The 51,615-nt window shown below is 43.7% G+C and overlaps 2 protein-coding genes across 4 annotated transcripts; both read left to right on the forward strand.

The window, feature by feature from the left end:
• Positions 1-1,699: 1,699 nt before the first annotated feature.
• On the forward strand, positions 1,700-16,161 carry STX16 (syntaxin 16). 3 transcript variants are annotated; one of them, XM_075438723.1, is made up of 9 exons: positions 1,700-1,971; positions 4,395-4,406; positions 6,801-6,908; positions 8,135-8,275; positions 8,829-8,991; positions 9,938-10,029; positions 11,187-11,330; positions 11,867-11,947; positions 14,167-16,161. In XM_075438723.1, the coding sequence occupies exons 1-9, from the start codon at positions 1,837-1,839 to the stop codon at positions 14,269-14,271; spliced, it is 981 nt and encodes a 326-aa protein (XP_075294838.1). In that variant the 5' UTR covers positions 1,700-1,836; the 3' UTR covers positions 14,272-16,161. The 3 variants fall into 3 exon arrangements, with proteins under 3 accessions (XP_075294838.1, XP_075294839.1, XP_075294840.1); XM_075438724.1 differs by lacking the exon at positions 4,395-4,406; XM_075438725.1 differs by lacking the exon at positions 4,395-4,406 and having other exon boundaries at positions 1,701-1,917.
• Positions 16,162-18,117: 1,956 nt separating this feature from the next.
• NPEPL1 (aminopeptidase like 1) lies at positions 18,118-33,412 on the forward strand. Its single transcript, XM_075438792.1, has 12 exons — positions 18,118-18,317; positions 19,262-19,447; positions 20,524-20,694; positions 23,276-23,365; positions 24,060-24,141; positions 24,341-24,483; positions 25,031-25,108; positions 28,737-28,837; positions 29,469-29,592; positions 30,742-30,918; positions 31,581-31,691; positions 32,516-33,412. Exons 1-12 carry the CDS (start codon positions 18,168-18,170, stop codon positions 32,672-32,674), a joined length of 1,572 nt encoding a protein of 523 aa, XP_075294907.1. The 5' UTR covers positions 18,118-18,167; the 3' UTR covers positions 32,675-33,412.
• Positions 33,413-51,615: the final 18,203 nt, after the last annotated feature.

Below are 51,615 nucleotides of genomic sequence, written 5' to 3' on the forward strand. Positions count from 1 at the left end.
TGTTTTGGGTTTTTTTTTCACAGAATCACAGAATCACAGAATGGTAGGGGTTGGAAGGGACCTCTCTGGGTCATCTAGTCCAACTCTCCTGCCAAAGCAGGGTCACCCAGAGCAGGCTGCACAGGACCTTGTCCAGGTGGGTCTTGAATATTTCCAGAGAAGGAGGCTCCACCACCTCCCTGGGCAGCCTGTTCCAGTGCTCCGTCACCCTCAGAGGGAAGAAGTTCTTCCTCATGTTCAGACGGAACTTCCTCTGCTTCAGTTTGTGCCCATTGCCCCTTGTCCTGTCACTGGGCACTACTGAAAATAGTTTGGCCCCATCCTCCTGGCACCCACCCTTCAGATATTTATAAGCATATATTAGGTCCCCTCTCAGCCTTCTCTTCTCCAGGCTGAACAAGCCCAGCTCCCTCAGCCTCTCCTCGTAGGAGAGATGCTCCAGTCCCCTCACCATCCTCGTAGCCCTCCGCTGGACTCTCTCCAATAGCTCCTCATCTTTCTTGAACTGGGGAGCCCAGAACTGGACACAGTACTCCAGATGAGGCCTCACCAGGGCAGTGTAGAGGGGAAGGAGAACCTCCCTCGACCTGCTGGCCACACTCCTCCTAATGCACCCCAGAATGCCATTGGCCTTCTTGGCAGCCAGGGCACACTGCTGGCTCTTTTTGAGGGTTCAAGCTCAGGAGTCTCCTGACGACCAGTGTGCTGGGCCGCGGCCATGGCTGTTTTTGCAGAGGAGATGTCGGCATCCCTCGGGGTGCGCAGGAGGGACCCCCAGCCCCACTGCGTGCCACGCTGGCCCCACGCTGGGGCAGCCAGGCCAGCCCGATGGAGCAGCAGGGAAAAAAGAAATCATTTCAGTTCGCCCTATTAAAAAGCCTCATTCAGAAAGTCAAACCCAATGTTGTCGTATTAATGGTGTGTTCATTTTCAGGGAAGGTTTGTTTTCAGCTGCATGGTCGGAGCCAGCGAAAAGAGCTGTGCAAGGTGATTTGGAAAACGGAAAATTCACCAAAGGGAAATCGGGGGGATTCAGAAGAAAAAAATAAATGGGAAAAGAGGAGCCATCGAACAAAAATGGTCATACTACAATGTTCTGCTTTGAACCAAAGTTGTGTTTTTGAGAATGACTTGAGGATCACAGAATAGCTGATGTTGGCAAAGACCTCCAAGATCATGAAATCCAACTGCCAACCCATCACCACCCTGCCTGCAGAAGGATGCTTCACCGCAGCGAGAAGGCGCAAGTTAACTGAAAAGCTCTGGAAATGTTAGGGCTTCTTCGTACGAAGCCATTGGGCCGAGTTCCCCAGCCAGGGAAAGCCCAGCCCCGCCGAGGGGGCCCAGGGATGGGTGTGGAGACACGAAGGCAGCCATTTCTCCTCGCCCCACACCTGGCTGTCATTATGGGCAACCAACCCACGGCGCTGCCGCCCCCACACGCACCCCGCCGAGGCCGAGAGCGGCAGAGGGCCGGGGCCTGGCAGCCCTAAAGCGGCTTCGCAGCCCTTTGCGTCGGATGCGGGGTTCCGCTTCATCCCGGCCCCCGGAGGGCCGGAACGTTGGTGCGGCGGCCGGCGGGCCCGGGCGGAGCAGGGCGGAAGGCGCTGAGCGATGCACAACGCGGAAGTTAGCCGGGCCCGTCGCTGGGGCTGCGGTCGGATCCGGGGGGGATGGATGGGGCCGGCGGGCTGGGGGGCCTGGCGCTGGGGGTCTCCGCCCAGGCCCTGTAAGCGGCCTTCGGGGGCGGCCGCCGCCTCTGCCCGCGGGCCCCGGGCTGAGCTAGGGCCGAGGGGCCCGGCGGCGAGGCGCCGAGCGGCCCCGGGGCGGTAGGCCATGGCCACCCGGCGTCTAACGGACGCGTTCTTGTTGTTGCGGAACAACGCGGTGCAGAGCCGGCAGCTGCTGGCCGAGCAAGTGAGTAGTTACGGCTCCTCCAGCCCTCTGAGTTCACGTAGCATGGCTGCTGCGGTGAGTCTCCTCCCTTCATCCTTCCGTACCGTGCTGCGCCTAGGGCTGCCAGGCAGCCGAGCTGTGCCCCGTTCCCCAGGGCCCCGCCGCCCTCTCTGCTTCCCCCCCCGGCCCCACCCGCCTCACCTTCTCCATCCCTTTTTCTTACCCCTTCACGTAAAATGAATGGAAGAGATCTGCCTCTGTGTTGAGTTCTGTTACTGTCAGCAGTTGCTGTTCTAATAATTTCATGTTAGCGTTGGTATGGGGTTTCTTGTCCGTTGCACTTTTTGATGCCTACTTTCCCCAACGAAAAAAAATCCAAGTTATTTCGTAGAGCAGAACTCTTCTATTCCCTTCAATGTGGGCACTGTTAAATACACGAGTGTAAATTGTTCCCATTGCTTCAGTTTTTCCATAATTCGCTCTGATGTCCATTGTCCTTTTATATTCCCCCCAAATACAGATAATACTGAAAATCATCTGTGAGAGGGGGGCCTCAGTAGATTCTAGTGTAAATCCTCGTTACAGAAGGTTCAAAGAGTCATTTGTCCAGAGGCCTTTTATGCGTCTCTTTCTAAGTCAGGAGCTGGTCAGTGATGGACTGCTTGGCAGCTCAGCTCTCCTGAGGTTTTTACACTTTCTATTCAAACTTAGCATTTCTTTGTAATAGGCACCAGTAAATATCTGCTGATAGTCTCATAATTCTAAATTGCTTTGCATTAATGCATTTTGGTTAGGAAAAGCAGTACTTTGTGCTGCAAATTTAGTTTAAACTGAAGAGTTGCTGTTGTACAGTCTTTGTTCATTGTTAACTTTATTACACCTGTGTCTAACAAGCTTCGCGTTAAATTGCATTTGCAGAACAGGAAATGTCAATGGTAATGTGTATTATACGTGTTTAATTTTGCACTGCATTTAGGTCTTGTTAACACGAGGTTTTGCCATTATCAATATCACTTCGTTAGATCCTTGGATTTTTTTGAAATATTACCTAGAAAAGTTAGCGATAGTTTAAACTCACATACAGTCTACTGAGCAGTGAAACTACAGTTTTACTCAACAGTGAGTGCAATAACGCTTAGCACTTGCATAAAACATTTATTTAGAGTTTATTTAGTTGAAGCTGTTTTCTTGATGCTCATTCAAAAGTAACAAAAGCGAACAGTGATTGGAAATTGTCGCTCTTGTGCAGTGGATGAAGTTAGTCAGTGGCTCAGTCTCAATCCTGGGGACAGTTCAGAGTTCTGAAGATACTTACTACAAGTGTACTATTTTAGCAAGAAGTGTGAAGATGGTGGTGTGAGCTGTTTGCCTTTCACGTTTCTACGGTGCCTATCGCTGTCAGAGTTGCAGCTAATTACCTTTTCTTCTGGGTGATGTCCCCGGAGCAGAGCTGCTGCATGCCAGCAGGGCAGTGTCGCTAATTCTAGCTCGTAGTGCTTTGGCTTACCGTGGTTTGCTCTCCAGGCTTCTCCTGAAGATACCTTCTACTGAGAGAGCTCTCTGACAAAAATTGCATTCTGCCCTGGGAACTGCATTCTCCTGTGGACAGTCAACCACTCCTTAAACTCAGATAAACAAATCAGCAGGCTTAACAGTATAGTCCTATTTCAAAGGCTTGCTATAGGATAAAGCAGGTCATTAGTTGAAGCCTGTTGCTTGTTAAACCACAAGTATTTTGTCCTTGTTTTAGATCAGATTTGCTTGCTTTATTAGTATTTCAGTGAAATATCCTATTGCTCACACATACCTTCTACAGTACAAAGACTGATGAATAGAGAAGGTGCAGATATGTTGCCTTTTGTATTTTTTCAGATGCATGTAGCATTAATGTTACCTGAAACTAGAGCATAACTGAAGTGTGTACATAAGTGAGCATATACTACATTTGCTTTTGCTTTTTGTCTTTTGCTGTCTGTTTTATCCTGTGATAACTGGGATGCTTGTCAGTAAATGTCTTACAAAAGCTTGTATGTGGATCCTCCAGTCATACTCAAACCTGCTAGCTCACCAGTGGATGCTGAATACTGCAGTCAAATTACCTTTGCTGTCACACCTCAACATATTCTTTTGCAGTTTTTCTACCTGAAATTTTAGTAGCTGGAAATGTCACTGTGCAGTTACTTTGGAAAACAAACCAAGCTCTTAACTTGATATCTTCTGTTCTTTCTGTTTACCAAGCAACTGAGATATTTTTTTTTAAAAGTTTGTGCATCAAGCAAAATGCTGACATAAAAAATACAATATCATGCTGTGTTTGTTGAATAGCCATGTTTTAAAAGCAAGTTTGTTTTGTTCTTGGTAAACCAGCATGCTTAAAAAATAGATCAGTATTTTCTCAACTGACCATACCCTATATCTGTCCTATGTCTCTTTTTTTCCCTTTTATCTTTTGCTGTCTCTAACTGGATGGGGCTGATGGGATCCACAAATCACTTCAGGAGCTGGATGAGGTATTGTTTTTCGCATTTTATTCTGCCATGGCGCATGAAGCATACATCATTGAGCTAAAGTGTTCTTTTCATTATTTTGCTAGTTTATTAAATTTCATTATATAGGATGAGGTGTCTCCATATACAGCAGGAGGACAAGGCTGCATAGAGAAGACAAGCATTTTGTGATATATTGCTACGTTTTTGATAGATACACATATAAACTAGTCTGACTTACTGTATGCATGTGGGATACAGTGACTTTGTACAATGAAGCTATTAACTATTTTTTTTTTATGCTATGCATACATTGTACAAACTTTATTGGCCAGGAAGTAAGGTCGGGGATAAAAAACAGGCTTTCGGGAAAGAATTGCCCAGGAAGGAAGAGGGTTTGTTTTTTAAAAGAGGTGGGGGATGGGTAACACAAAGCTTCCCAGGCTTGAAAATTGGAAATCTGGGAGAAATGAGGAAGTGAAGTTTTAGTATAAAATCTTTCCCTGAGAGCAAACAGTGATTAGGTATGTTTCGAGTGGTGTCACTGATGGTACCACCTCTTTCTATCTCCAGTAAAGGAAGATTATTTTATCTCTGAAATTACAAAGCCTGGTTCAACTGGCAACAATATCTGTATTTGTCTTCCATCGATTCCCCTGCCTTCCTCTCAGAGGAGGAAGATGACTGGAAGCATCTATGGCCCCAGTGCTAAATGTTGCTCTGTGGCCCCACACACTGTTCGGTGTGTATCAGCCTTGAACTGGAGAATCGTAGGCATGCTTGTTGGAAGGAACCTCTGGAGACCATCTAGTTCAAGCTCGTGCTCCAAACAGGACTGTTGGTAATCTGTGTAGGATCATGAACGACGTGGTTAAACAAAGCCTTGAAAGCCTCCAAGAACAAAGATGCCACAGTTTCTCTGGACACCCTCATCCAGCACTGCGCCGTTGTAGAGACAGGTTTCTTTGTACCTGCGCTGTAGCACTGAGTCTGTTTATGTAAGTTTCTAAACCCTACCAAGAAAAATCTTCTCATCTGTTTAAAGGTCAGCAGTACTAATACTGTCCCTAACGAAAGAATTCTTGAGGGTGAACAGCACGTTTTACTGGTAATGATATCAAAGCAGATAGGTAAATCTGTAGCTGTATATTCAAGATCAGACCATGACTTTTGGTTTCTGCCAAACTGAGCTTTAAAAACCCAACCAAGCAAAACCAAAACAAACACCCTGCACATTATGTTCTTATTCCTTCGTAGTTGTCATATTTTAAGCTTTCTTGAGGTTGAAGTTATTCAATGTGCATCCAAAAGTATTATTTGAAAAATAAGATTCTGGTAGATTTATCACAGGCATTATTTATCACAGGCATTATTTATCACAGGCATTTTAATTATGTGGGGGGGTTTAAAACCTTTTAGTATTTAAACTCTATAAATGGGATTCTATTCCCAGAAATAGTCTCCAAAAAGTATATCATACCCCTCTGCAACTACGACTGTGCTGCTGTACGTCAGTGTGCATCAGTCTCCAATAATATAGACCCCTGATTTGTTGCACCCAAGTTATTCACATTACGGCTGTTGATTGTGATAAAGGGTTTCTTTTACTCTGTCACCGTCTCCAGCCCTCCTGTGGATCTGTGGAAAGCTGTGTATAAGCTGGCTGGCACACTGTCTTATTTACTCTCTGTCAGTCTGTGGAATTTTCTGGAGAATTATTCCACCCATTTTCCTGCAAGATGCTTTGCCTCCGACCACATAGCTGAAGCAGCAAGTGTGTCTTTGTGATAGGGAAGTGTGGACTGGTTGCTGCCTTGGCTATTTTTGTTTAGCACCTTTTAATTTCCATTAAATAAACAACATAACAATTTTAGTTGCATGTCAGTTTTCAAGAGTGTTTGTTCTTTAGCTGCCTAGTAGGTGAGTGTCTGGCTAAATACAGCGTTGTTTGAGAACAGTCAAAGGATACTATTTTTATTTCTTGGAGATATAATAAATATTTTTGTTTGGCGATTTCCCCAAATGAGATTTTCAGACTTGCCTGGCCCAATATGAACCATGCTACACCATCGATTAGGGATCCCTTGGCTGTGAATCATTGTCTAATACAAAATGTACCAATGTGAGAATTACTTCAATTCTCATGGCAATACCATATTTTCTCCTTGAAAATCTGCTACAAATTCATTCTAAGAGTAGCTTTTATCTTTCAGATCCTGTAGGAAGTGGGAGGATGTAGGTTGTTAGCGTGTAGGAACAAACCAGGAGATGTGGTGCTTGATACTACCTGCATCACGCACAAACACTTTTTTGAGGTTGAGTTTTGTGGGAAGGCATTCGTGCACTTTTTCCTAATGCTCAAGGATTTGGATCTAATTTGACTAAAACTAATTTGCTGTCTTTTTTTATCTTCTGTAGCTTGCTGATGATCGTATGGCACTGGTATCAGGAATAAGCTTAGATCCTGAGGCAGCAATTGGAGTAACAAAACGCTTACCTCCCAAATGGGTTGATGGAGCAGACGAAGTAAGTTGTGTGGCAAATCCAGCACAGAGTTTGATTTCCTGTATAGGGATTTATTGGTGTTGCCGGTTACATTCTGAATGCTGTGTTATGATAGAAGCAGTATCGGAAGAAAGATTAAAATAAGTGTGCTTTCTAAACTGACACCCTTCTTTAGAGGAAAATACCAGGCAAGCTGTGACTTCCTATCTTGAAGAATATATTGCAAGTGAAATAAAGGGGGATTATCTAGGGCCAGAAATCCCAGAAGACTGGGTTTGCATCATCAGTGAGAGCCCAGTATTAACAGTACACTGGGACCATTAGGACAGACATGCTATGGCTGAGCATTTAGGCTTGAGATTGCAGGAAGGTCTTAAAGCTCTTAGCAAAGCAAAGTTGTTCTCAGTTTGAAACTTAGAAGGAAGGGTACAAAAAAATTAGCACTTCCAGTAGACTTTTGTTTGAGTCTGTTGAGGGGTCTGATTTAATAGACCCTAAAATGGTGGAGATTAGCGGTTTGCTATTTGAAAACAGAAAGTGTTAGTGTATTCTAGCAGGAGAATTTTCCTGCCTGTGCAGTACTGATGTCTTGCAAGTTACGGAAATATTTGGACAAATGTGAGGGAGTGATTCTGGCGGCATCCAGTTAAAAACCTTTTCCAGTATTTGGAGTGTGACGCTGTTCGTAACTTCCAGAAAAGCCTTTTAAAATGTACTCTCAGAACACATGTTGGCTCATGAGTTTGTGTGTACAGAACCCATTGTGCAGAAAGGTGATCAATCTCCTTTTTACTACAATAATAATCATCCTTACAGATTTCTTTTTAATGACTTGTTTGAAAGCATGTCATTTAACCTCTACTGTTAAGTTCAGACTATTCAATGTTTGACAGAGTTGAAGGTGTGACCTGAATTTTCATTTATATTTTTGGAAGTCATCTAAACCTTCTTACTATGATATTAATTTTATAACGATAAAAATATTATTCTAACTTAATGAATCATATTTTAAAACAGCAGTCTTGCCTAAGATTAACGAGAGTAAGTTTAAAAAATAGCAAACTCAAAGTATATAAGAGTGTTCAGTTACTTCTTAGTCAGCTTCTTATGTGGGTTTTTTTAATTATATTTGTTTTGCTTTATGTTATATAGATTTCTTTCAATTATTTTTGTCTAGCATTTGTGAGAACCTTTTCCTCTGAAACATTAGTCACTTCCTTTTCTTTGTTGTTGGGTTTCTGTTTTAGATTCAGTATGATATCGCCAGGGTTAAACAGAAGATGAAGGAGTTAGCCAGTCTTCATGATAAACACCTAAACAGACCAACACTGGATGACAGCAGTGAGGAAGAACGGGCGATAGAAATAACAACCCAAGAGATCACACAGGTACAGGCTGCTTTCAATTCTAAATCTGCAGTTTGACATATCTGTAATGCATCACGATGAGGCATTGGTTTCCTTTGAGTAGTGTTTCTTTTGTAGTCGGTGTTAGAGTGAGCCAGAAGTCCCAGGCTCTGTGCTTGGTAGAGCACTCACTGTCTTGGTGAACTTCTCAACGAGTCACGTAACCTCGCTGTTCTTTTACTTACCTGTTTGCTTTTCTACTTGGAATAGGATTGGGAGACTTAAGCAAATCTCATTTACAAGTATCTTGGAGAAATACAGATATATTTTCTAAGGCTCCCAGTCCAAGAAGTTACAATGAAGCGAATGTCTTTGGTTGGAAGTGGTTGTGTAACTCTGCTACCTTGTTAGCTTTCCGTTGTTTGTTCATCTACGTTCTGTGTTTCCATACCTCTTTAAACATTGCACTGGGCAATAAGAAATTAATTTTAAAAATCTAGAAATCAAAATATTAGTCTTCCATTTGGAAATTTGCTATGTGATATTTAAACTGTGTGTTGCTGTATGTTTTGTACTAATGGAATTGTTTTCTCAGTTATTTCACAGATGTCAGAGAGCAGTCCAGGTCTTGCAGAGCAGGTCACGTAGTTGTACAGAACAAGAAGCACGTGTTCTCAGGAATGTAGTGTCTTCCTTAGCACAGTCCCTTCAGGACCTATCTACCAACTTTAGGCATGCACAGTCTGACTATCTCAAACGTAAGCATAAGAGCTACTGTAATACATGGGCACCTTCTGTGGAAACCACTAACTAAGGTGTGCTTATTTTCTTGGTTGGGAAAACTGAAGCACAGAAAGGTTAAGTGATGCACACAGGACTACCAGAAGTATATTAGAGTGGAGGCTGGAATTTGGGAGTTTCTGGTTCACAGCCCATGTTCAAACTGCTGTATCCTACCTCTCTTTTGTATTGCTAAAGGAGAAATTTCGTGGTTAAATATAGCAATGAAACCAGTGTATTTCATCCATCCACATTTTTAATGCGTCATTGCTTCTCAGACTGTGGTCTGCAAAGCTGCTTGTGTTACACTGATGAAGCAGCCAGTGGTCTTCAGACATTGCTGTTGGTTGGTAGTCTGTGATGGATCAAAAAGTAGTCTGTGATGAATTAAAATTCCGCATCCATAAACAGATCAGAAGTGGAATATCCTCTGTTTAAAACTCTAAAATTGTGTACAATTCTATTTTCAGCTAAGTAAGATTATTTTAATCTTGGAAGAAACCCACAGAAATTTGCTCTTCAAATTTAATACTGATACAACATTTCTTCCTCCCATAGTACAAGTGTCACAGGTGGAATTTAGGAGCACAGTTCAGATGAGGGATGTTCCTAAGATAATTTGTTAGATAATAGCCTAGAGTGATTATGTTTTAAGGCTCTTAACTTACCTAATTTTTTTAACTTCATGGAACATAATGACTTAAAATCACTGATTTAATTGAAATCTTTCCAGTCTTGTTGAATTTGTTATGCTTTGTTAAATAGTAAGCCTATATGAGAGTTAAAATTTAAATACTGCTATTTATGTCATTTATTAGCTAGATTTTCTTTCTTGTGCTTTTCTATCTGGTGCTTCAGACCTTACTCTTACTCTGATTTTAGCGTGCGTAAATATTGTGCTCAAACATAGTTTGTCTTTTACAGGCATGAAGAATAGAGAAGAAAGATCCAAACACTTCTTTGACACCTCAGTCCCACTCATGGATGATGGGGAGGATGATACACTCTATGATAGGGTAAGTTAAGATATTATTACACAAATTCAGTTTGAAGAAACTTTTTAATGTACCTTTAGTTGAAAATGTCAAAATGGTATGCCATGAGCACCAAGCTACATGGAAATAGTGTTTCTGCAGATTTGTGTTGCGTTTTCCTAATTATTGTTGTTGTTGCGACTTTAAGATGACTGTGCCATCAGTGAGGGAGCTTGGTGTGACTGCTGAATTCTCCTTACGTGACTGACAGGGCACTAGAAGGTCTGTAAATACAGTGCTGTCCTTTGTCACACCAGCTTTCTGGGCAGCTGCAAGAGTAACTGTTAGAAAATTGTGTGATTCTGAGTTTGGGTGGAAGGTGGCACTCTTTAAAGTTAACTCTAAAGCGTAACTTTAGATTTTCAGTGTTACAGGTGGTTGCAGATAAAGGTGTAATGATTTGTTTCCGCACAGTTAAGTTGGTACATTGTACAGCACTGCCAGACACGCTTCTTTGTTTTGCTCTATCGTGGAGTTTGGGGATACTGCACTTCTAAGCAATGGTGGGATCTGTTCTATTGCATCCTGTTTCATAGTGCCACAGAATACTCTTAACGATAATGCTTAATGTTTAGCTGAAACTTAGGGAAACCATTAAGGCAGCTTTTCAGCTAATCTTGTGTATAAGAGGTTCTTTGCTGATCTCTCTATAAGAGTGATGAGGAGGAAGGATAGTGTTCATTTGTGCATGGTCTTGGGAGACAAAAACAGTAAGTTCTCTGTAGTTTAAAACAAAATCAGAATTGCTGCTGTGTCTTTACACAGTTTAAGGACCATTGACATTATGGGACTTTCTGTAATGCTGATCAATCAGTAGATATTCCATAACTACAAGACACATCAATTGGTTTTGTACATCAATAAAACCATTCTTTAGGGCAGATCTTATTTTTGAAAGTTGTTCCAGGCAGGATGGAAGATTTACACTTTCTCTGCTAAACTTATAGATAGCCGTCCAAGTTATTTTGGTGGCCCTGAAACTGTTTTTAAAATACAGTAAGAATTTTTCTTAGATAATTGTCTACTATGGAAATTCTAAAAGGACTATTGTGCTATCCGATCTTATAATACTTACAGTTATTTCTAGTGTTTTCATGCTGTTAGTGTTAGTTCAACATCTGAATCTTTTATTTCAACAGGGTTTTACAGATGACCAGCTAGCATTGGTGGAGCAAAACACATTAATGGTGGAAGAGCGGGAACGAGAAATCCGTCAGATTGTACAGTCAATCTCCGATCTCAATGAAATATTTAGGGACCTGGGAGCAATGATAGTAGAACAGGTACATTGACATCACGGTGTTAATAAGAAATAGGAAATTCCGTGTAGCGTTAAGGCTTCCAGACTCTTGTAATGTCCTATATTCACGTGCTTCTAGCTCTTCCTGACTTACCTCTTCAGAATAAGGTTTCCTCTGCTTGAAATCTGCCAGAAGATGAGTTAATGAAAATAAATAAAAATTCAACTGGTTATGGCTGTTAGACTGAAAATAAAAAACATAGAATGCCAAAGATTTGTTGGTTACTTCTCCCAGAGATTCAGTTTAGGTTAAATGTATCAGCTAAAACCACCTGAACTGGAAGTAAGGCGATTATTAAGGGATATGATGTGAGATGGTGACAGAGCTGCCAGTTAGGCATTGAGCAAGGAAGTAATTTAATGAAGTCCCAGGTAGTTCTTCTGTAAAAGTTCATAGTTTACATAGTTCATTAGCTGTTTGCTGTGAGCGTTGTTTATTACTCTGCTGCTCATAATAATAATTGCTATATGAAGTTCATTTAGGTTCAGTTTGGTGCTCATTCTCTCCATCTTATTTAGGGAACAGTTCTAGATAGAATTGACTACAATGTCGAACAGTCATGTATGAAAACTGAAGAGGGTCTAAAACAACTACATAAGGTAAGCTGACAGAATACTCAAGCTGCTTTGCATATCTAATAAGCTTTTATAATTTAATAGCCATTAAGTTAGTCATTTTTCAATTGGACATCATCCCTCTTAGAAATGATTGCTGTACAGTATAAAATGTCTAATTGTACTGTAGTAGGAACTTTCCATGTAACTTCTGTTAATGTGCTTGGTGCCTAGTGTTGATTGCTTCAATAACTTTCTGGGCATCCAAGCTACGTGCTTGGACTTTTACATTGCTGACCTGGTGGGACCTATGTGCAATTCCTTCTCTCTTCAGAGAGCCCAGCACTTGTGAAATAGGACTGGTTATTGGGTACCTCACTATAGATTTCAGTCAGTTGATATATCCTGTTTTGAAAACATTATCTCAGTAGTGTGAATAGCAAGAATAATTTTTAATGTTTTCTCTTACCATTTGACACTTGTTAGAAGTTAGGTCTCACCTTATGCTTTTAATGTGAAGCTTTTACTGTGAACTTCTGTAAAGTTTGAATTGGCAGCAGAACACAGAGTTTTGTGGGTGTTCTGTTTTGTTGGCTTTTTTTGTTTTGTTTTGATTTTAAGCCGAGTTCTGACTTGTCAGCTCAGTTCAGTCCTTCCATTGCTGGAAATAAAGTAAAATGAGAGATTTATGCAAAAGCCTCTTAATTAAAGCGTTCCGTTTTGGAAACATGAACATCCTATTACTACAGACTCAGCTTCTTCATATTATGGTAGACTTCTAATATATGGACAGCAAAAAAGTGCCATTTGAGGAAAAGCAAAATAAATTGTTTATAGGTTTATTCTTGTTATACAGAAAAGTAAGTTGGAGATCACTAAAATAAGGCATTGACCATTGGTGAACAAGGCTTAAAGTAATGCAAGCAATTTGCCCGAACTGAACTGGAAATAAATGAATCGGTTGGAATCAACGCTATTTCTAGTCTAGTAGTAGTTAATGAATTGTCAGCAAATCCCTGTTTGGATTGCTGACGAGAGTATGGATTTTGGGTCTGTATATACCTGTTCTCAGCACAGCTTAGGAATATTTTACCTCTCATGGAAGACATACACACTAACATCAAACACAGATACCTTTGGTAGCTTTGTTCTGATTTAATATCTATAATGTCAATTTTCTGTTTTAATTGGAATAATGATTACAAACTACTGAAAGAGCACTTTCACAGAAATTGCACTAATTCACTGTGGAAGTCTGGTGGTAGGAATCACTACCGATTCCTTCTTCGCAGGAGAATTGCAGTCAGTTGTAATACTGTGTCAGGATTTGATACTTAAAGCCTAATTAAGTAAATAATCAGGGTGGTTGCGTGTTACATAGTTTCAGGTCAAAACTCCTCTTTAGCAGATCTGATAATAAATAATTACTTTCCATGGACTATGAAGGAGAAGAATTAATATCTTTTTCCCTTTAAACTTTGAAGGTTTATTAACTTAAGAAGAATTAAATGCAAGTTTTGTTTTGTTTAGCTTCTGTTAGCAGACTTTCATTTGGCTGTTGGAGAGTTTTCTCCATGTTGCCTCCTTTTAATTCCTCTGGGAAAAAGAGGAAAGGGATGAGAAAATGTGGTTAGAAGAAAGAAGGAATGAAGCAGAAAACTGAACCAAATCAAAAAGAAAGCTTTCAGTTCTAATTGACATTAATGAAAGTGCACAGCTGAATCAGGTACAACAAAAATGCCTATTGAAATTGAAATTTTGCTGTGATTTTAATGTCCTTCAGGTATAATACAAGAATCTTATATCAGCAAAATGAGTTAAAACATCTTACCAACTTTTACTGTTCAGACTTTCACATACCCAGTTGCCTGATCTTGTTTCCACGGTCTCCACAGCGAAGTGTTCTTCCAAATGAAGTATCACTCTCTGCGTTTCTTGTACGTCCTGGGGAGGCACAGGGCCCTCTCAAGGGCTACTGGACAAGAAGTCACAGCAAGGTTGCTTAACCGACACAAGGGTGCATTCTTCTTTACAGAGTTTAATACGGATAAACATGGCTTCAGTGTACGCTTACCTTCACTGGGGTCTGTGGTGCAGACCACAGGGATTTTGTGGGAGTTGCTTGCAATACACATGGTGTGAAATGTCAGGTTACCAAAGAACAACGCTGAGATAGGAGTACTTCACTTATACTAAACGAGAGTTTGTACTTTGTAGCTTTGCACAAATCCTGAGTATTAACTCTTTCTTTTCTGTTTCTGTAGGCAGAGCAATATCAAAAGAAGAATCGGAAGATGCTTGTTATTTTAATTTTGTTTGTTATAGTAATTGTCCTTATTGTTGTTCTTATTGGTGTAAAGTCACACTAGGTTTCACTTCATTTTCTTATTTTTGGAGTTTATGTGAACTTTTTTCCCCAATGTGAATGGATGGACCTGCACTCCAGAAAGCTGCCTTTGAATGTATAAGCCCTTGTGGTGCAAAGTCTGTGCAATGTTTCTGTAGAATTCGTCAAAGTACAAGCTTGGTCATCTGTGAGGTGTTTGTAAGGATTACATGGAAAACGTCCGGAAATTTGATGCTCCCACAGAAATAATTCGGTGCTCTGTGCAGAGGTGTTTGGCAACACAGCACTGAGAAATAATTACAAAGTTGACGTTTACCAGTGAGTACAGTAATTAGTGTGTTACTGTGAACAAAAATGTGTTGTCTTCTGTATTCTTATGTCACAGGCATTACAGGCTTCAAATTTAAACCATGTTACTGAGTCACGGGACTAGATAACAAAAATTGTTCTAGATGTAAAATATGTCGAGGCACAAAAAGGTTTGACTTCATCTCCTTTCTTCCAGACTCAAAAGCTCCAAAGAACTGGATAGACAGCTAAAACAGAAAGCTTTTAGCAACCAGAATGTAATCCAACCCCTGTGATCTTAATTTAGATACTGCACCATTACTAAGAATCAGAGTAGCACTTGATCTTGTAAATAACAAGATTTAATCACTGGCATAATTTAACATGTTTAGTTAATTAAAAAATTTTCTGAGCTTGAGTAATCTTGGGAATGTTTTTCCTCACCAGAATGATCAAATATATTTTTTTCATGTACAATTTTCTTAAAGTGTAGACATTACATATAAGCAGTGGTGAAGTCAAATCTAAAAAATAGCGATTCTCCTTTTGGCTTTCTACTCCGTCTGACCTGCTGTAGTGGGCCTCATGTTTCAAGCTGTAGTTGTTGTATAAACTGTTTATTTTACAGTGCGTCTGTCCACATCTGTTATGTTTTTTGTATAAGAAGTGACTTCACTACAGTATGTATTACACATCCATTTTTTCTGACAGAAGATTTTTTTTTTTAAATGCTTGCCTGGAAGAGGATGCGTTTATGATCTTTTACTGACCGTGAGGGATGTTTGTGCAAGTGACATGTTATTAGGCCTTTAGCAGCGAATTTGTGGGGCTTTTCACTATTTTTTTCAGTGGAAAACTTTGCTGTAGGCCATAAGAGAGAAATTAGGGAAACATCTAAGTAAGAGAACACTCATGATTTAATTCAGGCCTGAAATGGTGTGCAATTGTAGAAGGCCTTGCCTTAATATTTTTAATATGTTTTTTCTGTATGGATTTTTTCCCCAAAGCGACTGTAATTTATTTCCTTCATTCTTCTGACTGATAGCGCTCCCCATAAACTTGCAGAGATGTTCTGCTCAAAGCCCCTGAAGTGCAGTTTCAGAATACTATGATATTAATGTTGCATATGTTGCCTGCCCGGAGTTTATCTTTACTGTGTACTAAGGAGGACTTAAGATGTGGCTTTAAACTGACTTGACGCAGGAATGGACCTGAAAGCAAAGACTACAAAGATGTGAAAGCCTTGGGTGCTTGTGTGGCTTCTTGTGAAAAGCTTTGTACCACCCTGATTACCTCTAGGCAAAGGGGATGTTGAACTTCCAAAACTGCCCATTCAAACCCTTGATTAAATCCTTAAGTAAATTGGTAAAAGAAAGAATAATGCTTGTAGTGGGGTGTGCAGCTCTCCTGTTCTGGTAATACATCTTTTCAATGATCGTGAGTAAAACTACTGTCTCCCTAGTGTGCTGTCTGCATCGGTTGGTGTGAAGCAGCATATTGCTATAATTTAATATACTGTATTTGCAACTTTCTCTTTAACATGAGATGGTGTTATTTATTTCTGTCTTGACTGGTGCTTTTGACATTTTATCATGGCTAATAAATTCAAAGAAGTAATAAAACACTTCTAATTGGTCAATTACTCATTTAAAAAAAAAATCTGAAACATACTTTGGCTGCGATCGTGGCTGCTGCCCGCTCGGTGTAGCGGGAGCAAGAGCTGCCTGAACCTACTGACTGCGCCTCTGTCCAGCCCTGCCATCGCCTCTCTGTGCTGCTGCGGAGAAAGCTGGCGCGCTGTTCTGCGGACCGTGGCTGCTCCACGTTCGCTGGATTCTTCTTCTCCGCTTGTGTTGAACCTCTGATTCCTTACAAAGCGCCATAGGAGACCGCATGACTTGAGCAGAACAGTGTTGCTGGAGCATCTCCTGAGAATCTGCGGCTCCCCACGTGGTGGGAATCACCTACAAGGCTTGTACAGAATTTCTCCGTTAAAATGCATGTAAGTGTGCGGAAATGAGCTGCTACTCCTTGGTAACAGAAGTTAATTATAGTGATAGGTGAAGATGACAGTCCATAAAGCACTGCAATAACAACTTTATTTCTACTGCAAGCCTCTAGAACCTGAGAAGTGGAAGAATTAGTTTATTGCTTGGTAAATTTTGGAATGTGCTAAAAATGTGAATTAATATAATTGATACGGTGGTCACAGAGGCTGCCTAGATGGCATTGATTTAGGATTTGCTTTTATGAACCATTTAAAACACAAAGGAGTCATACTCTTTTGCTTAAATTCTTGGAAACCTCACTTTTGGTACAGCCTTGCAAAATCTTGCAAGTTCTTGCACAGGTGATGGTCAATCTGATTTTGTTGGAAAAAAAAAAGTGTATTTACTACTTGAAACTCAGCCAAAACCCAACAAACACCAGCAGCCTTCCCAGGTAAATTAAAAATCATTAAAACAGGGACTCCATTATGATTTTGCATATTTATTATGATGGATTATGTAAGATATGTCTGAGTAGCTTAAATTACATAAACACATCCAGCTTGCAGAGGATCAGTACCTGGCGTGGCTGTGGAGGACTGGCCCACGCTGCAGCTTCCGCCGTGGCTCACACCAGCAGAAATGTTGGCAGCCACTGTTGGTGGAAAATGCCTCGAAATTTCCGTGCTGTAGGAAGAACGGATTTTCTCAGCCAGTTTATTGCCTTGACTGGGAACCCTCCTCTGCTGTCCTGAACTTTAATGAGGGGAGGATCGAGGGCTAGATGGGTGTTTCCTACTGCTCGGTTCACCTTTGGGATAACATGGATTTGGGGACAGCGCTGCGTCGGTGTTCTTGGGGTGGCAGCAGAATTGGTGCTGGGTACCGAGGAGCTCGCTGCCGGGCTGGATCTCCCGAACGTCTCCGTCCCGGAGTAGTTGCTGGGTGCTGCTGTCTCCCGTCTCCCGCGCTGACGGCAGGTGTGGAGCAACGGCCAGCCCAGAGCCACCTGTGCTCTGTGGGTCAGCAAGGAGACTCGTAACAGCTGGAGGTAATAAATAAATACCGTATTATATTTAAAACAGTTAAATTTACTATTAAAGCTGGTGTTTGGAAAACATTGTTTCCTTTCAGTGCATCCCCATGCTGTACCTCAGAGCGCATTGTGGCTTTTTGCTCTGTTTCTGGAGTGTTTTTGGCAGTACGTTTTACCGAATATTTAACTTCACGAGGAAAAGAGTAATTCAGCTGCTTCCATTTTTATCCTATGCGACCTCACGCTTTCAAAATGAAGCATTTCCATCCCAAAATGAAGCACTTTCACCCCACAACGAAGGGGCAATGCGGCCCCGCTCCCTGCCCGGCGCCCGATCCCAGCGGGGCGCGGGGGCGGTGCGCGTTCCCCGCTTCCAACCGCCGAGGCCTTCGCCGGCCCCGGGCTCCAGCGCGGGCGCGGACGGGACGGGACAGTCCCCCCATCGCGGGGTTGTGTGGGTTCGCAGCACAGGGGGGGCCCGCGGGCCGGGCCGGCTCCCTCCGCCGCATCCGGGTCCCGCGCCCCGCCCGCCCCGGCCCGATGCCCGCCCCGCGGAGCCGGCGGCGGGGCGGAGCCGCCGCGCCGGGCCGGGCCGAGGGCAGGAAGATGGCGAACGTGCAGCTGGAGTTCCAGGCCAGCGCCGGCGAGGCGGACCCGCAGAGCCGCCCGCTGCTCGTCCTGGGCCAGCTCCACAACCTCCACCGCCTGCCCTGGGCCCAACTGCGGGGCAAGCTGCAGCCGCGGGTCACCGAGGAGGTGAGGCCGGGAGCGCGCTGCCCCCGTCCCGCGCAGCCCCTCGCCCTGAGGCGGCGGCCCCGGGGCAGGCGGGGGCTGGCCCGGCCTGCGGCTGCCTGCGCGGCGCCGGGGCCTGCCGCGCCCGGGGGACCGGGAAGGAGCCTGCCAGGCCCGCGGATCCGGGCCTCGAACCCCGGGCCAGAGGGTTTTACCCCGAGAACCCCCACCCGGAGCGGCCCGAAGCGGGGAAGCGGGGAGGGCGGCGGGGTCGGCGGGAGCCTGTTGCTGCGGCGGGGGGAGGCCGCGCCGCCCTGGCCCGCCCGCCGCTTGGCTCCCGCACCCCGTGTGCCCGCCTGGGCGGGCGGGACGCGCTCTGCCCCCGCGCTGCGGGAGCGCGGGGTGGCTGCGGCGAACGCGCGGGCCCGGGGTGTGCGGGGCTGGGGCGGCTCGGGAGCCGGGGTGGCTGCTGGCAGGGCGAGGAGCGTTTTGGGTCGCGGCTGTCGGGTCGCTGGGTGTTTGGCAGGTGTTTTGCTGGGTGCTGGAGCTTCTTATGACAATATTTAGCCTTTTGTTGTTATTGTTTTTAATTAAAACGCTGCGTGAAACAAGAACTCGGGACTGGTAAATCAGTCCGTCTATTTATCAGAAGGAAAACTGTCTCGGCTTGAGAAAGCTCTGCAGCAGCCCTTGCACTGTGTGGTGTGTTCTTAAATTGTGGTTCACGTGGCTGGAGAGAGATGCGCGTGATGGGAAGCGCATCTGTGTTTTCTGGTGAAGGAACAGGTTTGTCGCCTCTCCTGTTGCTTTTCCCTCTAGAGCTTATTGCATTTAAAAGCGTACGCATGGTTTCTTCGTATCCAACACCTAAAATCCTGTAATTAAAGAGTGCCCACACACAGTGGGAAGGAGATGGAAAGAAAAGTCTGATGCAGTTCTTTATCTTGAAATTCTTCTTTCCTCCCCAGATATGGCAATCTGCTCTAAGCACCCTGAACCCGAACCCCACCGACAGCTGCCCGCTCTACCTGAATTACGCCACGGTGGCCGCTTTGCCTTCCAGGGTCAGCCGGCACAACAGCCCGTCTGCAGCGCAGTTCATCACCCGCCTGGTTAGGAACTGCCTTCCCGGAGGCGTCAACAGATGTATTGTTGTAAGTGGCTGTTTGAAAATGCTTCTGGTGAAATGTCTAGTCAAGTGTTTTCTCGACTCTTCAGAATTTTAGCTGTATCCAAGGAGACTAGAGGTGGACAAATTTTACCCATAGAATTATACCGACATTTATAAATGGTTTCGCACTGATGCATAGACAAGACCTGACTATAATAGCTTATGCATGCTCAAGCAGTTGGAGGGATTTAAGGTTGGATATGTATGGGATGTCTTCAACTAGGAACGTCCATGCAAAGGGAACCATTAGTGGCTTTTCTCAAACTAGGTTTTGTGACATTAGCACAGGCTTTAGAAGATTGAGGTAGCTTAAGTGCAGGGTGCTATGTCTATGTTGCATAACAAGCTCGTGGACTGCTTTGGACATCTTCCCTAAGAGCCTGATGAAGTTGTTACTTGTTTCTGTGGCTTATGCAGATTAATTCAGATTTCTAGGTTGTTAGAGAAGACTCATATAGTCACTGTCAGTAAAAAATCTAATTATATTCTTCACTTGGAAAACTTACTTGCAAGCGTAATAAGTCCATTTTTTCCCCTTATAGTTAACTTTGAAGAAGTTTAGCTAAAACTTTCCATTCGTAATTTCTGTAATGAACTTCAGAAAAATATTCTACAAGTTAAAAAGCTTCAGGGTTATGATTAGCCACATTCTGATATCATTGCTCTCTCTGTTTCGTTTGTTTTGAACACATATTGATGGTTCCCATGCTTTTTTTTTGTCTTGATTTGTAATTGTTAATTGCCGTAGTATAATTAAAGTAGTCCAGCTCCCTTATAAGGATGTACTAATTCCCACACAGTCAAGTCCAGCAGCGTAATTAATTTCCGTATGGGAAATGAACTGACCCAGTTCAGTGGGGCAGTGTTGGTACTGCCACCCTGCCCATGCAGAACATGGCGTCTGAGGCTGCCTTGAGTCAGACATCAGTTATTTCCCACCCACCCCCTTTTTCTTTTCCCCTCTTCACCAATAATATCACAGGTAACAGATCCTTTTAAATGTAGTTTTCCACATCCCTGATGTTGTCTGACTCATTTGTATTCTGGCTGCTCTTTCAGATGGTCTGTGAGCGGTCTGAAGTCTTCGCTTCTGCTTGTGCATTGGCCAGGGCCTTCCCGTTGTTCACACATCGGTCCAGTGCATCAAGACGCACAGAGAAGAAAACTGTAACGGTTGAGTTTTTCCTGGTTGGACAAAACAATGGACCAATAGAAGTGGCAACACTGAAAGTAAGAGTTTGGGGGTTTCTGTCATCAGCGGTTTCCATTATTCCCTGAAATTGTGGGTTTTTTTTCAATTTGTTGCATGCACAAATACATCTGTCCCAGGCTACATGTGGAATAGGTGTTGTATCTAAAGCAATAAATTATCCTAGGTCAAAGTTTCTTGAAATTTATCAGTTCACAGCACCTGTGAGTAGAAGTATTGGAACATATTACTGCAGCAAAGGCTTGCAAAATTTCTCTTTTCTCGTGTTTATTATAGATGCAAATAGTGTATTTTTAGCCTTTAGTATTACATTGCCTTCAGCATGTGGGTTTCTCGCTTGCTTTTACCTGGGATAAATCTGTATGTGGCTGTGCAGGTGAATATTGCAGTGAAGTCACTTAAAGTTGCTTATTCTGGGATCACATATGGCTTCTGCTATTTCTGTCTGGTGTACCTCTTTGGCTGAGTTTTTCTAGCAGAACTGTAGCCAGAAACAAGACCATAAGAAATTGTACAGCTTGGAGATGAGCTATACGTAACTGTTGAGTATGTCTAAGTTGTCTTTCAGTAACAGATAATCAAAGACTGTTTCCCTTGTGCATGACTATTACAGAGAGGAAACTCCATGTCAGGTAACTTTTAGTATGCTAGGTCATTCCTCTTCAAGATCCCCACTTGAAAGCTCTTCTGAGGTTGGCAGTGAAGCTGTTGGGCACGATTCCTGTTCAGCGCTCCAGGTTCTGTGCTGCAGTACAGATGGACACTCACTTAGCTCATCCATCAGTGGGGTTGTACAAATCCCTTAAAAATTTTGGCAATGGATTTGAAAAAGAGACACTGTTACTGCATCTGAAATTTACAGAGTTGCAGCTTCTGGGTATTATTTTTTTTTCTTGCAGTATGTTTTCCTCCATATTTTGTCCTTACACTAAGAACTGAATTGGCTACAGCAAATGATGCCAGACCAGTTTTCAGTCAAGTGACAGACAAGCTATGAGTACAACTGTTGATCACTCAATTTTTCCATGCGCCAAATCAGAAAAAACATAACTGGTGTCAAAAACAGTTCCTTCAGATAGGTAGATTTCAAACCACTTGGGTTATTTATAACTAAAAAACAAAGCTGAAATGCTTTCTGCCTCCTGTTCTTCCCCTCAATGTAAATGCCAAAACTATTACTGGCTTCCTCCCAGCTAAGTTTTCACCCCTTAGATTCAACCAGCACCAGACAGCTGATGTAGAGGATGGAAGAGGCAAGTGGAAGGGTTTTTTTAGCTAAACCTCTCCCTCGGCGTGTTGCTGTATTTTGCACCTACTGCATTGTGCAGGATATTTTATGGTGAGGACTAGCAAGGATTGCCACAGTTTTCCAAGGCACTTATTAAAGGTTGCCGTTATCCAGGTTCTCTTGAGTACCCTGGAAGCCAAACCCAGGCACAGCTTATTTCTAAGTCATGTTGTTTCCCTCAGGCTTCACCTTTGGCTTAGAGCACCTCCAGTTACCTGCATGGCCCTAACAGTGACTCGCTCCGAACCTAACCTGGCTCCGGAGGAGGCCCTTATCCCTTTAGGGGAAGTAAAGAAATCAAAAGTAATTGCAGGGAACCGGGCACCATTCCAAAGCACCCCAAGAGTTGTGAGTCTGCTGGGATATGGGATGTATAGAGTCCTGAGGCCAGTCTGGCCAAGCCGAACTTCAGATACCTCAGCAGGAATAACTGTCTAACGCGTCGGATTCCTCTGTAATCCAGCTTGACTTGCCCTGCTGCTGTGTGTGGTCTTCAGTGTAGTGTGGCTACTGGAAAGCTTGAACAACGTTTACTTCCACCTAGTCTTTTGTTTCAAGTTGTTAATTTCCAGGAGTTTAAAGTTAAAGCTTAGTGTCTGGTGCCCCTGTTGTCCTTTCTGTCGGGAGGATCCTTCTTTAAAGAAACAGCCTCGGCGTGCTCACTGTCGACCATGTTGATTCTGTCCACTCTTGCTTAGAGAAGTTTTTACTCAGTCGAGGTGGGGGTCAGTCCATTTTGCCACGGGAATGAGGAAACAGATGCATGCATGTTTTATACAAATATGAAATATTCCACATTCCCCGTGGGATTGGCATATAGAATGTCTTGTGGTAGTAATCTTTATTGCACTCAGCCACTCTGCCTGCCATATATAAACTGCGGTTTCCCATGTTGTGGATTATGAAATCTCTGCAGGTTTCCAGCCTGAGCAGCCTACAAGCTCATTGTGACTTCCTGAATTGGCTTCCTCTTATCTTTCTTTCCTCCACTTCACCTTGCCTTTTTGATCTTCCTTTGATAGTGGAGAAGGCTACTAATTTTGCAATATCAGTTCAGTGTGGGAAGGAACACAGTTGCTTAGAAATGAGAGCACAGCAAAAAATAACTTAAGCTTAACACGTACAAAAAAATAACGGTTGGCTTGATTGACATTTAATGCTGTACAACTGCCTGCGATCGGTTGCAGTTAAGCACCAGTCTGTTCCAGAGGAACCACACGTCTGCTGTAGGCTGCATAGGACTAGATGCAAAGCTTTGCAGAAAAGCAACCAAACCAAGGCCGCTTCTCAGGTGTGCTCGCTTCTTTTCATAGTGTCTGGCAAGTGCTACAGAAGGAGTCAGACTGGCTGCTCGAATTGTGGACACCCCATGCAATGAGATGAACACAGATAACTTCCTGGAGGTAGGTAATACACCTGATGAGTAAGAGTTACTAATTGTAAGTCTAGACTACAGTAACCAAGAGCTAGTGTTGCTGTCTCTTAGCAAAACCTGTGTCAGCAGTGGGAAGCCCATCAAAGAATCTGTCCAGGGATGCTGAGACTATTTCTCTGGCCTTTAATATTTTGTAGAACTTTGATAAGTTGGAAGGAGGTGGAGTGTAAAGCTTGGGGTAAGGCATTGGGAGTCAGAAGACATGAATTCTTGTCTCGGTCATGACACTGGTGTCTTTGCCAGTGCTGGTGTTGTCTTAAACCCAATGGTGGTAAGAGTTTCTGAAATGATGGGACAGAAGTTGTCATGTTTCAAAAGGAGTTTTATCATTAAGAGCTGGAAAGCTGTGGAGAATGAAAATATTCCTGTCCTATTGCATCATGATCCAGTAGAGTGAACAGCTGGCCTTTACCTCTGAAGGTTTCTTTTACTGGTGGAACTTAAAGGTCAGATTTGTGTTTCATGCCATAGTAAGTGAAGGATGTCTCAGTAGAATTAGGCCATTGGAAAACCAGCACTACTCCCAAAATTGTGAATGTGTGTATGTATATGCATGCAAAAATCACACAAATCCCTTACGTGGGTACGCATATGTGTAGAAAGACACAAGTGTGTCCTGCTGATGACTGACTGACAATGTCCTTTTTGTTTTAATGACTAAGGAAATCAAAAAAGTTGGCAAGGATCTTGGGATTACTCCTACCATTATTCGAGATGAGGAACTGAAAGAGAGAGGCTTTGGAGGTATATCTTGTTGAAAACTCAGCTTTTTTTCCGAGTAGTTAATTGGAATGTTTTGCCATTTCCATTGTAATGTTTTATGTGCACATTTTTGAAACAGTTCTATTGCCCATAGTATTCCAAGATGTTTTACAGAAAATATCCACAGATTTCTCCCTGCAGTCGTTCTTCCTCACAAGTGGTTTAATTCTCTGTTTTCCAGGTATCTACGGAGTTGGCAAGGCAGCTCTGCATCCTCCAGCCCTGGCAGTTCTCAGTCACACTCCAGATGGTGCTACGCAGACCATTGCATGGGTGGGCAAAGGTATCGTGTATGACACTGGAGGACTCAGCATTAAGGGAAAGGTACATAAATACTTGGTTTTTCTGCTGCCTTTCCTTACAGTGTTGTTTTCTGATGGAAATTGTTTAGTTAATGTCTGTAGAAAACCAGAGGGTATTTATTTGAGTAAACACTTGAACTACGGTCATCCATACGGACACAAACTACCAGAGGAGAAGACCGAACAGAATTCAAGGAGCCTTTTACAGAGCAGTTAAATAGCTGGCTCATATGTTTTTCCCACTGCTAGGAGAAAGCTAGAAACAAAGATGTTTAATTTCTGATTTTGGAGTTAGGTCCAAAACCCATTTGAGTTGGCCTCAGTGTGAATCCTGTAAACAGCCTTTTTCTTGTTTATTTTCTAACAATTTAGCAGCAGAGGTTTACTATTTTCCAGTCTAAGGCAAGATCCACCAATAAGCAGGTGCACGTGCTCCATGTTCCTGTTATGGATAAGCACTGTCGAGACCAGAGTTACAGAAGCATCAGAAATACTAGTTGTCGCAGGGATTACTGTGAAATTTTCTTTTAAAGAAAAAAAAAAATAATTTTACGGTTCTGTTTGAACAGACTACTATGCCTGGAATGAAACGAGACTGTGGTGGAGCAGCTGCTATTTTGGGTGCCTTCAAAGCCACTGTAAAACAAGTAAGTAAAATGTGTTAATTGATATCGTGTATCCCAGCATTGCCAAGGAGCAGGCTGGCTTTTGGATATATTCCCAGATCTGGGAGCCAGTCTGATCCTGAAGTTCTGACCAGCCGCTGCTATTAGTGATCTCGAGCCACTCTGCTCTTTCTGCTGTTTCAGGAAAATACTTAAAGTCTTTACCGGGGTCTTGAGAATTGTGAGAAATTCCTTTGAGTGCTAATTTTTTTTTTTAAGACTCTTTCTTGAATTTCAGGTTTTGTTCTGTGGACTGAGTGGTTTCTAGTTCCTTGAATCAGATTTATACTTGAGTTATCCAGTGCTAATTTGGTTTAAGTTAAGGGATTTGGCGCAGCTGTTGTCCCCTTAGCAAAGAAGGGGATGAGTGACACTGGGATATGAAGTCTGTCCATATTCCAAATCCTGTGCCAGTTCTAATATTAACCTTCTCAGGAAGTGGCAGCTCTAGTCTCATCAGGAGCTGCTTGTTGGTTTGCTCCTGTGGTCAGAAAGTAGTAGGGGAGCTGAGAAGCAGCCAGGTATTGAAATATGAAGAATTGAAAAAATGCATATTGTGCTTAAACAGTATGAACTGGGGAAAAGAAGTGGCCCCCGGCAGTAAAAGTCTGCCCTCTCCACAGAAACAGTGACTGAGTCTTGCTGACACAGCAGCTATTGCCTCCGAGGAGTATCCAAAGTTCAAAGAACAGTGACTGCTGCAGAATAATGCATAGATCTGACGGAAGTTGTCCAGGGGATCATCAGTGCCAAATTCCCATTTCTCAACAGTTGAACTCTGTGCCTTGGCCCTGGCAGCATGTTTGATGTGGAAAGATTGTAAACTTCACAGTTATCTGCGGAGGCTTAAAATTGAAAACAGATTTGTGAGCTGCATCTCAGGCAAAACGGGTAGCTCTCCGTAACTACGTCCTTCAGAAAGTTAGATCACGTGTTTGCAAGGGACAGGAGCTAGAACTTACACAGTGCTTTGTCTGGAAAAGCCATGGATGGGGTACGTTCTTTTGGTGATTCAGTCCTTGTTTCCAAAGTGGTTGTGTGTGTACTTATCTGCACTGAGGGGAGTTGCACTCACAGTCACAGTAGGTGTGAATGCAAGTGATCTGTCGTTTCATATGCAATTAGTGTAACGATGAATAAACTGGTAGTGATGTGTTTGGACAAACTGAGCCTGAATAAGCTGTCATACCTCACAAGAAATCTGTGCCTTTATATGTAAAAGCAAAAGAGTAATCTCACTGCTTGATTTTACAACCTCATGTAAGAAGACCTGTTAATGAAATCCCTGCAGAAAATGCATTCGGCTAGGCAGTGGAAAGAATTTGTCGTTGTTACCGTTTCAAGACTTTTTTCTTTTAAGTGCTCTTAAGAATCATATAAAGCTGGAAGAGGTTTAAATTAGCTACGCTTTGTCACAGAGACTGAAGTTGGAAACGTGTGTTGGGTAGAAAGCTCTGTGGGAAGAGGGGCAGAGGTTATTCTCCATCTTTCAAAAATATCTGCCTACATGCTGTTGAACAGTTTTACAACGTGATTTAAAAAGGCTTTGGATAGCAAAATTAAGCAAGTGATGTTTCCTAGAAAGGTGCATTTCATCTGTTGTGAGCTTTCCAACACAAGGGAGAAGAGAAAAACATTCACTTAAATTTCTGAAATCCTTCTTGATCCTGCGTGTTGACCCAGTGAATCCTGCTTTTGAAGAGCTGCAGACAGAGTGGGGTGCAGGAGAAGGCAGCTGATACTGGAAGCAGGTTTTCACTTTTTGACAGTAGATTAACCACGTCTCCCACTTGGAGGAGGAAAATTGGTGCAGAGAGACTGTGAGTAGAGCGGGGCTTTGCTGTGCAGACCGTTTTGGAAGAGCAAAGGGTCATAGACGGAAGGTTGTCTCATCAGCAGTGCTGTTTGCCCACTGGCAGGACAAGAAACTGCAAAGTGGCTTTAAGGCTTCTAGATGCTGCTGGTTACTCTGAAAGGTTTTGATTGATGCATTTTCCCTTTGGACTTCAGAACATGAGCTGGTTCAGCGAGTCCAGATTTCTTCAGCTACAGACTTTTATGAAGAGACTAAGAGTAAAACTGACCCTGGTATCCCTAGGAATGTGATGTTTTTAAGGCTAGCTATTCCAGCTGAGGAGGAACTGTGTTTTTATTTGTTAAATGCTGCTGTCTCCCTTTCAGTTCCTAGGATCCCTCCACACAGTACAGCCATTGTATAAGTAACAAAATCATTGTACATTTTAAAATATCATCCATAACCATATAAGAACTTGATTTTAAAGCAAAGTAAACCAGAATGAGATATTCCAGAAGAGACGAAACTAAGGGGAAAAAAAAGAGCTTGAAAATGCCGCGTGCCTCCCAGCAGGAATGATACATTATTTAAAAAAAACCACAACAAACGCCCATCTCGCCCTCCAAAAAAAGCAACCCAAATTCATCTTAGCTATGGATATTTTTGGTTTTACGTGGAAAGAGAGAGGATAGATCCTGGTAGCATGTATCTGACCTGTGGTGAAGGCTGGGTGCTGAAGGGCAGCGAGCTGTGTCGTTGGCACTGGGAAATCCACTGAGACACAGAGTTCTACCACGTTCAGGATTGCCACAATCAAAGTTCCTTTCCAACAAAATTCTCAGATAGAATCTGTTCACCTGGGGTTGGTTCTTTAGGGAAGGTATACAGTTCACAGATAGCTGCAGATTAGCGTTTATTATTTCCATCATTTTCGACTGTTACTGCAGGCTCTTCCCCAGCGTGGCAGAAATGATGGGAAGGAGCTCCGTTTCTCAAATGACTCCAGTTGTATCTTTGTTGTTATTGGGGACTAAATAAAAGCAGTGGGGAATGCAGGGTTTGGAAAATAATCCCAGGTATCCTGCCTGGACATGTAATGTCCTCTCACAGGCTTTGTAATTGTCATGTTGAAAGCATCTGTTGCTTGGATCTTTCCTTTGTGGCTATGAAAGGTGAAGGAGTTACACAGTCTGGACATTGTGTTTGTGATCTGTGTTGTGAGTCTATGTTAGGGCTGTATTAAAATCAGATGAGTGAAGCGTCACCTCTTTGGAGAAGTATTCTGCTGATTTTCCTACAGGGGTACTGTAGTTCAGTGACTCAGGGTTTGTTTTCGGTGAGCCTGACAGTTTCCTGGTGAGCTCAGTGGGCTTGGGACTTGTACTTGTGAAGAGCTTACTGGAGTTGGCTGTGAAGACCTGGACGTGCTCTTCCCAGGGAACTGGGTTTGATTAAACATAAGCCCCTCCAGTTGCATCTGTACACTGTATGTAAAGGATATTTTAATTCTGATACCTTGCCACTGAGAGGAGATGGTACTGGATCGCTGCTTAATTGAGAAGGGCTTGCTTGATCCCTTCCCCATTTGTCTGTCACATGCATCTAGGCTTTTACTCACTCTCCAGTGAGAGCTCTAAAACCGATATTAGATGTTACCTCCTCGCCTGCTTGCTGTAGCTCCTGGCTCCAGCTTCAAGATAGAAGAAGTTTGTCACAGATTTCCCATGTAGTTAGTCGTAATCCCTCGTTGAAGTCAGTCCCAATAAATTAGCCTGATGTGAATCAAAACCCACTTCTCTCCTATTGTTGTTACAGGGTTTTAAAGACAATCTTCATGCTGTTTTTTGTTTGGCCGAGAATGCAGTCGGACCACGTGCTACAAGACCTGATGACATTCATGTTCTTTACTCTGGAAAGTAAGATTCTATCTATCCTTTTCACAGAAACTTTGAGAGGAAACATCATCTTTGGTTCTGTTTATCTGACTACCATGTAGGTTGTGAACCGGTTGCTCATCAGCTTCCCTAAATATTGATAATAGTATTTCACACAGCCATAGTAGTGAGTTTTAGAGTGTGCTTAGTTTCCTGTTGAGTATGTAAATACACATCAAAACATGTATGTCATGAGCTGAAGTTTCCTTAAAGTGCTCAGGTTTAGGCGTTTTTTCCAGTACAGCCAGTTTTCTGTGTCCATCTGTAGCCTATATTGTCTCAGTCACCGAGGCAGGCTGCCATTGCATTAGAGTCTCTTCTTGTTTTAAGCGGAGTACGATACCTCTTTGTATGGCAGTAACTTGTAAAATCCCAGCTCGACAGGCCCAACAAGTAGACCCAACCATGAGGACAGTACTGTTAAACCCTTTTCCATGTGCTCTGTCTGGATGCTTGCAGCTGGGGTATAAGCAGCCATGCAGAGTTGCAGAGCCAAAGAAGAAAGCACATTACATTTAAGTCTACTTTCTTGTCCAGTATTCTAGTCTAGACAGAGGAGTTTTAACTTCCAGCCTGAAGCAATGTTGTATTAAATGCCCTGTCTTCTTCCTAGAACTGTGGAAATCAATAACACTGATGCAGAAGGTAGACTGATACTGGCTGATGGGGTAGCTTACGCATGCAAAGATCTAGGAGCTGATATCATTCTTGACATGGCCACTCTTACTGGAGCTCAGGTACTGATAGAGAACTGCTGGCAGGTGGGGGCTGCGTCTGTCATTGTATGCTGCTTTGCTTCTGTCCTGCTGGTCTTTGGGGAACTGTTGTGCTTGATGGTGGCTTCCTCAACTTCTGGAAGTTGCTATCAGCAACGCCAGTAAACTGTAATCCTCTGTGCACATGACGTGCTGTGAATGTGTTACATTTATAACTGTGTTACTCAAGCAGGGGTTTTTTTGTCCCTTACACAACTTTTTCGCTTTTGCATACTTAAAGAAAAAATGGTATTCTTCTGATTACATTAGCAGCTGATGTAAGCAGTCCAGTACTCAATGTTTGCAATTCAGTGGCTTTACAGTTAGCAGAACTGATTCGATGACAGGGATCAGCAGATGTTTTGTCTGTAAAATGGCTTACATTGGAAGTCACCCACAGAATGAAACAAGGGTACAGATTTAATGCTACTGTTTTTTGAAATCTGTTCCTCTTTTATAGAAGGTTATATTGATGACCAGTGATGCTTGTGGTTTGATTTTTTAGAAAATGAATTGGTCTTTGTATGAGGAGGAGAAATGGTGGCAAATTTTAGAAGCATGAATGTTGCGTACGTTGGTGTAAACATCAATCCTTTGAAAGTTTCCCATCATCATCCTACTGGAAAACTGATGTGGTGGCCTCTGGCTTGTGTGTATTTGGAAGGAAGCAACCTTTCCAATGATGGGAATGTTACATTCACACTGTTTGTGTGATTCACACACATTGCTGGGGTATCCTCTGTGTGTGTGTGTGTGTCAGATGTTTTATTTGTAATTCATTGCTGATTTAATTTTGTTTCTAAGGATAAATAATTGTGAAGTGATATAGTTTGCTTGCTCAGTAACTGTAAAGAAATGTTTTTGTGGAAGTGGTTTGAATAGGCCAGACAAATGCAGGCTATTTCACTGCAGAGTGGATTTTCAGAAATTTCAAAAGATTCAGCAGTAGCTACAATGTCTTTGTCTACATTGTCGCACTCCCTTCTTGTAAAGTAGTTTTTGAGATATTTTTCTCTTGGTGGTTTTGTTAGATGGAAAGCAGCTGTTAATGCTGAGAGGGAGTAGTACAGAATTACCCTACCCAGCACAGTTAAGGTGAATCCTTCCCAATTTTATCTTGTATCTCACTAGGGAATTGCTACAGGAAAGTATCATGCTGCTGTCCTTACCAATAACGAAGAGTGGGAAAAGGCTTGTGTTAAAGCTGGCAGGAACTGTGGAGACTTGGTCCATCCTCTTGTCTATTGTCCTGAGCTCCACTTCAGTGAATTTACCTCTGCTGTAGCTGATATGAAGAACTCTGTGGCAGTAAGATTTTTTTTTTCTTTAAATTATACTTATTACATAAAAATGTGTGTTTTCTAGGTATGTGCTGGCCTGTTGATAGCTTGCTGAAAGCTCTTCATGAGGGCTGTAATCTTTTAGAAATGGGTTGTATAGTTGTGGTCTTCAAGGTCTTTTACCTGGGTATTTTGCAGGCTGTATATCACTACACTGATACTTAGCGTCAATTTTAAACAGGCAGCCTGCTGCAAAGGTATCTTGGGGCTGCTTGCATTTTAACCATGGCTCTAAGATTAATAATAAATTCCTGGATGGAGACCATTTTAAAAAGTAAAGACAAGTATTCCTTAGAATATGTATAACTGAGACAGTAACTGGGAATGCAGAAACCAGGAAACTGAGGACAGAGGCCTCAGGGATTGCTGCAGCTGCTTCTGCTGTGTTTGAGAGTTCATGTGTGCGCCAAGTTCCAAAAACACTGCAGAAAGGAGCTTGGGCAGAAGAATTGAGCAGGGCCAGGGATTAAGTCAAAGGACTTACAGCAGAGCTGGTTAGCAGAGACTTGCGTTTTAGGGCCATTCGTTAAGCTTTGCACTAGATTTGCACTACTGTCTTTTCTGTAGCCAAGAATAGAACTGACATTTTCTTTTCTTGCAAGACCAACGATATTTTTATTGTTTCTACAGGACCGAGATAATACTCCAAGCTCCTGCGCTGGGCTCTTCATTGCTTCTCACATTGGCTTTGACTGGCCTGGAGTCTGGGTCCATATAGACATTGCTGCGCCCGTTCATGCAGTGAGTATGCTCTTGTGACTTCTGACGTTTTCCTGGGCGAGCAGGCTGGGTAAAGAACACTGCTTGTGCCTGCGGATATGTTGAGCTGTGTGCCACCAAATGCAAAGCGAGAGAATTAGGTGGAGAGGAGTTCTTCTGAAAAGCATTGACCCTTCATCTGCGTTGGGAGTTTCTTTGTTTTGGTGGCTTCATCCGTTCATAGTTTTCATTTTGGTTTGAAAATATTCTATCAGTCACTTTAATCAGCAACATCTTTATCGTTGTAAACAACTTGCCTGCTTTCTGCTCATGGCAATAATTGTAGCCTATCGTTTTCACCCATACTGTTTTAAGATGATTGACGAGAGTTGATTTTCCTGCCTGCTGACCTGCAGCAGAGAAAACATTTGTTTCCTCTTGGGGGTTTCCCTTCCTCCCTTTGATGGAACTTGGGTATATTCCTTTTTCCTAAAAACTAAGCCAATTTACTCCCTCCTCTTCCTTTTTTTTTAAACCCAGCTTACTCAGCTCATACTTCAAATCTGTGCTCATGCTGGATGGAACATGCCCTGCCCTGAACGATGCAGGTATAAATCCACCCTCGAGTCGGCATGTGCTCTGTTCTCGTGTGAACCAGCCAATGCGTTGGCTTAATCTAATCGGGGGCAGATTCCCACAGCAGTGAGGAAACAGAAGCACATGCTGAGCAGGCCTGCCAGGGACCCCAAGGATTCACTGTGGCCATGCGCCATCACTGCTCTCGTTGAGCGAGTCGGCAAATTAGAACTGGATTCAGATTATACAATCCGAAGGGTGAATCGTTCTCTCTTTTTTTTTTTTCCTAGGGTGAACGAGCTACTGGCTATGGCGTGGCTTTATTGCTGTCACTTTTTGGAGGGGCATCTGAAGACCCTTTGCTAAACATGGTGTCCCCTCTAGGGTGCAATGGAGACTCTCCCCCTGACGATATGGAGAGGGATTCCAAGCGGCGGCGCCTGGTTTAACGCGCCCCAGCCCTGAATGACGGGGTGCATGGGTTACCTCACTTTGCACTGATTCATTCTTAAGCAATGAAAATGTCACACATCAGAAATTGCCATTTTTTTACCATCATTATAAGATTTATTACTTGTTTCTGATAAAAACATCCTGTTTTCTTGGTTTTTTTAAATTATTGGTGCGCACAGTTGCTGAACAATGTCAGTGGTGCAGAGTCCAGGCTCAACTAACTGTGTCGGGAAGAGGGCACATCCTCCTCTGAGCTCCTCACAAAACCTAGCTAAGTGCATTAATGCATGAGAAGCTCTCTCTAGACTGAAGAAGCAACTGCAGTTATTGCTTACAAAGCCTTCTGGATTACTTATTATATGTGAGGTTTTATCAGATGTTTCTGCAGGCCTCACTACATCTCAGAACACAGAACAAGGAAAAAAACTGCTGTGGACTTGGCTTATTCAGTGACAGTTTAGGTTAGCAGCAAAGGAGATGTAATGAGAAAAGGCCTATAGTTTTAATAAGGTGCTGTTTCCGCATGTTTAATGTTTTTCTGACCAGTAAAATCAGCAAGAGTGGTCCAGAACATATCTCTACGTAAATCTTTCACATACAAATTACAGAATGTATTCATGTTAAATGAGAAAAAAAAATAGAGGGACTGTGGTTGAGTAAAATCGGTTTACAAAGCTGAGTGGCTTCTTGCCACTTAATAAATTTATTATTATTAAAGCAGCTTACATATCCCATGTGGCGTTTCATGGTGTTATTTACATTTCTGAGAACAATGAGTGCTCCAAAAGTTTGTTCCTGACATCATTACTGTATTCAGATTCCTGTTCCCAGGACTTGTGCATCTGAAAACGGACCCAACAGAGTAACAGCTTACACTGCATGGTTTGGGGCAGTTCTGAAGGACTGAACGCTGATTCACTTCATGTGTTTGATTCAGCAGCACTCAGGGATGCCTCGTATATCTGTATAAGCCAGTCACAAGGTGCTTACAAGCACTACTTTGACTTGGATACCCACGGAAAATGACTTGCTCCGGTTTATGGAACGTCAGCAGCAGAGCTGGGAACAGAGTGACGAAGTTTTAATCAGTGCTGGTCCCTGCCCGGTGGTTCAGGCGTCAGCCGTTGGAAACATTTCTTGGCTCAACCAGAGCGTTGACGGTGAAGAATCCCACCCAGCACACAGTTTTGACTACTCTGCAGACAGTCAGGCTGATTTGTGATGAACGACACCTTGCCCTGTGTCGGAGGGGTGATCTCTGGAGAGAACCAGTGCGAGGTTTTAGATGAAGTTCCAACAATGAGGTACACATCTGGTTTAGGCATGAGTCTTTTTGATTAAAGACCTCATGGAAAGCTTAATGCAGAAGGGAGAATAAACAGCATTTTTTATTCTGGTTTGTGGCTATATTTGATTGTTTGGTAGAATGTAACTTTTTAAAAGAAAACAAAACCAGAACTTCATTACTTCATATATTTGCTTCTCCCATGCTGTTTTGGTTTCCTGGTCTGCTGGGTGATAGTTTTAGGAGAGATATATGTATAAATGAGTTCTGCCTTTGGCCATTCTAGACATAAAGCACTATCTGGTAGTGCTTTATATATATATATATATATATGTAGTATAAAGCACTACCTGGTACCAAAACCAGTTGTGGGAAATGTGTTGATGAAGAGTTACGGTCGTTACTGACTCGGTCTGACCACTGAAGCTAATGGCAAAATGTTCTGATTTCAGTGCTCTGAAATCAAGTCTTCAATCTCCATCCAGTACAAATACACTTCAAATTAATCAATTCTAATTCTGAAATTTAGTGTTTTGCCAAAATGAGGCAGATTTTTACATGAAAAGTAGCCTGTGGTTTTGTGGTGTAAGGCGAAATTCTGATGTTACTCACTGATTGCAGCAAGCCCAGATAAAGGAGAAATGATGACCGATTATCAGATGCTTCAGTTTTGCTGTGTCTCATAGCATATCATTCTGCTGGATTTAATTTGGAAGGCGCTTAATAGAAGCCATCTTTAAAAAGAAATATCTAATATTAAAGAAATCTGAGATACCTGGACAACAAACAGGGTAAATATTTATGAAATCAAAACCTGACAACCAGCTTAAGTTTGCATAAGCAGAGTAAAATAACCCGACACCTAACAGTAAAAAGGTCTGATGCTTCCTCTGTTTCCGAGACACAAAATAAAAATCAGGGCGCTTTTTTTTTCATATTCCATTATAAAATCCCTTGCTATTCCTGACGTACATTATTATTTCATTTTCTTTGGATCACAGGTGTGTTCTCTGCAGCAGAAGCTTAGGACCTACACAAGACAGTGATTTGTGAGCTGTATTTACCACATAAATGATTCTCTGTCTTCGGTGTTTCCCAGAGCTTGCACTGGGATCATTCCTGTTGAGCTCACGGTGTTTCTTAACCCCTAATGAGGAGAATTTTAGTTCCTTCAAGACCCCCTTCCACCATCTGGATTTACTTACCTACTTTCAGGCAATGGGCAATTTTACTTTCTGCTACAACATTTGTCCTGAAGTATCTTGGTGTGAGACCTGGAGGCAATCTGCAAAATGGGAGACCCCAGAACTGCCTGAGAAGCAGCAGATTCTCAGTGTCAGAAATTAATATGTGGGATAGTTACCAAAGAAATCAGCCTGCATGGAGCAGTGCAGCTGGAATTCAGTCTCTGCAGCTGCTACCCATGTCTGCTAATCACTGCGTGGCCTGAAGCGAGCACGCTGCAGGAGCCGTCTGATGCTCTTGCTGCCTCTATGGCCCATCCTGACCGAGTGCTCCACAGTTGCTAACGCATTTAGCTTTATAGTCCCTTCTGTGTGACAAAGCAGCGTGGTTATTCACGGGCAATACTTTCAGACACTGGTGGTTGACCCCAGTGGGTTTAGGTGACTACACTTGAAGTATATTCTGGCACCACTTAAGCAACTTTAAACAGCAACACCGCTACGCAGGGCAGCATGCACCTGCATAGTTCCTTAAAACTCTGCTAGGGCCTGGGTCCTCTGTGCTGTGGGGTATCCTGGACCAACCCTCCAAAGATAACGAAGCAGCTCAGGGCTCAACCGGTCGCTGAAGCTCACCTCACCTCGCCCAAGCTCCGGGTTCACAGGTGTTCTGCGGCTCCTCAGCCGCCTTCTGAGCAACCCCAGGAGCTGAAGCAGGGTCATGCGGGACCTACACTGGGCTCCAGAAGCAGCACAAAGCCAGGGAGGTGCCTCTTTAGGTTGTTTTCTAGGAATTAGAGCTGAAATTACTACAGCTGTGGGCCTAGCATTTTAAACAGGTTGACAATTAGGCACAAGCTAATAAACTCCCCCAGGAAATTTCCTTGTTCTCATTTCTTCCTTTGCTTCTTGGAGCTGCATTGCTGTTACCTGAGGATGGTCCAGTGGCAGCTGACACGGGTAGCAGGTGAGTTAGCAAGCTCTTCCGCCATGGCCACAGGGCTCTGGGGGCTGGTGGCCCACAGCAGACCAGTGCTGCTCTGTATCTTGGTGACAGCAACGTCTGGGCAGTAGTTTTCTGTGAACCACGTGGTAGACTTGGGCGGTGGGTGGGGGTGATCTGCTGGTTTTGCTTGATAAAGTGAAGTGGAGTTGGTGTTTTATGGATTGTTCAAGGCCAGTGTGCTCAGTCAGGGAAAAACCTGTCGTCTGTGATGTTTGCAATTTGTAAACCTTACCACGGCTGTGCGGTGTGCGCGTCCTTAAATCGTACAGGGGTCCTGCGCTCGCGTGTTGTACGTATCGGGTTCTTGGACGGCACTTACTGGGGGAAGGGTGTAGTGATTTGTTGGGTCATTGTGTGCTGCTTGGGTGAAAGGGATCAAAGTCCTCTGCTGAGAACTCGGGGCGAATCATGCCTCGGAGAAGAGGAGTTTGACAGGGTGCTCCGAGTGCAGCCTTTGGAGCACGAGGGCTCTATGTAGCCTGAGGAGGTGAACTGGCCTCGTCCCTTACCAGAGATACGGAGAGAAACGCTGTCCTGGAGGGTGCTGTGGTCTTAGTGCCAGCGAGGGCAAACTGTTTGCTGCTGGCTGTGGGGAGCCTGGGTTGGTGGGCCTTTGCAGCTGCGTCCTCCTGCGTCTGGGGCAGCGTTTGCTAAAGCCGACAAAACCTGTGGTGCTGGAAAGCAGAAAGAAACTGCAGTGAGACTCGCTGTGTCTACGTTTCTCGCTCTCCCCTTACCTTGCTTCTGTCATTTTCTTCCCTGCTGCTTTGTGCCTGGGACTGAACAGCATTCAGTTAACATTGAGGTGATGCATTGAAGTCTCTTAGCTATTGATTTTGAACTTGTAGTTGTGTGCTTCCTCTGCTTCAGTCAGAGGAACCTCTTCCCTCGTTAGGCCTCCTCCTGAGGAGCCCAGACATGCCCAGGGGCCGGTTGGCTGTCCCTGCCACGGACTGAAGAAGGGGCAGAAGGAGCAAAGGAGCCCACACGGTACAGACCAGTACGAGCCCATGTTCTGCATTTCACAATCGTTTTCCTCTCCTGCCCCGTAGGCTGAGGACACTTCTGCAAACAAAGAAAATTTTAGCTAATTTGCCACAGCTGTTTCTGAAGGTTTTGGAAAAGGGATTGTGCAACTGGAGTTGCTTACCTTCTTGGACTGTCTCCAGCCTTTCATAATGAAAATGTTAGCATATAAATTATGTAAAATATTGGGGCATTGTGCCTTATCGGTGTATCATGATGTTTATTTCACAGCTGAACTGGCTTGTAAGCTAAGAGATGTGACAAGGCCACTGATGGTGGCTTTGTGGTTATAGGCATCAGGAACTCTTGGCTTTCACGCTTTCTGAAACAACACAGTGAACAGTTTAGATCGATACTTAAAGAGGGATTTAGGAATCAGACGAGGTTTGAGGAAGAAATTGTTTATAATGAGGGTGGTAAAACCCTGGCACAGGTTGCCCAGAGAGGTGGTGGATGCCCCATCCCTGGAGACATTTAAGGTCAGGCTGGACGGGGCTCTGAGCAACCAGATCTGGTTGAAGACGTCCGTGCTCGCTGCAGGTGGGTTGGATTAGATGACCTTTAAAGGTCCCTTCCAACCCAAAGCATTCTGTGATTCTAAATGCAGATCCAGCTTGAGAAGCTGAGGGTTGTGTTAGTCCAGACCCATTTTAGTTCCCTTTGGGTGTGCTAGACTTTACCTGTAGCTTCTTGTTTGAATTCTGCTGGGTGTCTGGGCGTGGAGGGACCACAGACACCTACTGCTTTCTTTGGTTGCAGAAGGAGAGTGGGAGGCCTGGAAATCCCATCCTGTTTGTAATTTGGACAAAACTTTGAACAAAGTAGTTTTTTGAAAAATAGTCTTTAGGGCGTCAGGACAAGCGCCTGTATTCCAAGACTGTTCTGGGTGAGCCGGGGCATCTTTTTAGCTTCTAGTGCCTACGCAAAAACTACTATGAATCATGTTTGCTACAGCAGGGCTAGGGACCTGCTAAAAAAGCACCCATACAAGAAACTGGTCCATTTATACTTGCACTACACTGAATCAGAAGCTGCACAAAGCCACGCTAGACAACCAGATTGATATTTCTCCATCTGCATGTGTAAGGGATGGAATTAATACACCTCATTCCTTGGTCCCCATTGTGGTTTGTGTCCTGGAAATTCTGTGCCTTGATGTGTGATGACTTCTAGGCTCCAAATGGGCAAGTAACAGTTTTCAAAAACTGCACTGTGGGGTTTTTTCTTTTTCCCTTTCATGTTTTCTTTCAAACACTTCTCTTACACAAAACCCACAGAGAGAGTTCCAGGCAGTGTCCACCCATATGAAACCAGACAATTTTTTCCATAATCTTTTTATAGATTTGATAATATTTAACTCTGTGTGTATTAAAAATGTATGGAGTACCTAAAATTCGTTATAAATGTCACCGAACGGGCCAATGGCTTTTTAATCTTGCTGCCACAAGGCTGCATTTTAGCCCATTTCCTGCCTGGATCCACTCCAGTGGCAGTTCCAGGAGGGGAATATATTTAGTCTATATTTATTTAGTCTGTTTAACTTTCAGTTAGTGTCTTTGGCTCATCCCATGGCCATGCTATTTTGGGATGATTTATACAATATTTACATTAAATTCTGCTAATATTTCCTTGCCTCTTGAAGTCAGATTACACCATTTACATCTCAAAGGCCCAAGCTGGAGGAATAAGCAGCTGTTCCAGGCACCAAAGAGAATTTAGCATCGGGGAGGCTGCCAGAAATGAGCCCATGTGTCTGAAATGCTCACGGAGGAATTATTTAGTATCAGACCAGTCCTCCATGAAGGAAGGGGGAAGGTTTACCACAGCAGTGAGTAATATGGTTGGTGTATAGGGGTCAGACAATAGCACTTGGACGCTGTTCTTGTTTTCTGCAAAGAATTTCTGGTGCACTTTCCATCAATAGCAAATGTCCTGAGCTAAACCATGGCAGGACCATTCTGTGGGCTCCTTTGTGGGGAGGGCTGGGTTTGTGGTTTTCATGCTTTGTTGTAAGAGCTGGACATCACTGCTGTGCTTACCCCTGAAAAAAGGGCTGATGCAGTTGTATCTCCATCAGAACAGTCTGGTTCCAGGCGATGGGCTATGGCTATGCATGGTCTGATAGTCTGGCAAACCATAATAGGGGCATTTGATCAAGTACCAGAGCTGAGCCAAGTGGTTTCTGTTAAACCCCCTGGAAATGAGCAGAGCATAGGATTTGCTGGAGTATTTTAAAGAATTTCTTTTTAAAGAATAAATATACAACTGCTTATAAGTGACAGATCTGACCTCTTTGTTGGGGCTGAATGAAAAAGTAAGCAGACAAAGTGGAGTGGCTGTAGATGAGAGGAAATTCCCATCGTGTCCCTGGTGGTAGAGCAAAGCAGTCGGCTAAAGACAATTGAGTCCATCGCTTTCAGGCCTCTGTGGTGTAGCATGAGAAGGAGGGACAAGGGTGCTTAGCTGTGTGAGTGAGCCTTTTACAATTCTGAGAGATGCTTTCACATCAAAGTTTGGATGCTGAGGCCATATTCCTTAAAGCAAAAAAGTAAATTTGGATTTAGAACAAAAATGAAGACAAAGTACATTCAGCAACCCTTAATTTATCTGCAAACATGCATCAGAGTTAGGGGGAAAAAAAAAAAATCTGTGTGGAAAATTTACCTTCAGGATTGACCTGTGAAGTACCCAAGCAAGCAGCTGGATGAGATCGAAGTGCACGTAGCCAGCTGCCTGCTCAATCCCGGCAACATTTGGCAGAACGAATGGTTCTTCTGTATTGATGGCACAATACAGTTTAGTTGTCTGGGGAAAAAATCCAAACTGTGAAAATATTTGAAAACTACTGTTATCTAGTGGGGAGGGGGAGGGAGGGGGAAGACAGCAAATTAGCTGGAATTTTGAACTATAATTATTCTCAGAGGAATCTGCAGATTTTTTAATTATAGGGGATGGTTCCAATAGACATTCTTAATGGTTTGAAACTGGAGGACAAGTCTTGCTCTGAAAGCCAGTGAAACTCTAGGGTGGATAAATATTTTCTCTTTTTACTCCATTTAGTTCTCATTTTCAAGTCAATGAATTGTCTAAAGTTCATGAACAAAATATTGTAAGTCTTACAGACTTGCTAATCCCCTCTAACATGTGTCCTAAAGGGCAAGCATTGTACTTTAAAAATGTCTTGTTTGCAAAGTTACTCACTTCAATACTAAGAAAAACTTAGCAGTAGTAAGAAAAACATACCTGGGTATAAATAATAGCTGTCATCCAGAAGAATTTTGTTGGCTTTGGAACAGATAACATGACCCAGGGGGGGAAAAAAAGTGGGCAGAGCCAAAGTGCGGGTTGAAGCAGAAATCCTGTGACTCGGAATGATCACGAAATAGCAAAGTCTTTCAGACTTGGACACCACAGCACTGTACAAAGCAAAGCACAGCTTTAAGCACAAGGCAGACTGACAACACTTCTCTAACTCCTCCAGTTTATTGTTGTAAAATATCCTCGATCACGGGGCAGGAGGGAGGGATTCATATGAATCAATTTTATTTTCGAGGAAAAAGGGTATGAGGCTGCTGAGCAGCATTTTTAACCCAGACAATTAAATAAATCAGACCGGGGGATGGCATAATGGAACCTCACAAGAGCTGCAGCTGTGAGGTGGTAACAGCGCCGTAACCAGGTCTCTCATAAAACCTTTTGCCGACTCAGTCACCAATAATCACAGCCTAGGGCTGATTTCTGAGTCCAAAAAGGTTGAGTTAAATCATCTAAATTGCATCTGCTCAGTAACCCCCCTAAATTACAAGGGTGTGCTTACACTTACACATCAAACAGGACACCAAACAGTTGCCAGGTTACTTTGTTGAAGGCTTAATTTTCTTTACAAGGCCGTAGAGGCAATGCACAGTGTGAAAGCGAGCATCGGTTCCCACGCCTGGCACTCCCGAGCGCCCTGGCAGAGGCCATGATCCCGAGGGGCCGACGGCGCTCACAGCAGGCACGCGCGCTCCGTCAGTGCGGCAATGCTGACTTCGGACAACTGACTTACACCGTCATTTTACTCCATACGTGATTCAAGTCCTTCTTGGAGGCCTGGAAACTCCAAAGTGCTATTATTACATTTTTTTCTAAGATGTTTTGCACTGGTCACGTGTGTGTTGTGACAGGTGGGTTTGCTGTTAGGTTTTTCTTGCCTGTTCAGAAACATTTCGCTGACAGGGACCATACAGGAGCTTCATTTAATGGCCTGCCTGCTGCTCCGCTCCTCGGAATTGGTGGGAAAAGGCTACGCTCTGCAGCGGCTGAAGAATGGCTCTCCAGGCTGGGAAACAGAGCAGGGGCAGCCGGTGAAGGACTCGCCTCTGGCATCTTGCCTCTGATGCTGTCTTCAGCTTCCGTCCTTTCTGCTGCTTCGTCTCTGCTTAGTTCTTCAGCATCGTGGCTCAGATGTATTCTTTCAAACATCACTGAACCTACTGGAAAAAAAAAAATGAGTAGGTGGTGTAATTTTAGACAGAGCTAGCAGGAGGCTCTTGCCAAGTGGCCAGTATCTCCCCTGTGCCTTCCTCCGTGCCCTGGGCCCTCCTCCCCTTTGTGCTCAGCTCCAAAAAGGTGCTAACCACCAGTGCAAATTGCTAAAGCAACGTGAAAAACGGTGGAGTTCAGAGTTGTGTAGATGATTTAGAAAGACAATTCTCAAAATCCAAAGGAACTGTGCCTGTAAATCACGCGTGTGCTGTTGGACATCTTAGCACGTAGGTTTAGCTTTTTAGCACAATTATAGCATAATGGAACATACAGTTAATGTTTTTATTCTCTTTATTAGTGTTTTAAATGTAATTTTAATATAGTTTAAGGCAGTTATTGAGCTCTAAATAGGAACATCTGGGAAGAAAATAATTTTCCACGTACGCTGAAGTATGTTGGGCAACGGTACTGTTTGGGAGAGACAGAGTGGAAAATTATACGCGTCTTGCTAAAACACACACGCTCCCCGTAAAGGAGGGCAGCTCGTGGTGCAGCTATTGGAGACCAGCAGGGGTTTGTTCCTGTGGGCCATGGCTGGGTGTGGAGCCACGTCTCTGGTGGGATGTGTTGTTTCCACTTCTACACATCATCTTTCCTACTAGCAATGGCTTGTTGGCTTTTAACTTCTCCGCGGTGTGGTTCAGCCAGGGTTGGCAACGTCTCTTTATGCTATCACTTTTCTGAAGAACCAAAGGAGAGAACAGAGACAACGTGATGCTGCTGTTTCACCAGCACCTTGGAGATGCTGCTCTTCCTCTGGTGGGATCACTGGGCTAGCCGTTTGCTTCAAACTTTCACATTTCTTTGGTCTTATTTTCATTAGTCTCATCCCACAGATTGAAAACAAAATTAAGCAATAACTGCTTTAAATTAGGTGTGCACTTCATCTGAATTCAGTATCTTACAAACACCGTCCTTGTGACAGCTCTGCAGTGTAGATTCTGCAACTTCAGCATTACAGAAATGATCAGAAAACTCAGATTGTATTTAGAAATTACTGAAGAAAAGAGAAATGTTAGGGTTTTTTAATTTAATTTTTTTTTCAACCAGCCAAATACTTCTATTACATTGTATTTTACAACATTTTTGATCTCCTGTCAAATTAGCCTTAATTAATAAATCCAGATTGCAAATCTGGAAGTATTTTTCCCAAAGACATAAGGCTAAGACTAAACCCAAGGAGACACTGGCTGTAGGGCTGGTGTTTAAAATACCAGTCATTTGTTTGTTGTGGGCATTCACATTCACACACAGGACTTTTTTCCCCACTGGACTGTCACAGTCTTTCTCATAAGACTGGGTATCCCACCAACACGCTGCTTTCTGAATTGTATTTCACAAGCAGTTTCATAACAGTTAAGCCACTCTTCATATCTGTCTGAAACATTGCCGGTGACAACGAAATAGCATTCCCTTTGTCTTCAGCAGACTTAACAGTGGACAAACTCCCAAACCTAATCCAAAGCCCATTGTATGACAGGCAGAAGGGATGGGGATAGGTCTTAAATGTGTATTTTGCTGGATATCACCTGGACATGTAAGATATAAAGGCTGTGAGAGTAGCAGAGACTTTTATATCTTTGGCCAGCAGGAATTTAGCATGTTTCTTAAGGATGCCCCTCTTCTATGAACACATGTAAGCTTGCAAGCCAGGAAATAATAAAGAGACAATTATTCATCTGAGTATTTATACTTCTTCTGATATTATTGTTTTTATTTTTGTGGAGTGCAGCTTACTTTGGACTTGGCCAGTTTTTGGAAGCTCTCCATCCCAAGATCTAATATCCAAAACAGGAAGCGGATTTGACAGGCACATGCAATACCATAGGCAAACACAAAATAACATCGTAAAGGTTTGGCTCTGGACCAGCTTTGTATGTGATGTTGAAACATTTGGTATTCTGCTTAAGGTTTCTGCAAGGAAACATCTGTGAGATTCTGCAGCAGATAACGTGAAATGTTTGGGCAGTCTTTGCTCACCTAGAAAGGCATTGTGCAGGCTCTTCTCGGTCTTCACTGTAAAATGAAAATGTGCCTCATGCTAACAGGAGAAGCCCACGTGCTGTCCCTAATGGTGCTCCACCAAGCCATGGTGGTCTAGCACCCAGGCGGATAAACACGGGCCAGGACAACCCTGTTCCACCCCTCTGGGGCCACGGATCAGGTCACCGTGCAGATCTAGATCTAAAGTTCTTCCCCTCGCTCTTCAAGGGAAGCTTCACTACTTTGTCTTCTCACCTGCAGAGAGGCATCTCCAGTGGAGGACTCTCATGAGCTCTGTTCATTGTAAGGCTTTCACACTGGTATGTCTACAGAACATATTGCCTGGGTGCCAGGGCTTTTTAGAGAGTCTGTGAGAGAAACTACAGGGCTCAATCCCAGCTGACGCTCCTGCAGTGTCAGCACTAGGAGCCTGTGTGCTGTTTGTACCAGTGCAATTACAGTGTTGTTACCTTGGTGACGTACATTTAGATATGTTTTAATAAGGTGAACTAACAGTTAAGAATAAGGTTATAATTTAAGGATAGTTACTAACTCATGAAAAAGTATTTGAATAGCAGCCAGTGTTCCAGATAAGGAACATCTCATGGTTACAGACTTGCTCAACGAAGGACATACATCCACTGTGAGATGGTGAAACAAGAAGTTGGGAAGAAAAACAAGAACTCTGGTGTCCTCAGAAGATGCATGACCATAAAGTACAAAATGAGTAGGAGTATTCTTCCCCAAACGAGCACTAGAGACCCTCTGAGACCCCTGTGCAGGTGTAGAAGACTTTGCTTGCTCAGCACAATGAATATGTATTATATTGTATATATTGTCCATATATGTATGTGGAATAATTGTATTAGTTAGGTGGAGCTTTTACCACTGTTTGGTAAAGAATCCCAGGGGTGTGCTTGATTTGTGGAAATCTTCCACCTTGCACCCTGCGCAGAATAAAACAATGTCTCCTCTCTAAACATACTCTGTGTGTTTCGGGAGTTGTTACTGGTTCCAGGCAACAGTGTCAGCTAAAGCCCTAATGTGCAGATGGCCTCGACCCGATCACCGAGCCATTCGCCCCTGGCTGCAGAACGATGAAGACGCCAGCATCCCTTTGGGCAGAACAGACGAGTGTCTCCAGCAGAAGAACACTGCTTTGGTGAGCACAGGCAGCTCCTCCGAGGGAGCAGCCACCACACCAGGCCAGCAGCTTGTGGCTCGGGGACAGGTTAGAGGGACAAACGGGATGAGGGATGAGCCAGCTGCGTGCTAGGAAGCAAACTGGCAGGGAGAGGCAAAAAGATGGAATGCTCACCAGCTAGACACAGCAGTGTGTTCTGCAATTTAGCTTTCACTGAGCCAGAGACTTGCTGTCTTCTTGTAGCCTGTGGGGATTTCTTCTCCTCCACTCAGTGCAGTGCATCTTTCTGCAGCCTTACTGCAAACAGCTCGGCTCCTCTATAGGTGTGAAACGAGCCTGACTGTTCGTGAAATGCTCCCCTGGGCAGCGCACAGCCATCCCAGGGATGCTACAGAGGAGCAGACCATGCTAAACCAACACAGTTAGCTGTAGTTACCAATTTGGTAGATCCAAGGAGTGTTGGCCTAGCTCTTAGCAGTACTTTGGGAGACTTCGCAACAGCTTTAGTCTGTTCGTTGATAGAGTCCGATAACAAAAGCCTGGCATTAGGCATTTGATTCTAACAAAATAGAGTGGTAGAAGGAGAGTGGGATGAACCAGACTTGTAGTAAGTTGCACAATTTGTGGTAAATCACAGGAGTAAGTGGGCTTCAATGATGTTCCCCAACAGTCCTCATAGAACAAGTGGGTTTTTCTTTTCTAAATGATGCTGTTTTCTGAATGCATAAATATACTACTAATTGTGACAATACACTTGCCAAACTCTTCCACTTTTCAGACTTACAGAATTGTGATCCCAAGACAGCACTACCACCAAGCAAAAGGAATTTGAAGATTTGCATGCTGCTTTTAAGGATGACTTAAATTTCACAAATATTTTTATCTACTCATTGTAGATGTATCATACAGAGAAAAGTACTGTTTGGAAATTTTCCATGCAGCATGAACTATACCTAAAAATGCTCAAAATTTTTGTGTAATGTATTGTTTTGATGTATCATGGGGGATTCTTTGTAGCTTATTTGCTGATATTATGGCTGCACGTAATTAGATGGTGTTTTGGCTATTTACAAACTATGAAAGACGTGATAATACTAGGATTGTTGTCGGGGAGGAGAACTTTACAACACTGGGTTATTTTATTATTTAAAGAGGAAAAAAGTCATTAGGTGGTAGAGCAAGCTGTCAGGAGAAATGGGAGTGCATCCTGATTTCTTCAGACTGCGACTATATGTGGAAGATACAGCTTAGTCAAATGTAAGGTAATGACTGGAGCAAATTGCAGTCAATTCTTGATACTTTTAGGAAATGATGTGGTGGGATACCCAGGATAAATGAAAAAACCCACGTGAAACCACAAAACATATGTAAAATTAGCCTAAAAAACATGTTACAAGAGAGTAATGGAAAAAAGAAAAGTCTGTGATAGCATCTGCTGTGCAGAGCAGCAATCTCTGAGTTGGTCCTGGCTGAGCTGGTAACAGTTGCCTTTCCCTTCCGTAATCTCCTCAGTCGGTATCAGAAGACCCTTCCTCTCTACCTGTAATAGCTCCCTGGCTCTTGCCTGCGGTGCACCCCATTTGGCGCAGGACTGTGCTGGCTGGCAGCAGCCAGGTCTAAATCATGACTGATCTCCATGCGTCCTCCTGCACGTGTGCTCACGCAAGCATTACTCGACCTTGAGTACTTGCCACTGGAGGGAGGCAGAAAGCAGAAGTCATCTGGAGAGACAGAAGAGCCAGATAAGTACTCCCCAGTTTAGCTTTAGCTGTGGGATTGCACTAGGTGGCTTCAGGTCTCTGCAAAATCGGGCAGGAAAAGCCATTCAACCAGGTTGGAAGGGATGGGCCAGCGAGAGCAGAGTCGAGTTTCTGTACTTGTAAGGAAAAAGATGTATCTGGCGAGACATGTGGAGCCGCCCGTAAACATGTATCTACCTTCACAGAATCACAGAATCACAGAATGGTAGGGGTTGGAAGGGACCTCTGTGGGTCATCTAGTCCAACCCCCCTGCCGAAGCAGGGTCACCTACAGTAGTCTGCACAGGACCTTGTCCAGGCGGGTCTTGAATATCTCCAGAGAAGGAGACTCCACAACCTCCCTGGGCAGCCTGTTCCAGTGCTCTGTCACCCTCAGAGGGAAGAAGTTCTTCCTTCACAGTGCTCTAACGCCAGTGACAAGTGATGGGAAGTGCTATGTGAGTTGACTTCAGCTCTGGGAAAAGCCAACAGGAGCCTTTGCAATGGAAGATGGATGTTTACAGCTGCATACTCTGCGTGCGGTTCAGCGCTTAGCAACTGGTGATTTAGGGCTATGATAGAAGGAGCTCATGGGGGTCTGTTCCGAGATGCTTTCTGGTCTCTTCTTGTCATTAGTTAGCACTAGCTGAACTCTACCAATTGCTAACTGAGCTCTGGGATGTCCTTTCCCCCTTTATTCTTCATTGTTTTAAATATTTCACTGCAGTGCGTGCCACCTTCTGCCACTCTTTGGGCTCTACGGAATGGTGGTTGAATGCTGGTGTTCGGACTGCTTGTGGGCAGGGAGAGGACTCGGGGAGCCAGCTGTGCTAGAGGAGGAACTCAGTCCCACGCTCTCCGTTTTGTTTTGTGGACAGAAAGAAAGGCTACTGGTGGGAGTGATCGCTATTTTATACACTGGGGTTACAGGTTTCCAAAATGCACCATGTGTCCTTTGCATCCATCAGAATGTGGCGTGCAAAGAGACTTATTAATGGTAGCCATAAAGGTGTCAGGAGCATAATACTGTGTTGTTGATTTGTGTGTGCCTCAGCCTAGCATCTTAGCTGTTGGCTTTGGAAACTTTTGAGCCGGATGGCAATTGTTTACCATGGGGAATTAACCACTCTTTAAACATGGGTGCTTAGGATGCAGGGGAGAAGGGAGAGCAGACTGCCTGAAGGGGAACAGAGAGAAAAAGCATGTCTCTGGAACACGACCAGATTTTTGTGATTATCGCTCAGATCGCAGCTGATCGCTGCCCTTCTGATTGTTAGGCAGATAAAGACCAGTCCTGAGGAAACAGCCTTGGTGACCCGAGGCTTGGAGGGCTGTTTGCATTTCCTTGTCAGTGGGGTCCCCTCACCAGCCTACCTCTGCTCCTGAACAAGCATCCTGCGGGAGCACAAAGGACAGTGAGGGCTGCTGTTGGCTGTGATCTCGCCTCCTGCTCTTGCTTTGCCGTGTAGGTGCTCTCCTCTTGCAGCGCTGGCAGGGCAGTAACCCTCCAGCCCTCCACTGCCGTGCTTTGCCCTGTTCTTTCTTGGGTCTCTTCTTCATTTTCAGTTTTCCAAACCTAGAAGTTGCACTGCGCAAACCTTTGCAGAGAGCAGGAGAGGGGCCAAGACACAGCAAATACTGGAAGGCCGTGACGGTGGCCAGAAAACAGCAATATCTTGGCCAGACTTCAGCCCCTGCTTCGCTCCTCTGGCGCCACAGCAGACAGATTGCCCAACATACATGGAGCAGCACATAGAAATCCATATTGTGCTGTATAACATTGATGGCAGCAGTGAGGCGCATCTGCAAGCACGGGGGGAGCCAAGTAAACAAGAAGGCGTGCTTTCTAGGTTACAATGTACTATTATTTAGAAAATTATCCTGACTTGGCTTGTGCAGCTTGAGAACAGTTTTAAGAAACACATAAAAAAAAAGACTCAGTGTCTATACTTGGAGTTTACTTGTATAAATACAGCAATACAGAATCATAGAATCGTAGAATGGTAAGGGTTGGAAGGGACCTTACAGACAAAATTTTGCCATATTATTAAGACCTGTGCTTATAGAAGTCAGAAAACAATGTTGTCATTTACAGAATGAAACATTAAAAGTGATACTCAGCTTTTCTGTTCCAGTGGGTGATAGCCCTGAGAACTGATGAGGGCCCCTGGCACTGTAATCCTCCTCCTGCCGTGTTGTGAACCCTCAGAGCACAGCATGCACCTGCAGTGTCTGATATCACTGATATCATCACAGGGAGAGAGCCAGGGAAGAGGTGGCAGCTGTAGGTTGCTGCTGTTGTGCATGCTTATGGCATCAGAGAATTTGGCTTCTGTTTAACTGAGTTTACTACGGGTGTTTTAATGCCTCAGCAAATTGTTGCTGGTGCTGACTTCCCAAGAAGACCCCTCCTCTCCTATTATTTCTTCACCTGCAATCCAAATTTTTAAAAACTGTAGCTGGTAAAATAACTGACACGGCTGAGTAACCCATCATCCATGTGCTCCCCAGTAACGCTGTCAAATACGATCCCTGTCGGGGTGGTGGCAGCTGGTTTTGAACAGCAGACAAGCTGGCGGTGATAGGCTGCCATCTCCATTGCCATTAGCCCCCAGATAATTGTGTGATTCTGCAAAGTCAGTGCAAAATGGTCTTGGACCTAAAGAAATCCAAAATGTGACACTAAGCAAGAAGAACTGAGGAAGGTGAGGAGAGTCAAAAGTCACAGCGTCTAAAATGCTGTTCTGTGCTTTCCTTTGCAAGGAAAGAAAACTGTGTTCACTGCTCTCTGGGTCTGTTTTCTAGGAACAGGAGCACAGTGAGAATCGGATGACCCGCAGCCCATTCCCAGCCCAGAACACGTGCAGTATCGTGATGTGGGAAGATCCTCCTCGTAGTACTGCAGTAAGGACAGTAGCTAATGGATTTGGGCCAGTGGCAATTTCAAGGAATGTTTCTGAAGTTGTGTAACGAGGATCCTAGGGGGAGAGGGCCTAAAGCATAAGATAGCTCAGGAAAATATTATTTGCTTCATAAATGTCCTCTCTCCTCCAAATGCAGTCACAAAGATCTAAACAGGATTTTTGTTCTAAAGAATCTTTCACACCCTGTTTATCCTGTGCAAATAACACATTATTTGGCCTACTGACTGAACCAGAAGTTATTGAAATAATTTCTAGCCAACTGGCAAATACATTCCAGTTGTCTTTAAAAGAGAAAACCAAACAAAATAGAAGAATGAAAGTTGGTGCAAGTGTGTTTTCAAAAAACCAGTCAGCGCAAAGCTTGCTAATACTGCAAGGGCTTCCTTTGCTTTGTAAACAGCACAGCCTGATGTGCAGCAGAGCTTGGTACTGCTCTGTGACGCTGTTCCAGCCATCTTTAGGTTACTGGAACGTGGCTCCTGCCTTGAGGCAGGGTGAGGGCACTGCCAGAGCCCTCTGCACCAGTCTGCAGGGTCAACGGGAGCGCAGCACAGGGCAGGCTGGTGTGGCAGCTTGCTCAGGCTGGCACACCGGTGTCAATTCAACTGAAGAAACCTTCCCCTTCTCCCTCCCCCCCCACCCCAATTCAATAGAGATGTGACAGTTTACTCCATATGAAAACCTGCACTAAAGGACACTACTGATTTGACTTTTCTGCTTATCTGATACTGAGCCACACAGAACTGAAAGAGCACTGTGCAGAGGATTTCACACGCCACTACGCTGCCATTGAAGCTGAGAATTAAAAACATGGCAGCGCAGAAATAAATCCAGTATTTAACTAGCATTCGCTTAAGCAGAGTGCCAAGGATTTCCAAAAGAAGTTTATGGTTTGTCCTCTTCTGTAATAAGAAGAAAACAAATCTGTTGCACATGATGTTATCACTGTACCGTCTTGACACCTTTTTTATAATTAGTCCTGCCTATGGCTGCAAACGCCTCTCTTAGTAGGTGACTTATCTTGCCTTAAACATTGTCACCTAGCAACGGAAGCCGAAAATGTGGAGGAGACTGGCAGTCCTATAAAGTGGACGCTGCTCCTGAATACACAGAACATGCTCTCTTCTACTACACATGGTAGGCCTCTACTTCTCTGTCCACTTACTCAAAACCTCAGCTAGAGAGAGCTGAACAATTGGTAGAAGCAAAGGTATGCTCTTGGCAGCAGAAACTTCTGCTTCAGGAGCCACTTATGGTCCTTACGATACTCTGTGTTGCTCCCAGGATGGCTGGACGGTCTCTACTGTAAGTACATCACCCATCTCTGCCCCGCATGTTGTCATGAAGCTTGTGGTATCCGGGAAGTCTGTTCTGACTTCAACACTGAAGCAAAGGCACGGCTGGGCTCTTTGCAAAAGCTTGTGTAACTGCACAGACAAGCCAGGTAGCTGTTTGCACAAATCAAGTGCTCATGTTTGCACAACTGCTATTTGGTAAAACTGTCGTTAAGAGTGTTTTGATAACTGGTTCCAGTTTTAGTTAAGGAAGACTAAATTCTTAACTGTATTGCTAAAGAGAAGGTCAGAGAACCACATGAGGATGAACTTGGGTTGTTTCCTTACCATTCAATATCATGTCTTGGAGACATTCTTCTTTATCTTTCATATGTCTCTCAATCACATGTTGCCTTAGCAACAGCCAGACTGTGAATGCATAGAGGATCTGCAGTTAAACCAGATTTGTACCTTATTTTTGCCACAGAACTCTTGGAGGTATACAAGCAACACCTTTCCTTGTTTGGTAACTGATAGAGATCTAGATCCTTACAAATTATCTAAACAAGTCAAAAAAAGTAGCGTGCTTTAGTGGGGCTGTCTGTCCCAGTGGCTGATCTTATATACATCTAAACTAGGGAGTTAAGGTCGCAAAGACTTTGGAGGCAAGAGCTGCTTTGTGTCAGTGCTGCACAGAGCACCGTGAGGTCTGCGCACTGTCAGAAAACGGGGGCAATGTCTACTCACCGTACTTTTCTTCAGGAACAACAAATGACGGTTTTCCCTGACAGTTAATTAAGTTAGCATAGGAAGAAGATGTTTAACCTGGCTATAGAGCACAACCT

This window comes from Opisthocomus hoazin, chromosome 18 (genome assembly GCF_030867145.1).
Source record: "Opisthocomus hoazin isolate bOpiHoa1 chromosome 18, bOpiHoa1.hap1, whole genome shotgun sequence".
NCBI lineage: Eukaryota > Metazoa > Chordata > Aves > Opisthocomiformes > Opisthocomidae > Opisthocomus > Opisthocomus hoazin.

Coding starts and splice junctions, on each gene's coding strand:
- NPEPL1 (XM_075438792.1), top strand. CDS start 18,168: ATGGCGAACGTGCAGCTGGAGTTCCAGGCCAGCGCCGGCGAGGCGGAC. Junction 23,366..24,059: donor ACACAGATAACTTCCTGGAG/GTAGGTAATACA, acceptor TTAATGACTAAG/GAAATCAAAAAAGTTGGCAA. Junction 25,109..28,736: donor TCAAAGCCACTGTAAAACAA/GTAAGTAAAATG, acceptor TTGTTGTTACAG/GGTTTTAAAGACAATCTTCA.
- STX16 (XM_075438723.1), top strand. CDS start 1,837: ATGGCCACCCGGCGTCTAACGGACGCGTTCTTGTTGTTGCGGAACAAC. Junction 6,909..8,134: donor GGGTTGATGGAGCAGACGAA/GTAAGTTGTGTG, acceptor TTTCTGTTTTAG/ATTCAGTATGATATCGCCAG. Junction 11,948..14,166: donor GTCTAAAACAACTACATAAG/GTAAGCTGACAG, acceptor CTGTTTCTGTAG/GCAGAGCAATATCAAAAGAA.